General features: G+C 44.6%; 1 protein-coding gene across 2 annotated transcripts; it reads left to right on the top strand.

Annotated features, from left to right (window-relative positions):
- The first annotated feature begins 1,670 nt into the window (after positions 1-1,670).
- LOC140404368 (secretory carrier-associated membrane protein 2-like) lies at positions 1,671-52,981 on the top strand. 2 transcript variants are annotated; one of them, XM_072492797.1, is made up of 10 exons: positions 1,671-1,845; positions 24,149-24,229; positions 28,767-28,862; positions 32,321-32,452; positions 34,489-34,600; positions 35,502-35,630; positions 36,668-36,827; positions 38,599-38,700; positions 47,820-47,937; positions 50,484-52,981. In XM_072492797.1, exons 1-10 carry the CDS (start codon positions 1,789-1,791, stop codon positions 50,628-50,630), a joined length of 1,134 nt encoding a protein of 377 aa, XP_072348898.1. In that variant the 5' UTR covers positions 1,671-1,788; the 3' UTR covers positions 50,631-52,981. The 2 variants fall into 2 exon arrangements, with proteins under 2 accessions (XP_072348898.1, XP_072348899.1); XM_072492798.1 differs by lacking the exon at positions 32,321-32,452.
- Positions 52,982-59,702: the final 6,721 nt, after the last annotated feature.

Below are 59,702 nucleotides of genomic sequence, written 5' to 3'. Positions count from 1 at the left end.
CCAGCATTTTGGTATCCAATTGAGCAGGCAGACAACCTCTTGATGGAACATCTCATCTGAAAGTTAGTACTACTCGATGATCCAACTTTCTCTCAGCTACCTAGTCTCCAGGGCCTCTGCGCTGTAAATTTCAATAATTCTATGATACTCTTCAATTTGGGCTATGTCAATTTGGGCTATGTCTTATGTGCTGGAGTGCAGCCTGTCCCCACAAACTTCTGAACAGCTGAGAAATAAAGGCACACATGTTCTAAGGAAAGATCATCAAACTGAAATGTTAACTTTCACAGATTGTCATTAATGGGATAAATGTCACTGGCAAGGCTAGCATTTTGCTCACCCCGAATTGCCCATTTGATAAGCTGGCAGTGAGCTGCCTTCTTGAACAGCTGCAATCCACCCAGTTGCTGCCAGTCCTGCCGAGTATTGCCAGCATTTCAGATTGACAGCATCTATAGTTTTTTGCTTTTGGGTGAGGTATGGGGTGAGTTTGATTTTTTGAAGTATCTATGGATCCCATGAAATCTTCAAGACCCACCGTTGCCTTATTTCCACTTCTAAGTTTTTTTCACTACCGTCAACAACCACCTCAGCAGGTCATGTCTGGTTCCGCTGGCGGTTGACCACATAAATGTTGCCAGAGTAAGGGCGGCACGACGGTCAGCACCGCTGCCTCACGATTATGATGGGCCAGATTCCGGGAGTCCCCAGAAGGGGTGAGGGGCGACACAGTGTGAGGGACAAGTGAGCCCTGCACCCACCCTAAATTGTCCCTTAACTTTTTTTTTTTAAAAGAGTACGCAATTATTTTTTTTTCACAATTAAGGGACAATTTAGCGTGGCTGATCCACCTAACCTGCACATCATTGGGTTGTGATGGGTGAGACCCACGCAGACACAGGGAGAATGTGCAAACTCCACACGGACAGTGACCCAGGGCCGGGATTCGAACCCGGGTCCTCAGCACCATCGCCCCTGTGCTAACCACTGCGCCACTGTTCTGCCCCTAAAATTGTCCCAGAAAGGGCAGCACGGTAGCACAGTGGTTAGCAGTTGCTTCACAGCTCCAGGATCCCAGGTTCGATTCCCGGCTTGGGTCACTGTCTGACCCAAGGGTCAGGGTCTGCACTTCTCCCCGTGTCTGCATGGGTTTCCTCCGGGTGCTCCAATTTCCTCCCAAAGTCCAAAGATTTGCAGGTTAGGTGGATTGGCCAGGCTAAATTGCCCTTAGTGTCCGAAAAAGGTTAGCTGGGGTTACTGGGTTATGGGGAGAGGGTGGAGGTGTGGGCTCTTTCGAAGAGCCGGTGCAGACTCGATGGGCCGAATGGCCTCCTTCTGAGCTGTAAATTATATCTGTCCCTTAATTGGGGGGAAAAATATAATTGGGTAATAATTTATATTAAAAATAATAAAATGTTGCAAGAGTATGGGCGGAGGTCGGCGGTGGGTGGTGCCGGGACAAACAAAGCCGAAACTGGGAAAAAAAACTTGGGAGTCAAACTTTTTCCAAGGCCAACTTCTCTGAAAGGTTTTGCTCTCAATGAAAAAGGGGAGGAGGGAGGCACTCTGGCCCATGTGACGCAGCCACGCTCGCCCCGCCCCCTTTGTCCTCCCGTGACGTCACAATAGGGGAGTCGAGGGGGGGGGAAGGCGGTTGGCTAGCAACGGGCGGGCTGTTACTGGCGCCTGCGCGGTTCCACTCTGCCCCGGTCGGTTGGCAGAAGGAAGCGAGTGGCCGAGGGAGGCGTAGGAGGGGTGGCTGTGGCGGCCGTCAACTGAAAGGGAAAGATGTCGGAATTCGACGCTAACCCGTTCGCGGATCCGGTGGACATCAATCCCTTTCAGGTAAATTTGACCAAGAAAGAGAGGCCAAAAGCGTCTCCGGGGGAGGAGGGTAAACAGATATTTTGGGTGGGCCGCAGCCAGGGCATTCCTGAGACAACCTAACCTGCTGGGTGGGGTTGATTGACGAGGCGCGCGGCCAATCGGAGAGCCCCGGGCGCCGCCCTTTGGCCAGTCAGAGCGCGGCAGGGGCGGGCCACCATGGGGAGGCGCCGTCAAGCTAGGTTGGCGGCGCGCCAGCCCCGGCTTCTCGCTGGCTCCCCCGCGGCCGTGAAAGGCAACGGATAATGGGGGGAGGGCGGTGACTGAGACTCTGCTCCCTCCCTTCCCCACGCACTTTATATCGCCATTACCCGGAAATCACTTGTTTGCAAGGTTGCAGTGGCTGGGTTGGGGCTGGGAAACAGGTGCAGCTCACATTCCCCAATAAAGGTCATCGCCCCACACAAGCTGTGCCTGCACCCCACCCACCCCTCCTTGATTTGATTGATTATTGTCACATGTATTAGTACACGGTGAAAAGTATTGTTTCTTGCATGCTGTACAAACAATGCATACCGTACATAGGGAAGGAAGGAGAGACTGCAGAATGTAATGTTACAGTCATAGCAAGGTGTGGAGAAAAGATCAACTTAATACGAGGTAGGTTCATTCAAAAGTCTGACCGCAGTAGGGAAGAAGCTGTTCTTGAGTCGCTTGGTACGTGACCTCAAACTTTTGTACCTTTTCCCTGACGGAAGAGGTTATGTCCCTGATGGTGTGTGGGCTCTTTAATTATGCTGGTTGCCTTTCCAAGGCAGTGGGAATTATAGAGAGAGTCAATGGATGGGAGGCTGGTTTGCGTGGTGGGCTACATTCATGACCGTTTGTAGTTTCCTGCGGTCTTGGGCAGAGCAGGAACCATACCAAGCTGTGATACAACCAGAAAGAATGCTTTCAATGGTGCATCTGTAAAAGTTGGTGAGAGTTGTAGCTGACATGCCAAATTTCCTTACTCTTCTGAGAAAGTAGAGTTGTTGGTAGGCTTTCTTGGTCAGCATGGATTGGGGGGGGGGAGGGGGGGGGGGACAGGTTGTTGTCAATCTGGACACCTAAAAACTTGAAGCTCTCAACCCTTCAGACCCAGACTGAACACACCCAGTGGGAAATCTTAAAAGCATTGGTTGGTTTCTCCGGGCTCGCTTGAGTTTTTTTTGGTCATGTCAAAATGGCACAAACAGTCACCACTGCTATTCAACTAGCTCTCATCGGCGTACTTTTTTTTTGTTCTTGGGAGTCGTCGTCACTGGTGAACACAACAATTATTGCCCCTCCCTAACTGCTCTTGAGCAGGTGTTGCTGAGCTGCCTTCTAGAACATACGGACAACACAGCGGTTAGCACAGTTGCTTCACAGCTCCAGGGTCCCAGGTTCGATTCCCGGCCCTGGGTCACTGCCTGTGTGGAGTCTGCATGTTCACCCCCGTCTGTGTGGATTTCCTCTCCCGGTGCTCTGGTTTCCTCCCACAGTCCAAAGATAGGCAGGTTAGGTGGATTGGCCATGCTAAATTGCCCTTAAGTGTCGAAAAAAGGTTCGGCGGGGTTGCGGTGGAGGTGTGGGCTTAAGTAGGGTGCACTTTCTAAGGGCTGGTGCAGACTCAATGGGCCGAATGGCCTCCTTCTGCACTGTAAATTCCACAATGATTCTATTGTGCAGGAACACTCTCATTAGGGGCAGCACTGTAGCAGGGTGGGTAGTCCTGCTGCTTCACAACGCCAGGGTCCCAGGTTCGATTCCCGGCCCTGGGTCACTGCATGTGCAGAGTCTGCACGTTCTCCCTGTGTCTGCGTGGATTTCCTCCGGGTGCTCCGGTTTAGTCCCACAGGTCCTGAAAGACGTGCTGTTAGATAATTTGGACATTCTGAATTCTCCCTCCGTGTACCCGAACAAGTGCCGGAATGTGGCGACTAGGGGATTTTCACAGTAACTTCATTGCAGTGTTAATGTAAGCTTACTTGTGACAATAAAGATTATTATATTACTGTTATTGAGGATATTCCAGGCGTTTGATCCTGTGTTAGTGATGGAACAACTGTATAATGCTAAGTCCCTGATGTTAATTGGCTTGTTGCTTGTTCGAGTACCCATGCATCTGCTGTCGTTTCCCTTCTAGATGGGAGGCACTGCTGCCTCACAGCACTAGGGACCTGTGTTCAATTGGGTGATTAGCTTGTATATTCTCCCCATGTCTGCGTGGGCTTCCATTCGGTGCTCTGGTTTCCTCCCACAGTCCATAGATGTGCAGGTTGGGTGGATTGGCCATGCTAAATTGCCCCGTAAAGTCCAAAGATGTGCAGGTTGGGTGGGGGAGTGAGCTGAGAGACCCTCAGAGAGTCGATGCAGACTCATTGGGGCAAATTGGGCCTCTTTCTGCACTGTAGGAATTCTATGGTTTAAGGTCATGAGTTTGGAAGAAACATTGGTGAATTATTGCAGTGCATTATGTAGATTGTGCTCGCTGCTGTCACTGTGCCCTGGTGATGGAGAGAGAACATTTCAGGTGGTGTCTGGGGTACTGATCAAGCATGCTGCTTTGTTTGTTTGGACCCCTTTATTCCTTTCCAGTCATTTGCTTCCAGCTTTCCCTTAAATGCACAAATGCTATTTGTCTTTGACACACCAAATGGTAACACATTCCATTTTAACCACTGAGTAAAGAGGTTTTTGCTGAATTTCTTGTTGGATTTTTCAGTTGCACATTTCTGGCCTCTAGTTTCAGACTACCCTCCAAGTGAAAATATCTCTGCCTACTCTATCAAACCTTTTGTTTAAAAGATTTCTATTAGGTCAGCCGGAAAGAAAAGAGCCCCAGCGTGTTTAAGATTTCCCTGATAGCATATCTGTGGCATTTTCACAATCATCCTTGTCAATCTTTTTTGCATCTTCTCCAGTACCACTATCTTTTTTTGTAATATGCACTTCAGGAATAGTTCATGGAACTAAGTATGGCCTAACCAAGGTTTGATACAAGTTCAACATAACCGTTCTGCTTTTCAATACTAATATTCAAGTGAACCCAGCGCAAAGTTTGTGTTCATTAATGACATTGTAATTTTAATGATGGCCACTGTGTACTAACTTTGCTCCTCTAAATACAGTTTTCTTTTAAAATGTTAACTTTTGTAATTATACCAGGGTGGGAACTGAAGGATCACAGCTGTGGTGGAAATCTAGTTTTGGGGCACTGTTAAAGGAAGGGTGGTACTGTTACATTTCAGTACAATGTGCATCCCAACCACTTCATATTGCATGAGCTCATTTCTATGATCTCCGCACATCTTGAGTTCTTGATTTCAGTCAAACCGTGGAATGTTAGTAAGTTATTTCTTCCCAAAAGGTGAAAGGAAATACGTGACTTGAGCTTTTAAGCTTTTGTGCATCTGAACAATTGCCTTGTTTAGACAGGAGATGGTGGAAATCTAGTAAATTGATGATGTGTGAGGCAGATTAACACACACTGTTGCTGAAGGCTCTAGTTAAATTAAGCATCCATTCTGCAATATCCTGGTCAAGGATTCTTAATTATTCTCCCATGATTTTTTCTGTTTGGATTTAAAAAAGGTAAAGTATTAAATCCAAACACAAATATGCTGAGTCTCTGTGTGATGTGAAACGGTTAACATTTTGTGAAATGGTTAACATTTCAGGTTCCTTATCTTTCGTCAGCTAAAATATCTGGTTTGGTCCCGCAGATTAAAGAATTTACCACCTCAATTGGACATTTATCATACAACTGCTGTGCTATTGCACTATAATATTTCTGGAAAGAATAGTTTGATGCAACTTTGCATGGTGGAGATTGGAAATAGGGATAGATTTGAAGTGTCCTTGGGGCAAGCCTGCTTAAGTGAGCAAAACTGAAAAACAAAGGCTGATTGAGCTTTGGAGAAAAACCTCTGCTGTATTTTAATAACCTGAATGTTATATAATGTTTTTATGATCTATTCATGGGAGGTGGGTGTCGGTGCCTAGACCAGCATTTATTTCCCATCCCTAATTGCCTTTGGGAAGGTGGAGGTGAGCCACCTTCTCAAGCTGCTCCAATGACTAATTAAATGTGGGAGGGTAAAAATTATAAAGTTTATTAATGTATTTTTATAAATGAAAAGAATGCATCAGTAATGGTAAATAAGTCACTTGGAGTGTGGAAGGTGCACATAATGGTTTACAGCATGATGTGTACCGGTTTTAATCACAGATCGTGTTTTTGTTTTAACAAAATGCCCATTCTCTGTTTGGTCTGGTTGACTTAAAGAAATGTGGGAATTGGGCATTAAGGAGCATCGGAGGGGGGAACAGCAGAGGTTTGGTTGAGTTAAAATTAATGAAAGAGGGTGGAAGTTGGGAGGCCAGCCAGGCACTGTGACAAATAGCAATTTGACACTGCTGGCTTGGACTAGTGTGACATGTGACAGTGTTGATGTCAATTTACTTGGATTGTCGAGTGGTTTGTTCAGCAGAAGTAAAATGGAAAGATAGTCCAGCCAAGAATTAAATGGGAGGGGGACAGATTAGAAAATTACTCCATATAGATTAGATCAGGTTTCCCACTAAATTGATGTCGGTGTCTGCAATTTTTACTTTCTCGACTTCTCTTTGAATCTAGTGCCTAAAATACACAAATATTTCATAGAATTCCTACAGTGCAAAAGGAGGCCATTCAGCCCATTGGGACCGCATCGACCCTCTGAAAGAGCACTCCACCCAAATCCACTTACCTGCCAATGCCCCCTTAACCTAATCTATACTTACCTGGACACTAAGGGTAATTTAGCATAGCCAATCCACCTCACCTGCACATCTTCAGACTGGGGGGGATAAAACGGAACACCCGGAGGAAACCCAAGCAGATACAGGGAGAACGTGCAGACTCCACATAGTCACCCGAAGCCAGAATTCAACCCGGGTCCCTGGCGCTGTGAGACAGCAGTTCTAACCACCGTGCTGCCCCATGCCCCATTTGTTCCTTTTGAATTTGGTTGCATATTTGGATTGGATTGGATTTGTTTATTGTCACGTACCGAGGTACAGTGAAAAGTATTTTTCTGCGAGCAGCTCAACAGATCATTAAGTACATGGGAAGAAAAGGGAATAAAAGAAAATACATAATCGGGCAAGCCTGCAAGAGAAGATAAAAGAGAGAGGTTAGTAATAATGTTAGTTTTAGAATTAATTTTTAAAAGATTAGAACGAGTATAAGTTAAGTAAAAAGTGGATCTGTTGGGGAGAGCTCGTAGGGAGTTGCCTTGCTCCAGCGCCACCTTGGAATTTTCTTAAGCTTGGGTGCGCAGAGTTCCCGCACGCATCAACTCCGTAAAAGGTGTGTGTGCATTTATATATCTGACTCAAATTCTGACAGTATACAAAGTAAATGAAAATTACAACCATTTTGAATAATTCTTGGCCAGAATACTATTTTCTAACTTAATTCCGATCTCTCCTAATACAGCACTGTTAAATTTTCATTTCGATCTGAATTTACAAGCAAGTTTGTCAGAGAATACAGGTTTGACCAGTTAAATTCCAGAGTCACTTTAACCGGTTCTAGGGTTGGTACCTTCACTCTGTTGCAATTGCGCAGATATCCTTTTTGTTCAGAAAGTCTTGGGTAACACTCATTCTCCCAGTTCCATTTTAATGGGTAGTTCCTTGCCGGTTAGTGGTTACTAGTAATCATCATATTCTGTATCATATTTACAAAAGAGCAATCATCAAAATGCGACTCACGTGAAATAATTTAGCATCTGATTCATTTTTGATGTGATGCTATGTGTAGCTTAATCTAATTTTCTGCTGGTGTTCACCCCTTCCTGTTTTTGTTCACCTTTTCCAATAGCCACGTAAAGAAAAGAAAGGCTTGCCTTTATTTGGAGTTTTCACAGCCAGAGACATCTGAAATTATTGGAGTTTCAGCCTTGAATTCTTTTGAGTGTGTGTTCATGTCTTGGACTGGGACTTGAACCCAGCTGCTGAGATATGCTTTCAAGTCTAGTGGCACTGACCCTCTGCTGCTATGCCCCAATGTAAAATATTCTGTGCAGAATTGAAGCAGATATTTATTTGCCAACACAGCTCGGGCAGACTATCGATGTGATTTTTATCACAGCACTGCTATGTTCTTGTACCATTAATGTTGTTTCTGACTATTCGTCACGTGAATCTGAACAGAGAATTGCAGGGACCTATTTAATCACGGCTAGTTTCATTCTTGCCTGATAATTGCTGATAACCAGTTGCCACTGTTTGAAGTTTAACAATTTGTTTTTTTCTAAATTTGTGTTCCTTATTTCCTTTCCCTTCCACTTTTCCTACACCAACAATCCAAATGAGTCCCATCGAAACTTCCAGCTTGGATTGTCTAATTCGGTGCAGAACAAGTGTAGAACCTATGAACGTTCTAGTCTACGTGGCTCAATGCCAAACTATGTGATGCATTTATTCACTAAGCCATAACTTAAGTAAACAGAACAAATAAATGCAGTAGTTTGTCGTGAACTGTTTCCTGTTGGATGTTCTGTTTGCACTTAAAACTCCCTCCTTTTATTCAAAAGTAAACCTTCATTAAGGAGCTTCTCTGTCTAGGTTCAAAGATTTGGTTTTATTGTCACATGTACCAAGGTACAGTGAAAGGTATTGTTCCGTGTACAGTCCAGACAGATCATTCCATACACTAAAAACATAGGACATACATAAATACACACTGTAAATACATAGACACAGGCATTGGGTGAAGCATACGGAGTGTAGTACTATTCAGTAGAGAAGATGTTTGAAGAGATCAGCTTAGTCCATAAGAGGGTCATTCAGGAGTCTGGTAACAGTGGGGAAGAAGCTGTTTTTGAATCTGTTTGTGCATGTTCAGACTTTTGTATTTCCTGCCCGATGGAAGAGAGAATAACCTGGATGGGAGAGGTCTTTGATCATGCTACCTGCTTTCCCAAGGCAGTGGGAGATGTAGACGGAGTCACTGGATGGGAGGCAGGCTTCGTGATGGACTTGACAGTGTTCACAACTGTCTGTAGTTTCTTACGGTCTTAGATCGAGCAGTTGCCATACCTGGCTGTGATGCAGCCAGATAGGATGCTTTCTGTGGTGCATCTGTAAAAATTGGTAAGAGTCCTTGTTTTCTGAGGAAGCATAGGTGCTGTTGTGCTTTCTTGGTTGTAGTGTCGATGTGGGTGGACCAGGACAGATTGTTGGTGGTGTGCGCACCTAGGAATTTGAAGCTGTCAACCATCTGCACCATTGATGCAGACAGGGGTGTGTAATACTTTGCTTCCTGAAATCAATGACCAGCTCCTTAGTTTTGTTAAAGTTGAGGGAGAAATTGTTGTTGTTACACCACGCCACTAGGTTCTCTATCTCCCTCCTGTACTCTGACTTATTGTTGTCCGAGATCCGACCCACTACGATCGTGTCATCAGCAAACTTGTAGTTGGAGTTGGTGCCAGATTTTGCCACACCATCGTGTGTGTATAGGGCATATAGTAGGGGGTTAAGTACACAGCCTTGCGGCGCCCCGGTATTGAGGACAATCAAGGATGCAGTGTTGTTTGATCTTACTGATAGTTGTCTATGGGTCAGGAGGTCGAGGATCTAGTATCATACTATCTCTATCACGATAGTATGTTAATGTGAAGGGAAGCAAACATTTTTTTTCAAGCATATTCTCTAATCGTCAAACTTGTAAAATGTACATTATGTAATAATTCAGATTTGACATTAAAATTCAATATAGGGTGACATGGCGGCACAGTGGCTAGCACTGCTACCTCGCGGTGCTGAGAACCCGGGTTCGATCCTGACCCCGGGGTCACTGTCTGAGGAGTTTGCACATTCTCCCCGTGTCTGCGTGTGTCTCATCCCGACAATCCAAAGAGATGGACAGTATAGGTGAATTGGTCACGCTAAATTGCCCCTTAATTGGAAACAAAGAGAATTGGATTCTCTAAATTTATTTTAAAGAACAATATAGATCTTTGCTTTCAATACAATACATGAGATGTTTAACTATGCTTGACAATTCAGGTTATGTTTACAGTGTACGTTTACACATCTCATGTCAAATATTTGCTGATGTCCACAGCCTATGTGGTTTTACAGTTTCCAGTCCCTTGGTATACTCTTTCCAAAGGGCCTTAAACAGCGACCTTTACTCATTGAACCGTTGCAGCAACTCTCCCAAGCTTTTGTGCATCCTCCAGCACGTAGTTTTGAATCTTGGAATGTGCTAGTCCCGCAAGGATGTGCTGTCCTCGGGCAAGGTTCATTCTTGCTAACTTAGTTCGCTACAAAATTTTTCCAACCCTGTTGAGTTATTGGACAGTGAGCCCACTTTGTAATATCACTGGAAGGAATAGACCCTGTGTAGAATACACAAAGGTGCTTTTACAGTTACTACTTCCATTTCATTCAAACACTTCTACGTCAGTTTTGGTTTCGGAATAATTTGTGTCAATTGCTGTTGTGTATTCAAAAACAAGATATGCCATTCCAAGAGCAACAGATTTGAAATGTCTCCAGGAGAATCATTAGTTGAGTTTAAAAAGCACTTTATTGCACATTTACAGTAATTGATACAGATAGGTGCAGCATCACTTGATATATGGTAGTTTGTGTAGCTAATGCAGCAGGCAGTAAAGAGGCAAATGGTGTGCTGGACTTCATTGGGAGATGGTTTCCGTACAGGAGCAGGGATGTCTTGCTGCAATTATAAAGGGCCTTGGTGAGGCCACACCTGGAATATTGTGTGCAGTTTTGGTCTCCTTATTTGTGGAAGGATATTCTTGCTGTAGAGGCAGTGCAGCAAAGGTTTACCAGACTGATTTCTGTGGTGACAAGACTGACGTACAAGGAGAGATTGAATTGGTTAGGATTGTATCCGCTGGAGTTCAGAAGAATATGGGGGCGATCTCATAGAAATCTATAAAATCCTAACCGGATTGGCCAGGGTAGATGCAGGAAGGATTCCTGATGGGTGTGTCCAAAACCAAGGGTCACAGTCTGAGGATACTGGGTAGACCATTTAGGACAGAGATGAGGAGCAATTTCTTCACCAGAGAGTGGTCGGCCTGTGGAATTCATGACCACAGGAAGTAGTTCAGTCCAAAATATTGTATGGTTTCAAGAAGCAGTTAGAGAGAGCACTTGGGGTGAAGGGGATCAAAGGATATGGGGGAAAGCCGGATTAGGCTAGTGAGTTGGATGATCAACCATGATCATAATGAATGGCTGAGCGGGCTTGAAGGGGGCGAAACGGTGGCCTGCTCCTATTTTTTTTCTATGTTTCTAGTGTGGGCATCTAAATGACCGACTGAATTGCAGGAACTTTGTTCAGGCCTATTGCAAATTACCAGTTTTTAAAAGAATAAATTGAGTATCCAATTCATTTTTTTTTCCAAATAAGGGGCAATTTAGCGTGGCCAATCCACCTATCCTGCACATCGTTTGGGTTCTGGGGGCGAAACCCACGCAAACACGGGGAGAATGTGCAAACTACACATGGACAGTGACCCAGAGCCGGGATCGAACCTGGGACCTTGGCGCCGTGAGGCAACCGTGCTAACCACTTGCGCCACCGTGCTGCCATGACCTGGTTTTTTGATGGACCAATTGTTAATTTTTGTTGAACGTAGTTTTCAAACTACTTCTCCCACCCTCTTCAAAAAGTTAAGAAGCCTATAAGGGGATTCTGCTCTTATTTTTCTGTATATTTAATCTAACGTCTTCTTTCTGTTTTATAACTTAATTTTCTGTACATGAAAGCATTGTTTTGCGTCGGTGACCTTTGTCTTCGGATATTCAGACCATGTGTCCATGGATCAAAATATTGCAACGGAATCCTCGATATTTTACATTTTAAATCACTTTTCCAATGAAATTGTAAATAATTATTGAAACGTGAAGTGAAAACATAATGATTTGTCAAAAGGCACGATTACCAGGAGATGAGAAATTGCAAATGAAGCACAAGCTGCTGAGTCCAGCAGGGAGAAACAAGTCATTTTGCAACTGCTACTTTGCTAAGTAAATTGTTTTTTTTCAAACTATCACTTAGATCAGTGTTACCTCACCAATGCCTATGCCACTTTAGAAAACCTGGAGCATGATTTTGGAGGCAAATTTATGCTTCATTTCTAGTTAGTGGATTTTCACAAACGTGGGGCGGTTTTGGTCCTACGAGGAACTTAATCAAGTTTTTGCATAGTGTCAAGATGATGGTGAACAAACATGACTGCCACATACATCTCTGGCTAATATTGTACTTTGACTCTTGAGTAATTCTAACAATGTTTATTAAGTTATTTACTTCATAGTAAATGTTACAATCTTCCATCCACCCAGGCTGCCTCAAGCTAGCAGTTCTATCTGTAAAGCATAGTGCTGGGACTTGAGTGCGTGATTGTTGAATTGTGCATGAGGGAAGTAGTGCCTGCACTGTTAGGAATTTAAGCAGTTCACTTCGTTTGAAAAAATCTTTCTGGTTTTGGAAGGTTTCATGTTGCAAGAAGATGTATCCTTAATTTATGTTGCTCCCACGTAGTTCCATTAAAAATGGTTGCTATTTGATTGTCTTCAGTGGGAGTTCCATTTTTCACCTGAGGTATGACTGAATCTTGGACTATAACCATAGAGGGGGCACTGAGCTGAGCCTTCATGTGGTCACCTGGCATCTCTGAGGGTGTTGCTCAATAGGAACAGAATCTTAGTTGTATTTTTTCCCCCTCCTCAATCTGGGATGAGGAGACAATTTGTCATTCCAAGGTAATTTCTCTATCTCCGGATAGGCCATGATTGAACCTAATATCTTTCTGGGTTTAGATGGTTTAAGCTCACCCATGTATGAATTCGCCGAATTACTAGGATAGCATATGGATGTTTTTCTTAAATAAATTTTTTGTATATTGTCTAAGGGCCGGTTTAGCTCAGTGGGTGCCGGTTTAGCTCAGTGGGCTATACGGCTGATTTGTAATGCAGTCCAAGGCCAGCAGCACAGGTTCAATTCCCGTACTGACTTACCCCGAACAGGCGCCAGAATGTGGCAACTAGGCTTTTCACAGTAACTTCACACTTGTGACAATAAAATATTATTACTTATTATTAAATTCAGTTTATGATTTCAGATTGTTAGAATTGCCACACAAAGGGCAGCGGCGGCGGCACAGTGGTTAGCACTGCTGTCTCTCGGCGCCGAGTTCCCAGGTTCGACCCCGACTCTGGGTCACTGTCAGTGTGGAGTTTGCACATTCTCCCTGTGTTTGCGTGGGTTTCGCCCCCACAACCCAAAAGATGTGTGGGGTAGGTAGATTGGCCACTAAAATTGTCCCTTAATTGGCAAAAAAAATGAATTGGGTACTCTAAATTTATTTTTTAAATAGAATTGCGACACAAGTTCATTTTTATTATCACTCCAAATCAGACTGGGTATCATTTGATATGAGACACTAAACATGCATTCTCAAGTGGAGGAGACCTTGAATAAAGTACTGAGGTGGTTGCCACTCGGGTAACCACTTGCATTTTAGACGTGTCCCCAGGAGAATCAATAGTAATTTGCATTGAACCAATGTAGATAAAGCCTGAATTTTCTGTGTTGCACAGATATCATTTCACCGTGACAAATTGCCTTGACACTGCTGAAAAACCTAGCTATCGTTAAAAATCTGATCTGCTTAAGCATTCTGAAAAAAGAAATTTCAGAACTAATGCAATCAAAGAAGTACAAAAAGAATGGCAAGAGACTCTGAGCTGTAGTACAGCTCAATCAGTAAAGTGAATTGGATGGCAAACTATATAGCAAATAATGCTCTGTTCATTCTCCCTTGAGTATTGTGTCCAATTCCTGTCAACAAGATGAAAAGGAGATATTTTAGCCCATATCTCCATTCTTCCCTGTGGTGGGGAATTGGAAACGGTAAATCTGAGCATTAAAGATGAGCCAAGGACAGCACAATGGTGCAGTGGTTAGCACTGCTGCCTCACGGCGCCGAGGACCTGGGTTCAATCCCGGCCCCGGGTCACTGTCCGTGTGGAGTTTGCACATTCTCCCATGTCTGCGTGGGTCTCACCCCCACAACCCAAAAAGATGTGCGCGGTCGGTGAACTGACCACGCTAAATTGTCCCTTAATTGGAAACATTTAATAAGATGAGCAGATGAAGGGTGACGCTCGTGAAAGGCAGATTTAGGGCAATTGGGTGACGCTCGTGAAAGGCAGATTTAGGTCAATTTTGTGGAAGTTCACACATAGGACAATTGACACCGAGTGGACTTGCAGGCAGAAGATGGAGGTGAATAAGAGGGAAAGGAATTAAACTTTTAAAAAAATAAATGGATGCTGTGATGGGGAAACTGGCCTTTCGAGATGGATAATCCAAGATAATACAAATTGCATTTGTTTTCTGTATTTCTGGGATTGATTTATTAATTGATCTTTTTTTTAAAGAGTGTCCAATTTGTTTTTCCAATTAAGGGGCAATTTAGCGTAGTCAGTCCACCTACACTGCACATCTTTGGGTCGTGGGGTTGAGACCCACACAGACATGGGGAGAATGTGCAAATCACACGGACAGTGACCCGGGGTCAGGATCGAACCCGGGTCCTCAGCGCCCTGAGGCAGCAGTGCTAACCATTGCACCACCGCGCCGCCCTGTTATTAATTTCTCTTGATTTGCATTGTCGATTGCTTTCTGTGCTTTTTCATCGGAACTGGAAGTTGAATGCTAGTTTGTGCGTCTTTTCACCAGATGTAGGTTGAAATTTAACTACAAAGGTACTTTGGTGATTATTTAGGGCATTAATTTTTTTAAAGTATATTTTATTACAAACATGTGTAAAAACAGTAACATATACAACAACACCCCCCCCCCCCCCCCCCCCACACCCACAAACAGTTCCTCAAACATCGTCATGAACAACCCCCACCATATCTCAAAAGTCCTCCGACCCTCTCAGCTCAAATTTGATCTTTTCCAACCGGAGAAAGTCATGCAGGACCCCAGCCAGGCTGCCACCCTTGGCAGCGTATCCAACTTCCAATTCAGCAGGTGGTGAAGATCAAGGAGAAATGGGAAGCGGTTGAGAGGGGAGATCAATTGGGAAGTATGGAGTGAGGCACTGCGTAGGGTAAACGGGACCTCCTCGTGTGCAAGGATGAGCCTGATACAGTTTAATGAAATGAAAATCGCTTATTGTCACAAGTAGGCTTCAAATGAAGTTACTGTGAAAAGCCCCTAGTCGCCACATTCCACCGCCTGTTCGGGGAGGCTGTTACGGGAATTGAACCGTGCTGCTGGCCTGCCTTGGTCTGCTTTCAAAGCCAGCGATTTAGCCCTGTGCTAAACAGCCCCTGTGGTGGTGTTTAAGGTGGTGAATGAGTGGGTTCTTTCAGGGGGTAGCAGATGAGTGTGAGAGGTGTGGGCTGTGGCCTGTGAATTACATGCACATGTTTTGGGTTTGCAAAAAATTGGGAAGATTCTGGGTGGGAGTGCTCGCGATCTTAGTCTGGGTAGTGGCAGAGGAGGTGGACCCGGACTCTTTGGTGGTGATATTTGGGGTTTCGGAAAAGCCAGAGATCATGGCAAGGAAGAAGGCCGATGTCGTGGCCTTCGCCTCTCTGATTGCACGGCGGTGAATTTTCCTAGAGTGGCGGTCGGCATCGCCACTGGGGGTCGTGACCTGTATGACTTCCTGCGGTTAGAGAAGTTAAAGTATGAGGTAAGGGGCTCAGCAGGTGAGTTTGAGAAAAGGTGGGGTATGTTTGTGACTGTGTTTGAGGAGCTGTTCGTCGCAGGGGGGGTGGGGGGAGGGGGGAAAATCTGTACAGACTGTATAGTTGATTGTTGGGAAGTATGTTTCCCGGGGTGTTTATTTGCTATAACCTGTTTTGATACATGTTTGTAAGAAAATACATTTTTTGAAAAAAACTTCCAATTCAGCAGGATCCTTCGGGCAATTCGAGAAGTGGAGGTTTCGACGTTGGACCCTTTCCCCTCCAGCAGCCCCAGTGCTTCCAATACCCCAAAGATCGCCACCATTGGGTCCGGTCTGACCTCCACTCTTGTAATTTTGGACAATGCCCCAAGCACCGCTTCCCAGTACCTCTCCAGCCTTTCACAATTCCAGAACATGTGCGCATGATTCACCCTCATTTGTCGGCCACCCCTGGAAAAAGCCCATTCGCGCTCGCCCGAGTCATATGCACCCGATGCACTATCTTGAACTGAATCAAGCTAATACTCACGCGAGAGGGGGTTGAATTCTCCCTACGTATCACCTCTCATCACCGATCCCAGTCTATTTTCCTGCCCAACTCCTCCTCCCACTTGCTCTTAATCCTCACCACTTGCTCCCCCAGCCCCCATGTGTCCCCAATCGTGCCCCCCTCCCAACTCGTCCAGGAGCAGCAGTTGCTCCAATAGGGTATACCCCAACAACCCAGGAAACACTCTCCACTCCTTTCTTGAGAAGTCCAACACCGGCATATACCTAAATTCTCGCCGCCGCCAGCAAACTGCCCTTCCAGATACAAATCCCTCACCCTCTCCAGTCCCGCCTCCCTCCACTTCCTGTACATCCCATCCATCTCCCTGGCTTAAACATGTGGTTCCGCGCAATGGCGTCAACATCGACATCCCATCCGATTTAATGTGCCTCCTCAGCTGATTCCACACCCTGATCATCATATACCGGGCTCCCTGTATACATCTCCAGAGATAATGGCAGCAGAGCCGTCACTATGACCTCTCAAACTGAAAGCCCTCCAGGACGATTCCCATCCTAACGCACTCTGCCTCCATCCTAACCTGCACCCTAGTCCGTGTCCAGCGTAGCATGTCCCATCTCTTAAAATCCTCCCAAAGTAAGATGGGACAGAAACTGTCAGGGAAAGACACAAATGAAAAGTGGAGCTTGTTCAAGGAACAAATACTGCATGTCCTTGATAGGCATGTCCCTGTCAGGCAGGGAGTAAGTGGCCGTGTGAGGGAACCATGGTTCACAAAAGAGGTTGAATGTCTTGTCAAGAGGAAAAAGGAAGAGTATGTAAGGATGAGAAAACAAGGTTCAGTATGGTCGCTTGAGGGTTACAAGGTAGCAAGGAATGAGCTGAAAAAAGGGCTTAGGAGAGCTAGGAGGGGGCATGAGAAGTCCTTGGCGTGTCGGATCAAGGAAAACCCCAAGGCTTTTTACTCTTATGTGAGAAATAAAAGAATGACCAGGGTGAGGGTAGGGCCGGTCAAGGACAGTAGTGGGAACTTGTGCATGGAGTCAGAAGAAATAGGAGAGGCGTTGAATGAATACTTTTCTTCAGTGTGTTCACAAAGGAGAGGGGCCATGTTTTTGAGGATGAGTGTGTGATTCAGGCAGGTAGGCTGGAGGAAGTAGATGTTCTGAGGAAGGATGTATTAGCAATTTTGAAAAACCTGAGGTTCGACAAGTCCCCTGGGCCAGATGGGATATACCCAAGGATTCTTTGGGAGGCAAGGGATGAAATTGCAGAGCCTTTGGCTTTGATCTTTGGGTCCTCGCTGTACACGGGGATAGTGCCAGAGGACTGGAGAGTGGCGAATGTTGTTCCTCTGTTCAAGGGAATAGGAATGACCCTGGTAATTATAGGCCAGTTAGTCTTTCTTCGGTGGTCGGGAAGATAATGGAAAAGGTCCTGAAGGATAGGATTTATGACCATTTGGAAAGATGCAGCTTAATCCGGGATAGTCAACACGGATTCGTGAAGGGTAGGTCTTGAATTCTTTGAGGAGGTAATTAAGCGTGTAGATGAAGGTACAGCAGTTGATGTCGTATACATGGATTTTAGTAAGGCGTTTGATAAGGTTCCCCATGGTCGGCTCATGAAGAAAGTAAGGAGGTGTGGGATAGAGGGAAATTTGGCCAATTGGATAAGTAACTGGCTATCACATAGAAGACAGAGGATGGTGGTGGATGGAAAATGTTCAGACTGGAGACCAGTTACCAGCGGTGCACCACAGGGATCAGTGCTGGGTCCTCTGCTATTTGTGATTTTTATCACTGACTTGGAGGAGGAGGCTGAAGGGTGGGTCAGTAAATTTGCTGATGACACCCAAGATTGGTGGAGTAGTGGATGAGGTGGAGGGCTGTTGTAGGCTGCAAAGAGACATTGATAGGATGCAGAGCTGGGCCGAAAAATGGCAGATGGAGTTTAACCCTGATAAGTGCGAGGTGATTCATTTTGATAGAAAAAATTTGAATGCGGATTACAGGGTCAACGGCAGGGTTCTGAGGAATGTGGAGGAACAGAGAGATCTTGGGGTTCATGTCCACAGATCTCTGAAGGTTGCCACTCAAGTGGATAGAGCCGTGAAGAAGGCTTGTAGTGTGTTAGCGTTTATTAACAGGGGGCTTGAGTTTAAGAGCTGCGGGGTTATGCTGCAACTATACATGACCCTGGTGTGACCACATTTGGAGTATTGTGTGCAGTTCTGGTCACCTCATTATAGGAAGGATGTGGAAGCATTGGAAAGGGTGCAAAGGAGATTTACCAGGATGCTACCTGGTTTGCAGGATAGGTCTTATGAGGAAAGGTTGAGGGAGCTAGGGTTTTTCTCATTGGAGCGAAGGAGGATGAGAGGCGACTTAATAGAGGTTTATAAGATGAAGAGGGGGATAAATAGAGTGAACGTTCAGAGACTATTTCCTCGGGTGGATGTAGCTGTTACAAGGGGGCATAACTATAAGCTCCGGGGTGGGAGATATAGGAGGGATGTCCGAGGTAGGTTCTTTACTCGGAGAGTGGTTAGGGTGGGGAATGGACTGCCTGCTGTGATAGTGGAGTCGGACACTTTAGGAACTTTCAAGCGGTTATTGGATAGGCACATGGAGCACACCAGAATGACAGGGAGCGTGATAGCTTGATCTTGGTTTCGGACAATGCTCGGCACAACATCGAGGGCCGAAGGGCCTGTTCTGTGCTGTACTGTTCTATGTTCCCCTTTGCCAACGTTGTCAAATTCCACTTGTGCATCGTAGCCCATTCCCTCGTCACCTGAATCCCCAAGTACCTGAACCTTTTCCTAGCTACTTTAAATGGCACCATCCCCAAATTGGCCTCCTGCCCCACTGCATTCACAGGAAACACTTCGCCCTTCCAGACATTCAACTTCTACCCAGGGAAGGCCCCAAACCTCTCCAATATTCCCATGATCCTACCCATACTCAAAGCGGGTCCAATGCAAACAACAACAGATTGTCCACGCACAACGACACCTGGTGCTCCCTGCTCCCGCTCACAATCCCCTGCCATTCTAACGCCCCCCCCAAGGGCCATTGCCAAGGGCTCAATCGCCAGCGCGAACAGCAACGGCGACAACGGATACCCCTGTCTTGTGCCTCTATGCAGCCCAAAATTCTGTGAACACGTCCCATTCATCCATGCACTTACCACTGGAGCTACATATAACAATCGCACCCCCGCCATGAACTTTGGATCAAACCCAAACCTACCCAAGACATCAAATACCTCTACTCCACCCAATTTAAAAGCCTTCTCTGCATCCATAGAGCCAATGACCTCCGGCACCCATCCCACTGACTGCATCATAACCACATTTAACAGCCTCCTGATGTTGTTAGAGAGCTGCCTGTCCTTTACAAAACCCGTTTGGTCCTCCACCACCACCCCTGGCACACATCCCTCCATCCTTCCCGCCCCCGACTTTACCAGCCCCTTCATGTCTGTGTTCAGCAATGAAATGGGCCTATATGACCCACACGCCAACGGAACCTTCCCCTTCTATGGGATTAGTGTGATCGAAGCCTATGTCAGTGTCTCTGGCAGTTCCCCCTTCTCCAATGCCTCACTAAACATCCCCAACAAATGCAGTGCCAACTCTGTTGCAAATGCCTGATAGAACTCCGCCGGAATGCCATCCGGCCAAGAGCCTTCTTGACTTCATCACCCTAATGTTATCCATCACCTCCCTCAGTCCAGCAGCTCCTCAAATGCCTTCCCCCTTCTCTTCCTCCAACCTTGGAAACTCCAATCCGTCCAGGAACTGCCCCTTATCCCCTTCCTCTCTACCCGGTTCCACCCTGTGTAACTCCGTAAGTACCCCTGGAACACCTCCATTATCCCCCCCGGCTCTGATACTACCTCCCCTTTCTCCATTTGCACCTTAAAGTTTCTTGGATGGAGCATGTCGACTCAGCTGGTGGGCCAGCATGCTCGCCTTCTCCCCATATTCGTACTGCACCCTACCTGCCCTCCTTACCTGCCTCACTGCCCTTCCCATTGTCAACCTAGCGAACTGCCCTTGCAACCTCTTCCTCTCCACCAGCAACTCCTTACTTGGGGCCCCTGGAATCTCCTGTCACCGCAGCTACCCCCGTACAAAATTACAACTCTCCAAAATACAATAACATCAACAAACAAAATGGGGGGAAACACCCTCCAACAACATAGAACAACCTGCAACCTTTACAGATTCAGCTTCTCCATTTCCCACCAACTCTCAGTTCTCCCCCAGTTTATGGTAACGTCTTTAGCCTCTTCTGGCGTTGCGAAATAATGCTCCCGGACTTCAAAAGTAACCCACAGTTTCACCGGCTATACAATCCCAAACCGGATCTGCCTTCGGTACAGCACTGCCATGGCCCTGTTGAATCCTGCACGTGTCTTCGCCAGCTCCGCACCAATATCCTGGTATATTCCCCTCCCAATAATTAACAGTCTCGCTTCTCCCTTATCCATTGCAGGATCCTTCCCTCCTCCACGACGTTGTGCGTCCGCACAATCACCGCCTGCCGTGGCTCCCCAGCTCTCGGCCTCTGCCTTAAAGACCCTTCAGCCCTGTCAACCTCTGGGACCTTGCCTAGCACTCCCTGCTCCACTAGCCCAGCTAGCATCCTCGACACATGTTTCGTGACGCTCGTTCCTTCCGCACGTTCTGGCAACCCCACAATCTGTAGGTTCTGCTGCCTGGACTTGTTTTCTTGCTCCCTCACCCTCAGCGAATTGCATAAGTCCCCAAGGGCCTCCGCCTCCAGGGGCATGATCCTGTCGCTCTGGTCAGACACCATTGTCTCCACCTCTCGTATCTTTGTCCCTTGTTCCTCAAGGCACTTCTCCACTCGGTATATCGACCCTTGCAGACGTGCTACTGTTCCCTCGACTGCCTTTGACCAGTCCGCCATTTTTGCAATTGTTGCTGTGCCAGAGGTCCCCTCCAGTTCCTTAGCCAGGTATTTGAACTGTTTCTTGCCAGGACTGGTTGCCATACCAATCTTGGCAAGAACTCTCTCTCTACACTTTCTACGCCACTTTCGTGCAGGAGCTACCCCACTAACGGGTCTAAAATGCTCAAATCAATGCCTTCGAGCCGGAGCTGCCCTGTGTGCGACCACTCGCTTCAAGGCCGCCATTTAGGGCATTAATTGAAATAGTGAGCTGATTTGATCTTGGGTTAGAAAGTAGAATTCCCTTCCCAGTATTTACAGTAATGATCCAGTTTAGCACTAGTTTTATTTTTAATAGTTGTGACAGTGATGTATGTGCCAACTGTTAATGCATTTTGTGAGATTCAAACTGCTTGTAAATTAGGGTCTAATTACTGCTGGTGTTTGTGATGCACAGTGTTGAATAGTAAGATCTTTGTCCAAACAACATTCCCAATGTTGAAGAAGAATAAGACATCTGTTTTGTGATCGAGTTTGACAATCTGAATCAGAGTTAAAAATGGATTCCTTTCATCAAGTTAGCTCATGATAATTATCCAGTCCTGCTTGCTGAAGGATCATTTGCATCAATCTTGGGTAAAGAAACAAATTACTTATTGAAATTATACATTGTGCCTCCAGGAGATCCTATGAAATATCCTTTTCATAACCTCCAAAAAAAAACAAGATTAATGTTCAGTTTTTCTGTGATGTTGGTTGAGAAAAAATGTTGTCAAGACACCAGGAGAAATTTTCTGTTCTTGGACTAGTGACAAATATTTGTTCAGCGGCCATATGGGTCTCGGTTTAACATCTCATCTAACAGATGGTACCTCTGGCAGTGCAGCCTTCCCCACAGTACTAAATTTAAATGCCAGCCTGAAATAAATTCTCAACTCGCAGTAGGTTGTCATCTTTTTTTAAATTCATTCATGGGCATTGCTGACTAGGCCAGAATTTATTGTCCAACTCTAATTGCCCTTGAGAAGTTGTTGGTGAGCCACCGCCTTGAACCACTGCAGTCCTTGTGGTGTAGGTACACCCACAGTTCTATTAGGAAGAGTATTTCAAGATTTTAACCCAGCAGCAGTGAAGGACCGTGATAGAGGTCCAAGTCAGGATGGCATGTGATTTGGAGGGGAACTTCCAGGTGGTGTCCTTCTAGATTGTCACGGTTGTGGGTTTAGACAGTGCTGATTAAGGAACCTTGGCAGTGCTTGCAGTGCATCTTTTAGATGGTACACAACTGCTGCCACTGCAGCCGTGGGGCGGGGATGAATGTTTGTTGATGAGGTGCTGATCAGGCACTTTGCTTTGTTCTGAATGGAGTCAAGCTTCTTGAGCGTTGCACTCATCCAGGCAAGGGGTAAGCATATAGATAGCAAACATGAATTAGGAACAGAAGCTGACCATTCGGCCCTTCAAGCTTGCTTCGCCATTTAATATAATCATGGCTGATCTGTTGGTGTTTCGAATTCCACATTCCCATCTACTCTATATAACCATTGATTCCCTTGCCTAATACGAATCTATCTAACTCCACCTTAAAAATATTCAATTACTCCACGTCCACTGACTTCTGAGGCAGAGTTCCAAAATGGCCCAACATCCTGTCAATCAGAAAAAGACCCATTTATGCATACTCTCTGACCTGTACCTTGTGTTGTAGACAGACTTTGGAAAGTCAGGAGGTCAGCCTGTGGCCTGTTCTTTTTGACAGACTATTTTCATGGTTGGTCCAGTTCAGTTTCTGGTCAATAGCAACTCCCATGATGTTGACCGGGGAGGGGTGGAGGGAGTGGAGGCAAAAGTGCTACCACCGAGCCAAGGTTGACACGAGTATTTGTCCAAACAGCCTGTTAACATTTACTGTGCTTTATCTACATAACACAATTTTCAACTGAGCAGAGCCGAATATGGAAATCCAACCCAACAGCCCGAGAGAGAAGTTTAACATGCTTATTGAATCACTTACAAAATGCAAACTTAAAGCTGAGATTGATGTGTATTACTGTAACTGGGCTTGCTTATACCGTTTAACATCTAGCTCTATCTTCAAATTTGGCAATGAGATTTCTTCTTTTCAAAAGTACAGGCGTGTAGGGGGACAACATTCAGAGGACAATCCAGGGAACTTTTTTTTAGAAGTTGCGGTGCTGATGTGGAACAAGAGGTTGGGCAGTGCGTACGTTGGAGGCATGAACGATCAGTAGATTTTTACAAAATGTTATTTTTATGTAAAACAAAGTTGTTTTTAAAAAATTCATCACTTCCCTATGGGTCAGTTGATAGAACGGTATGTAACTGAACTGCACCAGGCCAGAGATCCCACATTCTACTACCAACAATTCAATAGTGATTGCATCATGCTCCTGTTTGTCCCCAGAGAGCTTTTGCAAAATGCTGTTCATGTGATTCCCCTCTGAAGAATTTCTACATTTTATTCTTGACATTGATAAACTGCTATTAATTATTCCCTTCTGGTAAATGGACACCATGTATATATATATATATATATATATATATTCCTGTATGGTGATTATTTTAATACAGCAATTGTACACGGATAAGGAAAGAAATCTGAATCGCTATTGTCCCCTCTACCCTCAACAATATGTTGCTGTCTCTATCTAGGTGTGCATTAAAAATGCCCACTTAGGTCAGGTTCCAGAAGAGGCCCAGCAGTCAAGGATCAGTATATCAGTGAGTTGGTACTGCACAAGGTGGTGGGGTAGGGGCGGGTGACTGGAAAACGCTGCACATTATTCTAATATCTACTCCCTCTGTGGTAACTTTGCTTTAAATAGGAGAGATTGAGAAACCGAGCAAAGTTAATCTATCACACTAACTGACTTTAAAGAGCTCCCTTTGTTGAGTGCATGCTGTAATATATCACCACACTTGAGGCAAGAGCAAAATTTAACAAAGGCACCCATCCTGCTCTGAATTAAGTTAACAGTTGCCCATTAATCAATCCAGATTCATTTTTGTACTTTCTCCCAAGGCAGGCGGAAGAGCGAATCTTGTATCAATAGTGCAAAGTACTTGTGCTCACAGCCACACTTGTTTTTGTTTCTCAGGATCCATCAGTAACTCAGCTGGCTAATGCCAACCAGCAAGGTATTGATGACTTTAATCCATTCACTGAGAACTCCAGACTGGTAAGTTTGATTTGTACATTGTGATTTTTGTGTTTCCTGCTCAACTTAAAAAAACAGCTTTAACTATGCTCCTCGTTTTCAGTAAGAAGTCTCACAGCACCAGGTTAAAGTCCCAACAGGTTTATTTGAAATCACAAGCTTTCGGAGGGCTGCTCCTTCATCAGGTGAAGGAGCAGCGGTCCGAAAGCTTGAGATTTCAAATAAACCCATTAGACAGGTTACTGTGCCCACCCCAGTCCAGCGCCGGCATCTCCACATCTCGCCTTATTTCTAGTGCAAGGTGTATGTGCGCAGAAACCGTGAAAAGAAAGTGATTGTATATTTTCTGTTTAAGGTCTTTTTCTTGGCTGCATGTCATTGTGATTTTGATCTTAGCTGGGTAAACAAAAGAGATTCAGAAAAATTTGTGTTTCCTTATGAGGGCGGATGGGCTGATGGATGATTAGTAACTGAGCTGACAATGAACACAGCACAGAAGGAAGTTGGAGCTGGTTGTAACAAAAGTACAACTTGTGTAATCTGCTGCAAGTTTTTTTTTTAAAAGGAAATAAGATTTGGGTGTGTAAATTATTAACAAGTCAAAACGTTAATTAGACTTTTGTATATAGCTGGTAAGATGTATATATTTTTCGGAAATATTTTTGGTAAAATTTCTAACAATTTGGATATAAAACCTACAAAAATACAGAATAACAATTAAACAGTCAGAGCCCCCCTCTCCCACCCCCCGCCTACCCATACAACAGTAAAACTTAGTTACTCAATCCACACTCACACACCCCCACCAGCTAACAGTGACCAGCTCCTTAAATTACAACATAAATGGCCGCCATCTGCCGTAAAACTCTTCCAGACCCCCTCACAGTAAACTTAAACTTCTCGAGGTGTAAAAACTCCATCAAGTCACCCAGCCACACCCAGGCACTTGGCGGTGTACTCGACCTCCAGCCCTTGAGGATCCGCCTCCTTGCCACCAGTGAGGCAAAGGCCAGGGTGTCAGCCCCCGTCTAGCGTTCTGACACAACCGAAACCCCAAAAATCACCACCAATGGATAAGGCTCCAACCAATGTTCAGGATTGCCGACATGGTCTCAAAAAAGGGCCTCCAGAAGTCTGCCAGCTTTGAGCACGACCAGATCATGTGCGCGTGATGCACTGGGCCCCCGGCAAACACCGTTCGCATCCATCGTCCACCCTTCAAAGAATCGACCATTCTAGCCTTCGTGAGGTATGCCAAGAACATTGCTTTCAGCTGGATGAGACTCAGCCTCTCGGAGGATGAGGTCAGGTTCACCCTGCTCAGTACCTCACTCCAAACCTCCCCCTCCCAAGATCGTTCCCAACTCCTCCTCCCACTTTGCCTTCATACCCTCAACAAAGCCTGTCTCACTCCTAAAGCCCAAAAAGATGTGCAGAATTGGCCACATTAAATTGCCCCTTAATTGGAAAAAAAGATTGGGTATTCTAAAATGTTTTAAAACCAGAGCCCGTCTCCTTCCCCATCATCCACTGGTATATTCCCGACGTGCTGGCCACCTCCAAACCAGAGCAGGATAAGATCCTCTTGAGCAAGGTAGAAGACTGCTTCATTGGAAAAGCTGAAAAATACTTTTTGGCCTAGCTGCACACCTGCGATACATGAATCCATCAGCATTTGTAAGCCCATATTTTACTTTCAGTTTCCCCCAAGCTGGCGAACCGACCTTCTCAAAATAAGTCTCCCACTTTCTCTAAACCTTTATCCTTCCATTCCCTAAATTTCACATCTAACCTAGAAGGTTCGAATAACTGGTTCGCACAGATGAGGGACCAGCCTAGAGGCAGTCCTCAAATTAAAATGGAATTGCCTCCAAATGTTTAATGTGGCTACTACTGAGTTAGACGAGTGTTTCTATGCTACTACTGGTGACGGAGTGGATACCAGCGCCGCTAGGCTTGCCACCATCTGCTTCCACCCAAACCCAAAGCTCATCTGAACCTCCGAACCACTCTAGCACCTTTTCAGCATTAGCTGCCCAAAAAAGTATTGTAAGTTTGGCAAGGCCAAGCCCCCTAATTGTCTCTCCCTTTGCAGCAACATCCTCATGATCCTTGGGCTCTTATCCACCCAAATAAGCCCGGCCACCAGACAGTCAATCTCTCTGAGAAAAGCATTGGGCAAGAATATCGGAAGGTACTGGACGAAAAACAGTAAAATATTAACACCCCAATTGACCAACCGCCCATTCCTCAAGCCATGTCCAGTCCCTGATCTCTGATAAAGTCCTCATCCCGCTTGGGAGTTTCGAAATCAAAATCTTTGGAGTCAAACGTGATCCTTAGCTTCGCTGGATATCCAATCCCAAATTGCCTTCCAAGATTGAACAGGAGCGTCTTTACCATATTGAAGGCCGTCAGCCGTTTCGGCAGTTCTGTGCCAATGCCCTGGTAAATCCTTACCAAGTTGCTGTCTCAGTTGATGTTTTGGGCTTTCTTGGCCTATTCCAGGACCCACTCCTTTCTGTGGAAACTATGAAACCAAAATGTTCACTGCTCAAGGTAGTTCATTCAATCGTGGTTTCTGCCTCAAGGCCCTGTGTGCCCTGTCGAGCTCTGGAGCCACAAATATCTCATTGCCTCGCATCAACTGGGACAACTTCACAGCAAAGTATTCAGTCGGCCTTGAGCCCTCAACTCCCTCGGGTAGACCCAGCAGCCTCAGATTCAGGTGCCTGGACCTATTTTCCAAATCTTTCAGCTTCGCCTTGAGGCCCTTGTTACTGTCTCCGAAGATTGCCGTTTCAGCCTCCAAGGATCCAAGTCTGTCTTCATGTTGGGATAAGGCCTCCTCCACACTTCAATTTCTCTGCCTGTGCTTTGCTGTCTTGTTCAGTTGGTCCCTGACTGGGCCCAAAGCTTCCTCCACCACGGTTTTAAATGAAGCCTTCAATTCCTGGCCAGGTTTCTGGAAGCGTTGTCCATTTCTCCACCAAACATTTTAAATTCTCTGGCTACCACCCCCGCCATCATGTCGAGGGTGATGGGCATGGCCGCTTCCCCCACCATCTTTAATGCATCCTTGTTCAGGCTCGATGCCTGTAATCTCACCCCTACACCATTCTTCAATGTCAATTTTGAGATCCCCCACCATCTGGCCTGCGAAATCCTACCAACTGTCCTGGCTTGACACAATTCACATCTCTTTAACCTGGGGTTACCCCATCTCTGGATCTGTAAAATGCTCGTATTCCAAGCATTGTCTGGCACCTTTGAATTTGTCTCTATATATATATATATATATAAATATATATATATATTATATATATAAATATATATATCTGGAACATACCTCTTCATTCACCTGAGGAAGGAGCAGCGCTCCGAAAGCTAGTGATAGCGAAACAAACCTGTTGGACTTTAACCTGGTGTTGTAAGACTTCTTACTGTACATAGAATGATGTCATAAAGTGATTTCTAGTTGTATGTAAAAACTTTGTCTTTTGGATAAGCCAAGAATGAATTAGGTGCTTTTAATTGGTTTGGTTTATGTTGAACTCCTGATTAGCCAAATTAGGCATCACACATTACAGTTCATTATTTTTAGATAGCAAGCCAGTGGATTTCCTAAAAATTGTGGTTTCAGTGATGCAACCAAAACACTTTCAGCTCTTATTTTAAGAATGGATGAACAGGAAAGAAATTATCAATTAAATTGACATTTTATTTGCAAATTTCTGCAGCAATAAATTCAAATTTCAAATCTATTTCATTACCTCATTATCTTGAATGAGATATTAGACAGAGACTCTGCGTACCTGTTTCGTTAGTGCAACTGGATATTACATGTCTTGGCGGTAACCAAAAGAAAGCAACATGTTTGCCTGCTGCCTCGGCCAATATTCCTCTCTTCGCTAACAGTGACAAAAAACCATTAGCTGGTTATTTGCCTCAAAAGCTGTTGGTTGCTAATTAAAGATTGGCTATTGTAGCCAATTCTTCGAATAAGGGAGGAAGTTTTTTTCTATTAATTTAGAGTACCCAATTCATTGTTTCCAATTAAGGGGCAATTTAGTGTGGCCAATCCACCTAGCTGGCACATTTATTTTTTGGGTTGTGGGACACGGGGAAAATGTGCAAATTCCACACGGACTGTGACCCAGAGTCGGGATCGAACCTGGGACCTCGACGCCGTGAGGCAGCAGGGCTAACCCACTGCGCCACGGTGCTGCCCGAAGGTTTTCTTTTTAGTTAGGGCATCATGATCAGCACAGGCTTGGGGGGCCGAAGGGCCTGTTCATGTTCTGTACTTTTCTTTGTTCTTTGTATTTGTTTATAAACTGTAACTGTGCTTTAAAAGTAATTATTTTATATGGAGATATAATGAATGATATAAAAGCAAGTGTTACGTTTAAATGTTGCAAGTTTTATATTATAAATTTGCACATGACCCATATGTCTGTTTAATTCCTGATGCACACATGTGGAGAACAATTGTAGTTGCTTAATTCAAGATGAGCAATTTAGTTCATTCCTAACTTGGTTATTATAATTTTTTTAGACGCCTCCTATTTCGGATACCAAACTGCCAGCTGGACAGAAGACAACCCCTTCTCAGCCAGCAATATTGCCGACTACAGTGGAACCCAGTCCTCAGGTATGGAATGACAAATCCAAGTTACACAAAGCCATTGAGCAGTTAGCACTGGAGTATTGCAGTTGATGCAAAGCCTTGTAGAGACTAACTTAATTCAATTGGTAGTGGTCCAATCTGTAGGTTGTGGGTTCAAGTCACACTAGAGGTGAGAACAAAATCCAAGGCTTGGTAGGTCAATGCTGCAATGCCACTCTGGTCATCTTTCAGACAGAGATGTCAAACTTTGTCAGCCCATGTGTATATGAAAGACCCCATGCCCTGTTTGTTGAAGCACTGGGAGTTGAATCCTGACCAATGTTTCCTCCCTTCATTTGGTTTTGGTGGTGTTGGCCATCTTTTATTTGTCGACCGTTCCTGTGAACAAATTGGTTGTTTCATCTGCACACATGATTGTACCTCGGTTATTGTGATGCTCTGAGATAGCAGCATCACATCCTCAGGATATATGAATGAAATTTTGTTCTTCTCATTGCCTTGTGTAGAGAGAGAATAAAAACCTCTAAATTATGACTTAAACTTCCAATCAATTCTGAAAATTACTGTTCACCTTTCTTCACTTTATTTTCTTAGCTTACAGATTATATCAATTATACTAATTGTTGCTCAAGTCAATGTTTTACATTTTGTATAGAACTTTAAGAGCAGTCAAATGTCTAATCCTGGGCCCTCCATTGCAATTTCCGTGTAGATGAGTTTAGCACAGGGCTAAATCGCTGGCTTTGAAAGCAGACCAAGGCAGGCCAGCAGTTCAATTCCCGTACCAGTCTCCCCGAACAGGCACCGGAATGTGGCGACTAGGGGCTTTTCACAGTAACTTCATTTGAAGCCTACTTGTGACAATAAGCAATTTTCATTTCATTTCATTTCAAGTTGTTTTCATGCCTTTGCCTGTGACTAGCAATAAGCATAGAATCCCTACAGTGCAGAAGGAGGCCATTCGGCCCATCCAGTCTGCCCCGACCCTTGAAAAGAGCACTCTACATAAGCCCACATCTCCACTCTATCTCTGTAACCCAGTAACCCCACCTAACCTTTTTGACACTAAGCGGTAATTTAGCATGGCCAATCCACCTAACCTGCACATCTTTGGACAGTGGGAGGAAACCGGAGCACCTGGAGGAAACCCACACAGACCCGGAGAGAGAGTGCAAATTCCACACAGTCACCCAAGGCTGAAATTGAACCTGGGGCCCTGGAGCTGTGTGAGGAACTTCTTTGTAGAAATAGCCTGTTGTAGCTTGGGCACTTCCTCAGAGTGGAATGATAACATTTTTACAGGAAAACAGTCCTTCAAGCTAACTGACTACTCCATGATGCAGCATATTGCAGCAACATTATGTTGTGCCACTGGCCTGCATATGCAATTACTTCTTCTGGACCCACTTTGCATTCATTATCCTAGGATTGTGTGAGTTTCCATGAAGAATTGTTTTGAATAGATTTGGGACAGTTTTATGGGGGTTTATTTTTCCATTTGGGATTGTTTTGGTACTTTCTTAACTCCCAATGTGTTTAGCTGATAAACATAATCTCAGTATGATTTGGTTTCTAATGAAATAGGTGACTGGAAATACTTTCTCATAGATTGAGGGCACTTCACCGTTGTGTTATTACCTGGTGCCAGCAAACTGTCAACATTCTCTATTTCGCCACTGAAACTGAATTTCCGGAGTCTGCTCATGTGCCCAATAATGTGGAAATCCAGAAATTGCTGTCAGTGATTCTACATTTGTCCAGTTTCCCACCTCACTCCAGATTCTAATCAATGCGAACCTTCTTTGAAACGAGAAGAATTTCCACCTTTATGCTGTTGGCTTGCTGTAAAAGCCCTTGAAAAGGTTTCACCTTCCTGAATGAGGTGTAAGTGTCTTTTTAACAGAGTGCCAACTTCATAATTACTGCTGGACAGCCTCACTGACCCTGAAAGCTAATTTCATATAATTGGCATGTCAAATATTTCCATAATTCCAAGATTTAGAAACAAATCAAAAGTTTGTTCATTTATTTTGGCTTCTGTTGTAATCCAATCACTTCAGTGTCTGAAAATTTAAATTAATAAAAAATAAATCAAGTGTTTTAACTACTTTGCTTGCTATGTGTGAATACTTCATGTGTTTACTGCTTTCTGATATAACTGTTGCTGTAAGATGGCATACTCCCTTGCCTTGGTGCCAGGTGCAAAATGCCAGGGAAAAAAATCACTCCACAAAGGTTGCTAGATCTTTGTGGACAGAGGTGAGTGATGTGCTTTGCCACTTCAAAGTTCAGACAATTGAGTTTCTGGGTGTCCATGATATTTCCGCAAGGAATTTGGAAAATGTAGAAATTCCACGTAATGCTGAAATATCATTGTAGTGCCAAATCCAAGCATGGTGTTAGTGCCCTTGAAGAGGATTAGGACATCTATTTTTAATAGGCACTATGTGTTGATGTTGAAATGCTGCTGTTTAATCCCAAGCAGGTATACACTCGAAGAAGATTTGTTTTTGGTCTTGTGTTGAGCAAGATTCATCAATAGCACTGATGCTGCAAAATTCCTCCTCACACAAATACTACTTTAAGTCAATGTGTCTTGCAGGGCCCTTCCAACTTTTGTAGTTCAATGTATCCCTGTAATTTTCATATTGATGTTCACTTGCTAACTTGCAACTATTTCCTGTTCCCAAGCCTATAATCAAGAAGCATCGTGCATCATATCATCACTCTCTGAATTTAACTTTCACAGGCAATTAGCCAGCAGCAAGGCTAAGTTTTTAAGAGGCAGTAATTCAATCAAGAAATATTTAGTGACATTTGTAAACCACCTGAGTATCAGTGTTGAACAACTGAACTGAGCTCAGTAAATTAGAATATCTTAAGTTAGTATTCAGTCATATTTCATTTCAGCATTATTCTAAGCAGTGTCTTTTAAGAATTTCAGTTGCTTTTAAGTTAATACCAGTGCTAGATATTTATGGTGGTAAAACAAGAGTCAGTCTCAAAAGTTCAGTTATGCTCCAAATTTATATAAGGTTTCACTGATTTTAAGGGTTATAATCCTTTTAAACCTCCATATGGCAGATTACCCTGAAATAGTGTATTTTGCTTTTGAGGCAAATTTGAGCCTGCTAGTGTTTTGATATATTTATTTGATTTGCTCTATTTATTATACTTTTTAAGAATCCTTCCTTTCAGCTGTACGTTATTTTTGAGGATTGTTTTTATTTTAACCTTGGCTACTTTCCATTTGGAGGGATGGAATAGTAGGGCCCTTTATGATTTTATTTTTTATTTTGAGTAATTCATTCTGATCATGATTTTTTTTAAAAAATTGAATATTTACAATGTGCAACCCCAACTGTGTGTGATCATATCTTGTGGCAACGACTGTACACTTCAGTTAGGAGTGAGAACTTTTGAGATGGGCCCTTTCAGCGATTGAAAACCATGGAAGTTAGATTGTCTAGCTTGTGTTGCAGATACTACTGTTTCAGCAGGCCAGGAAGTTTCTGACTACCTTATCCAGCCCATTGTCTACTCCAATTAACAATGACAAGTACTCAGAGACCTGCAGGTTGTTAGGGGGAATTCCTTTCGAATTTAAAGACCAGGTGAGAAGGAAGATAGGATCAGGTAGGCAAACTAGCTGTTTCCTGAGAAAAGATAGATTTCAAAATATGTAAATTGGTTATTGTGCGTTCCCACAGTCCTGTTTTTTTTTTCTCCTGTTCAGTTATCAGTTTCTATATCGATCTAGGTTGAACAAGATAACTATCTAGGTTGAACAAGATAACTATCTTGGTATCAAACACCAAAATCCCAAGTTCAAATCCCAATCTGGGAGTGTACTCCAACTTCATTCAGTTCTCATGTTCCTATATGTACAGCTGAATAAGTGGTCATTCAAATTGGGGGTGGGGAACCACAAAGGTACTGCCCCCTTCATGGGGTTTGCCACTTGGTCTCCACGTCAGCCAACTCCTTGTACATAGTGTCTCATTCTTGAATTGAAAAGTTGGTTATTTCATTTCTGTTGTCAATATCACACCAGTTTGCCTGTACAGGAGAAAGGTTCTCCATAAGACATAGGAGTGGAAGTAAGGCCATTCGGCCCATCGAGTCCACTCCACCATTCAATCATGGCTGATTTCAACTCCATTTACCCGCTCTCTCTCCATAGCCCTTAATTCCTCGAGAAATCAAGAATTTATCAACTTCTGTCTTAAAGACACTCAACGTCCCGGCCTCCACCGCCCTCTGTGGCAATGAATTCCACAGACCCACCACTCTCTGGCTGAAGAAATTTCTCCTCATCTCTGTTCTAAAGTGACTCCGTTTTATTCTAAGGCTGTGCCCCCGGGTCCTAGTCTCCCCTGCTAATGGAAACAACTTCCCTACGTCCACCCTATCTAAGCCATTCATTATCTTGTAAGTTTCTATTCGATCTCCCCTCAACCTCCTAAACTCCAATGAATATAATCCCAGGATTCTCGACATCATTATGTTTCAGTAATGGACATTGCACAAAAACGCACTAAAATTTCAAACACCTGAAAATGACTTGCTTATTTCTTTTGGCTATGATTCTGCACCAGAAGTGGCGGTCTTCACAATTTAGTTCTCACGTTGTGGGATGCCAAGTAAGCCCTTACTTGAGCTTAATGATGCAGCCCAATTCCAGTCTCCACAGAGTGCTTCAAATACACAATTCAATTCTTTATGTTCACACATTGTTATTGACTATTTTTGCTGTGCGTTTGTATTCACCAATTGCTGGGTTGCATTGGTGTTTCTCGTTTCATGTTGGGCACTTTGCATCAGCAGGAATGGAACAAATCTTCCAACACCTTGGTTAGGTTTGGTCTTGGAGGCCTCGGAGACCTTGGGCGAGTGGCGTTCAGCGCTGGTCCCCACAAACGGGGAGCAGACGGAACAACACTTATGGGGTCTCCCAGGGGATCAGAGGCCCACAGCTACATGCCCTCTGAGCAAGGTGGTGCCCTGGCACTGGTACCACCTGGGCACACTGGCATTGCAAAGATGCCCATGTTGCACTGCCAGCTGACATGGGCACTGGCAGGTTGGCAATTCCAAGGTGTCAAGCTGGCATATTTGTGCACGTTCATTGGGTTGCGGGTGCCTGGCATGGGTGTTGGGGGGGGGTTTGGACCCTCCCATAGTACATTTGGGGTGGGGGGGGGGGTGAGAGGATGAGGTTGGTGATCATTTGGGGAGCCTTGGAGATCGGGACAACATTTAATGATGGCGTCCCGATCCCTCGCTACACTGGGAAGTCCAGTGAGCGGAGCTCCCCCGAGTCCAAAAAAAAAACATGTGGGCCAAGTTGAAAAAGTAGTGCATGGTTTCCAGTCCCCCTTGTCTATCATTGTGTTATTTGGTGGAGCATTGCTTAGCTGTAGATGGGAAACAGGAGAAACAAAGGTTAGCAGCACCAGTCCTGTATTCTGATGATATAACTTGGTAGCTAGCTGAACATGGTGCCCCTGCCAGTGTGCTAGTTGGATCGACGTTTGCTTTAACAAAGTGAAAAGGGTTTGGGTAATTGAAAAATTAGTAACATGAGCAATGTTTCTACAAAGCTATTGGTTTTTTGCCATTCCTTACATTTTGTTTATATGCTATTCAGGCCACTGCTACAGCTGCACAGCTGGCACTGCTTCGACAGCAGGAAGAGCTCGAAAGGAAAGCTGCAGAACTAGACCGCAAAGAGCAAGAGCTGAAAAATGAAAGTTATACTTGTAAGGATTTTCTAAGCAGTATATAAGTCCTTCCCTGCCTCTCACTCCTGTCTACATCGTCCTCTTAACTCCTGTTCCTCAGCACATGGACTGTAAAATTTGCATCCTTATCTACACATTTCTTCCTGGCGTTCTTCTCTACCAGTGTAACCTCTAACCAGATACGCCTCAAACCTTCTGCCTTTCAGACTCTCATCTCCTGTCCGTTTTCTTTCCTGCTTCGATTGTACCAGAGCATTAATCTAACTTGCCCTTATCCTGTGGGTACTATCACCGGCCCTTGTTTACAGCTTTTTGCCCCCTTGCGAATCTTGCTTAAAACTTAACTCTGGGTGTCTCCTCTAATTTCTTGCTACTGTGGTACAACCCTGAACTGAAAACATTGAGGCTATGTTAACAAAAGTTATTTATACGCACGAAAGTTTAATTGAGAAATGCAATAAGTTGAAACATTGTGCATGTGGCATTATTGAATTTTAGGAAAAGATCATTAGAATAATCGTACATTGCAGTGAGATGTATTGAGAAAAGACCAGAAGCAAATTTTAACTCCTCCAACAGCAATCATTTCCAGAAGTGGTTTAATGCTTGCAATCCTTCTACTGTGTTACAACACTGTTAACATTTGTACCTCTTGAATTGTTGCATGTAATTAAATATAATGAAAGCAGGTTTCTTGTATCGGTAAATACAGAGATATTAGAGCAGAAATGCCATGTTATGTAATCGTTCCTAAGCTTGCATTAAGAATTGCAGTTCACAAAGTTAATCAGCTCAAAGTATAAATTTACTAACATTTCTCTTTTGAGCAGTCGGCGTTCTCTGGTATTTCAAGAATACACTTCCCCTTTAACGAACTTGAAAACCTTTTTAAACAAAGTTTCTTCATTCCTTCATACAGCAAAAAGAAATAATTGGCCCCCTTTTCCTTCGTTCTGCCCCATCAAACCATGCTTCTACCAGGACTTCGCAGCAGAGATCCCATCAGGCTTCCAGAGGACAGTAAAAATGCTGTACTACTTGTGGATGTGTAAGTTGCAAACAATGATTCCCCTGTTTTCTTTCTTGCGCATTGCCTGTTTAGTTCAGTTTATTCAGTGGGGTGGCATAGTGGTTAGCACTGCTGCCTCTCGGCACCAGGGACCCGGGTTCAATTCCGGCCTCGGGTGACTGTGTGGAGTTTGCACTCTCTCCCCGTGTCTGCATGGGTTTCCTCTAGGTGCTCCGGTTTCCTCCCTCAGCCCAAAGGGCAGCACAGTGGTTAGCACAATTGCTTCACAGCTCCAGGGTCCCAGGTTCGATTCCCGGCTTAGGTCACTGTCTGTGTGGAGTCTGCACGTTCTCCCCGTGTGCGTGGTTTTCCTCCCGGGTGCTCCGGTTTCCTCCCACAGTCCAAAGATGTGTAGGTTAGGTGAATTGGCCATGCTAAATTGCCCTTAGTGTCCAAAATTGCCCTTCGTGTTGGGTGAGATTACGGGGTTATGGGGATAGGGTGGAGGTGTGGGTTTAGGTAGGGTGCTCTTTCCAAGAGCCGGTGCAGACTCGATGGACCGAATGGCCTCCTGCACTGTAAATTCTATGATCTGTGTGTGGATTAGGTGGGGTTACGGGGATAGGGTTGATGCCGACTCAGTGGGCTGAATGGCCTCCTTCTGCACTGTAGGGATTCTATGATTTTAGTATGCAGTACTGTTGCATTTTCTTGTGCAGCGGCACATAAGCAGTACCTTAGAGGACAGTTTGAGCAGCCTGTCCAGTTCCTTTACAATTGCTATGCTAACACGCAGCATAGAGAGAGCATTGGCAACCATATTAGTATAAACTATTAAATCGAGGTGCAACATAACTAGAAGTTCTTGTGATGCCTCAGTTGGTAAAAGACAAGTGAGTGAATTATACAGATGATGAAATCTCTGGTTGCAGTTAGCTGTTTGGAGAGTTTACAGGAATTCAAGTGGAGAGTTGCCTTTAAAATTCTATGATTCTGAAGTTACTTTTTTGTTGATCACCTCGTTAAGTGTGTTCATGTACGTCATTGAAATTCTGTTTCTCTTTCCTCCCCAACAGTTCATGCAGTCACACTATTCTTGAACCTCCTTGCTTGCCTTGCTGAATTTATTGTTGATTCAAAACACGGAGTAGACTTTGGCTTGGCGATCTTGTGGTTTTTACTCTTCACTCCTTGTGCCTTCCTCTGTTGGTATAGGCCAGTTTATAAGGCTTTCAGGTAAATTGTAGTTTGGATCAGTGATTTTCATTTTGCAACTAATTGAAATGGCATCAGAACTCTGGCGACAGAACTTTTGAAACTCGCCTTGACAGACTGCCTCTGATGGCAACCATGCCAAAAATACCTCTATTATATTCAAATGAAAAACTAGTTTGATTTTTTTAGGTGAAGCAGAATTAGAGCATTGGGCATAATTGGATATGCATACGCAGGTGTAATTAATGTAAAGGGTAATCGGGGTCCAATAGAAACTAAAGACTGAAGTCTAATATCCACATTTATTATAGAAATTGCTGATGTAAATTGGTCTTGCTGGTACAGTGCATCCAAACTGCAACCTCAGGACTGAGTCAGTGCCGAATTTCGGATATTGAGGTTTTTGGAGAGAAAATCGGAATCTTAATTCAAATAATAGGAGATGCATGAAATGAAGTTGCCTTTTTTGCAGATTGGGTGAAGCTGAGAGTTTCTCAGACCACTTGGAGTGCAGGAAATGACCGGCGCGCAAAACCAATAATTAGTCTTGAGCACCACCGCAGAATTGTCCCATTAAGCTGTATCGACAGCTTATTTAAAAATTCCAGTTTTCAGATAGCCGGATTTGAACATGTATTGTAATTACATGCTGCTGTCTGATGACATAGTGCCTCCACTGGTGAAGAGTATAGTTACAGCATGACAAGTTTATTTAGGTCGTTTCCATTTTAAGTGTGCTCATAAATTTATATTATGTGCACACATACTGTTTTTAATATGAATGATATATAGGTATCGAAAGAACTGGGTAGTGATACTTTGGAAAAGTACATTATCTTTGGGCCTTTGTTTAGTTCACATCCTCTTGCTGACTGTATCTGCAAAACAGTTAAGTTGGGGCTATTCTTCAGCATCTCTTGGGCAATTTCAACATTCAAACTATTGCAGGCTTTGTAGGGTCTCACTTGTTTGGTCTTAGTTGCAGAATGATGGGGGCACTTAAAAGAAATCAATCTCGGCAGCACAGTGGTGCAGTGGTTAGCACTGCTGACTCACAGCGCCGAGGTCCCAGGTTTGATCCCGGCTCTGGGTCACTGTGTGGAGTTTGCACATTCTCCCAATGTTTGCGTGGGTTTCGACCCCACAACCCAAAGATGTGCAGGTTAGGTGGATTGGCCACGCTAAATTACCCCTTAATTGGAAAAAATTAATTGAGCACTCTTAAATTTATTTTAAAGAAACAATCTCAATGATTTTCCAGAACAAAAATTAATACTGGTCAGTATTATGCAACATTTAAAACAGATGCTAGAAATTCACATGGGTAAATAACATCCTAATTTATTACATTCCGCAGAATTGAACAGAAATGCTATTTGCCCAGTGTTTGCAATTCATCCCACCGCACATCATCGACTTCCATCAATATATCCTTCTATTCATTTCTCCGTCGTGTTCTCATCTTGCTTCCTCATGAGTACATATATTCCATTTGTGGTTGCAAATTCCACTTCAAATTTCAGAGTCAAAGATCAGGTTAAATATAAACCTAAACTACTTCAGCAGCCTTGAGGTGAAACTGCAAAACTAACATTTGTGGAACTCAGAAATTTATGGTGGGGCAGCAAAAGCGTAATATATTTCAGGTAAATGAGTCATAAGGGACAAAGATTGATTTCATAAGTGGTTAAGGAAGTGATGTTGGAATGAATTGCGGGAGTGGTTAGATGTCTTAACGAGAATGGTTTTAATAAGAACTAATTTTTTTTTTTTTTTTAAACTTGTTTTTCAGGTCCGACAGTTCATTCAACTTCTTTTTTTTCTTCTTTGTGTTCTTCTGTCAAATTGTTCTCTATATCATTCAAGCAGTCGGCATTCCCAACTGGGGGGTCAGGTAAGGATTGCATTCTGTGATAAAGCGAAAGAAACATTAATTCTTCAACGTGAGTTTAGCGTCTTCCTGTGAGCTATCTGTGGCTTTCTGCATATTTCTCTATACCCTTTCTTCAACAGATTCCAGTAGTCTATATAAGCAGTCGATAAGACACGTTCCCTACTGACTATTCTAGCCATTGGAGAGGCATGTATTTCTTATACTGAACATTCTTTCCCACTCCTAATGCTTGCTGTGTGTGTGTGTGCTTTTTTAAAAAAAAAACCTCTCCATTTTCTTAATCTGCGTGGTTTGCTCGAAAAGATCATCTAGGCTCGGGCATCCCAAGACCAGCTTGCTTTGGCTGATCCCTTTGTGACTTCTGTCCACTTGTAGCGCATTTCTTATGGCTGCTTTGTTACTAGATTCTTTGCAGCCCCAAAACAGATATTCTTCTATATTGGCACAAGATAGATGGTGCTACAAATGAATTGCATGCATCTCTGACGATACAAACCTTTCCTAGCATTGTCTGATTTAGTTAACCAATTAAGTATCCCTCCGAATGCAGCCTATTCCCATTTTTACTTGCCAAGAACAAAATTGAATTATCCAGCGATTTGAATTGGATTGACCAAGGGAAATAAAATAGTCTGTGTTCAAAAGCAGCTCAAGAATTTGTTATCCAGTAATTCAAATTAACTAATTTTGGATTACGAAATAGACTGCAGAGCATTTAAGATTTTTGCATTATTTCTCCCTCGCCCTTGAGTCTTTGCATTGTAACCTGTAGAAACTGCTACAGGATCAGAATTACTGAAGTAAGGGCCAACTCTAATTCAAATCAAATTCATTTAAAAATTGATTCTTGGCTATACAGTATTCTGATCTAGTAAAGTATAAATACCTCACCAGCAGGAATGATTTGTTCAGCTGCACCTGTCCCAGTAGGGGAAGAGACACTGTATTTTCATTTGTTCGTTCAATGCCTTACAAAATACTTTGCATACTCTTAGAACATGGAACATAGAACAATACAGCGCAGTACAGGCCCTTCAGCCCACAATGTTGCACCGAAACAAAAGCCATCTAACCTACACTATGCCATTATCAACCATATGTTTATCCAATAAACTTTTAAATGCCCTCAATGTTGGAGAGTTCACTACTGTAGCAGGTAGGGCATTCCACGGCCTCACCACTCTTTGCATAAAGAACCTACCTCTGACCTCTGTCCTATATCTATTACCCCTCAGTTTAAAGCTATGTCCCCTCGTGCCAGCCATTTCCATCCGCGGGAGAAGGCTCTCGCTGTCCACCCTATCCAACCCCCTGATCATTTTGTATGCCTCTATTAAGTCTCCTCTTAACTCTTCTCTCCAACGAAAACAACCTCAAGTCCATCAGCCTTTCCTCATAAGATTTTCCCTCCATACCAGGCAACATCCTGGTAAATCTCCTCTGCACCCGCTCCAAAGCCTCCACGTCCTTCCTATAAAGCGGTGACCAGAACTGTACGCAATACTCCAAATGCGGCCGTACCAGAGTTCTGTACAGCTGCAACATGACCCTCCTGACTCCGGAACTCAATCCCTCTACCAATAAAGGCCAACACTCCATAGGCCTTCTTCACAACCCTATCAACCTGGGTGGCAACTTTCAGGGATCTATGTACATGGACACCTAGATCCCTCTGCTCATCCACACTTTCAAGAACTTTTCCATCAGCCATTGATAAAAATGACAAACAGCAACGGTCCCAGAACAGATCCTTGTGGTACTCCACTTGTAACTGAACTCCATTCTGAACATTTCCCATCAACCACCACCCTCTGTCTTCTTTCAGCTAGCCAATTTCTGATCCACATCTCTAAATCACCCTTCATCCCCAGCCTCCGTATTTTCTGCAATAGCCTACCGTGGGGAACCTTATCAAACGCTTTGCTGAAATCCATATACACCACATCAACTGCTCTACCCTCGTCTACCTGTTCAGTCACCTTCTCAAAGAACTCGATCAGGTTTGTGAGGCATGACCTACCCTTCACAAAGCCATGCTGACTATCCCTGATCATATTATTCCTATCTAGATGATTATAAATCTTGTCTCTTATAATCCCCTCCAAGACTTTACCCACTACAGACGTGAGGCTCACCGGTCTATAGTTGCCGGGGTTGTCTCTGCTCCCCTTTTTGAACAAAGGGACCACATTTGCTATCCTCCAGTCCTCTGGCACTATTCCTGTAGCCAATGATGACATAAAAATTAAAGCCAAAGGTCCAGCAATCTCTTCCCTGGCCTCCCAGAGATTCCGAGGATAAATCCCATCAGGACCCGGGGACTTATCTATTTTCAGCCTGTCCAGAATTGCCAACACCTCTTCCCTACGTACCTCAATGCCATCTATTCTATTAGCCTGGGTCTCCGCATTCTCCTCCACAACATTATCTTTTTCCTGAGTGAATACTGACGAAAAATATTCATTTAGTATCTCGCCTATCTTTTCAGACTCCACACACAACTTCCCATCCCTGTCCTTGACTGGTCCTACTCTTTCCCTAGTCATTCGCTTATTCCTGACATACCTATAGAAAGCTTTTGGGTTTTCCTTGATCCTACCTGCCAAATACTTCTCATGTCCCCTCCTTGCTCGTCTTAGCTCTCTCTTTAGATCCTTCCTCGCTACCTTGTAACTATCCATCGCCCCAACTGAAACTTCACACCTCATCTTCACATAGGCCTCCTTCTTCCTCTTAACAAGAGATTCCACTTCTTTGGTAAACCACGGTTCCCTCGCTCGACGCCTTCCTCCCTGCCTGACCGGTACATACTTATCAAGAACACGCAGTAGCTGATCCTTGAACAAGCTCCACTTATCCAGTGTGCCCAACACTTGCAGCCTACTTCTCCACCTTATCCCCCCCAAGTCACGTCTAATGGCATCATAATTGCCCTTCCCCCAGCTATAACTCTTGCCCTGCGGTGTATACTTATCCCTTTCCATCATTAACGTAAACGTCACCGAATTGTGGTCACTGTCCCCAAAGTGCTCTCCTACCTCCAAATCCAACACCTGGCCTGGTTCATTACCCAAAACCAAATCCAACGTGGCCTCGCCTCTTGTTGGCCTGTCAACATATTGTGTCAGGAAACCCTCCTGCACACACTGTACAAAAAACGACCCATCTAATGTACTCGAACTATATCTTTTCCAGTCAATATTTGGAAAGTTAAAGTCTCCCATAATAACTACCCTGTTACTTTCGCTCTTATCCAGGATCATCCTCGCCATCCTTTCCTCTACATCCCTAGAACTATTTGGAGGCCTATAGAAGACTCCCAACAGTGTGACCTCTCCTTTCCTGTTTCTAACCTCAGCCCATACTACCTCGGAAGATGAGTCCCCATCTAGCATCCTCTCCGCCACCGTAATACTGCTCTTGACTAGCAGCGCCACACCTCCCCCTCTTTTGCCTCCTTCTCTGAGCTTACTAAAACACCTAAACCCTAGAACCTGCAACATCCATTCCTGTCCCTGCTCTATCCATGTCTCCGAAATGACCACAACATCGAAGTCCCAGGTACCAACCCACGCTGCCAGTTCCCCTACCTTATTTCGTATACTCCTGGCATTGAAGTAGACACACTTCAAACCACCTACCTGAACACTGGCCCCCTCCTGCGACGTCAAATCTGTGCTCCTGACCTCTATACTCTCATTCTCCCTTACCCTAAAACTACAATCCAGGTTCCCATGCCCCTGCTGCATTAGTTTAAACCCCCCCAAAGAGCACTAACAAATCTCCCCCCCCCAGGATATTTGTGCCCCTCGGGTTCAGATGTAGACCATCCTGTCTGTAGAGGTCTCACCTTCCCCAGAAAGAGCCCCAGTTATCCAGAAATCTGAATCCCTCCCGCCTGCACCATCCCTGTAGCCACGTGTTTAATTGCTCTCTCTCCCTATTCCTCATCTCACTATCACGTGGCACGGGCAACAACCCAGAGATAACAACTCTGTTTGTTCTAGTTCTGAGCTTCCATCCTAGCTCCCTGAAAGCCTGCCTGACATCCTTGTCCCCTTTCCTACCTATGTCGTTAGTGCCAATGTGGACCACGACTTGGGGCTGCTCCCCCTCCCCCCTAAGGACCCGGAAAGGACTCTTCATATAATCTGTGATAGACTTGGTGGTTTACAGTTAGTCAGGATGGTTTTTAATAAAAAATATTTCGGGGAACTTCACAATAGAGGAAGGAAGAGGTGCATTGGACTGAAATTAGCTTGCAAATTTTGTATATTTCTAAAGCGTGATCGCATAAAATCCAGATAAACCAGAAAGGCCTTTTCAGTTAATTATTCTGATAGTGTAAAAGGCTCAACCAGATTTTTACTTTAGTCTGAAGTAGTGTTATAATCTTTATTATTACAAGTAGGCTTACATTAACACCAATGAAGTTACTGTGAAAATCCCCTCGTCACCACATTCCGGCGCCTGTTCGAACACACTGAGGGAGAATTCAGAATGTCCAATTCACCTAACAAGCACATCTTTCGTGTCTTGTGGGAGGCGGAGCACCCGGAAGAACCCCACACAGACACGGGGAGAACAAGCAGACTCAGCATAGACAGTGACCGAAGCCGGGAGTCGAACCTGGGTCCCTTGTGCTGTGAAGCAACAGTGCTACTGTTTGTTCTAAAAGTGATGTTGCAACAAACTATCTTTGGTGCCTTGCCCAATCAAAACGCCTGGGACCCATGACTACTTCCAACAGAGCAAATATTTGGTGCTTAGGACTCGGGTTCGAATCCCGGCCCTGGGTCACTGTCCGTATGCAGTTTGCACATTCTCCCCATGTCTGCGTGGGTTTCACCCCCGCAACCCAAAGATGTGCAGGTTAGGTGGATTGGCCACACTAAATTGCCCCTTAATTGGAAAAAAAAAAACAATTGGGTACTCTAATAAAAAAAAATTTTTTTTTTAAACAGAGTAAATATTTGATCTGGATCTGAAGTTTTATAATATGAACTGGCGATTTACTGAAGAACTTTGAGCCTGGTGACTAGTTAATCTGAGACCGTTCTCTGCAACTTCTGTTATGTTTGCTATTCAAGTAGACTGGCCCATCAAGAGGGTTCAGCACTAATCAGTAGATCTCCAAAGTTCAAGTACTCAAACCCAATTGAATGAGGGGAATAACAAATATAAGCAGGCCGTTGGTCAATTCAGTGTAATGGTAGGCGAGGTTGGTACTGCGAGCTCATGCAATGCTAGTTTTGTGTGTTACTGTCTATTCCCATCTTCACTGTGGACTGCAGCAGTTCAAGAAGGTGGCTCACCATTACTTTCTCGAGGGCAATTGGAGATGGGCAGTAAATGCTGGCTTAGCCAGTGGTGCCCATATCCTGTGACGAGATTTATTTTGAAGTATTAAGGAAGCAATCCCTTGTTTACTTTCTGTTGCAGTTTGGGGATTTATTTAACTTGGGATACTCTCCAAAACTGATCTGACGATTTGTTGCATTGGATGGAGGAGCAGAAGGACGCCATTCGTCCCATCAAGTCGTCTCTGCCATTCAATGAGATCATGGCTGATCTGATCACTTTCCCACTTTATCTTCATAACCCTTGATCCCCTTACTGCTTAAAAATCTGTCTATCTCCGCCTTGAACATGCATAACGACCCAGCCTCTGAAGCCCTCTGCGATAAAGAATTCCACCGATTCACTGCCTTTTTAAAAAATACATTTAAAGTACCCAATTCATATTTTGTTTTCAATTAAGGGGCATTTTACCGTGGCCAATTCGCCTACCCTGCACATCTTTGGGTAGTGGGGCTGTGGCCCACAAAGACACGGGGAGAATGTGCAAACTCCACACGGATAGTGACCAGGTGCCGGGATCAAACTCGGCAGTGCTAACCACTGCGCCACATTGCCACACCAGATTCCCTGCCTTCTGAGAGAAGAAATTCCTCCTCATCTCTGTCTTAATTGGGAAACCCCTTACTCTGAGATTATGCCCTTTGGTCTTAGAATCTCCCACAAGGGGAAATGGCCAGCATCCAGCCTGTCAATCCCCCTGAGAATCCTATATGTCTCAATAGGGTAGCCTCTCATTCTTCTAAACAAAGAACAAAGAAATGTACAGCACAGGAACAGGCCCTTCGGCCCTCCAAGCCCGTGCCGACCATGCTGCCCGACTAAACTACAATCTTCTACACTTCCTGGGTCCGTATCCCTCTATTCCCATCCTATTCATGTATTTGTCAAGATGCTCCTTAAATGTCGCTATCGTCCCTGCTTCCACCACCTCCTCCGGTAGCGAGTTCCAGGCACCCACTATCCTCTGTGTAAAAAAAACTTGCCTCGTACATCTACTCTAAACCTTGCCCCTCTCACCTTAAACCTATGTCCCCTAGTAATTGACCCCTCTACCCTGGGGAAAAGCCTCTGACTATCCACTCTGTCTATGCCCCTCATAATTTTGTATACCTCTATCAGGTCTCCCCTCAACCTCCTTCGTTCCAGTGAGAAGAAACCGAGTTTATTCAACTGCTCCTCATAGCTAATGCCCTCCATACCAGGCAACATTCTGGTAAATCTCTTCTGCACCCTCTCTAAAGCCTCCACATCCTTCTGGTAGTGTGGCGACCAGAATTGAACACTATACTCCAAGTGTGGCCTAACTAAGGTTCTATACAGCTGCAACATGACTTGCCAATTCTTATACTCAATGCCCCGGCCAATGAAGGCAAGCATGCCGTATGCCTTCTTGACTACCTTCTCCACCTGTGTTGCCCCTTTCAATGACCTGTGGACCTGTACTCCTAGATCTCTTTGACTTTCAATACTCTTGAGGGTCCTACCATTCACTGTATATTCCCTACCTGCATTAGACCTTCCAAAATGCATTACCTCACATTTGTCCGGATTAAACTCCATCTGCCATCTCTCCGCCCAAGTCTCCAAACAATCTAAATCCTGCTGTATCCTCCGACAGTCCTCATCGCTATCCGCAATTCCACCAACCTTTGTGTCGTCTGCAAACTTACTAATCAGACCAGTTACATTTTCCTCCAAATCATTTATATATACTACAAAGAGCAAAGGTCCCAGAACTGATCCCTGTGGAACACCACTGGTCACAGCCCTCCAATTAGAAAAGCATTCTTCCATTGCTACTCTCTGCCTTCTATGGCCTAGCCAGTTCTGTATCCACCTTGCTAGCTCACCCCTGATCCCGTGTGACTTCACCTTTTGTACTAGTCTACCATGAGGGACCTTGTCAAAGGCCTTACTGAAATCCATATCGACAACATCCACTGCCCTACCTGCATCAATCATCTTAGTGACCTCCTCGAAAAACTCTATCAAGTTTGTGAGACACGACCTCCCCTTCACAAAACCGTGCTGCCTCTCACGAATACATCCATTTGCTTCCAAATGGGAGTAGATCCTGTCTCGAAGAATTCTCTCCAGTAATTTCCCTACCACTGAAGTAAGGCTCACCGGCCTGTAGTTCCCGGGATTATCCTTGCTACCCTTCTTAAACAGAGGAACAACATTGGCTATTCTCCAGTCCTCCGGGACATCCCCTGAAGACAGCGAGGATCCAAAGAGTACAGGCCCAACCTGCTCAATCTCTCCTCAAAAGTAAATCCTTCTGTACCCGGGATCAATCTAGTGAACGCCTTCAATGCCAGTATCCTTCGATAAGGGAACCAAAACTGTTCACAGTATTCCAAGTGTGGTCCAACCACTGTCTTGTCTAGTTTTAGCAAGACTATTTTTATATTCCATGTCCTCCGTAACTCCCAGACCAGATAAAACTTGCTGCCATTAAACTACTTCTTCCAATGCTGGTGAGCTGGCAATAAGGTCTTATGTTCTCCATAACCACAATTATATCAATTTTAACGGCTAAGTTTATAACAAGTATGTAAGTACACTGTTCCGGAAGGGGAAGCAGATGCAACAGAGCTGAGCTCCTTGTCTGGATCCTACGAGAAATGGGTTTGGACAGTAATGGCTCAGTTCCCTTGAAGCATGGGTCCAGTGTTTTGAACTACAAACAAATTGGCAAGCTCATTCAGAAGCCACGAGGGAACCGGGTGTGGCAAAATGCAAGGCTTCCCCGCACTGGCTCAGTGATGCATTTCTGAGTTTTGGGTTACAGATCATTCTACGTGCAGGATAGAAGTATGAGGAAAGAAATAGTAATCGGCACCTAGCTGCACCCGAAGTGGTGCCGAACTGAGGGGGAAAGGTGTTCCAGTATTCATCCTTCACATTTATAAAATCAGCTAAACCCCAAATCCTCATCAACCAAAGCTTTTAAAATGTAAAATGAAAACCAGTTTATTTTCGAGATCCAATTCATTAGCTGTCTTCCTGAATGTCCGGGCATCACTAGTGCCTAATTGTTGCCCTGGGTTCTTGGAAGTAAGGCTTCTTGAAATCAGCACCAATGCTAATAAGATGGGTAGTACCAGGGTGCAAATGGAGAATTGCTGCTCTGGTCAGGGTGAGCTAGTGCCTTTGAGTTAAGGAACCCACTTGGTTGGTTAGGATACATGTATTCTTTATTATTTTAATGGTATACAAACTGAAGTTGTACAAATTTGTATCAAATTCTGTACCCTGTGTTCTGCCTATTTTGGAGTAAAGCAAATTACAAATTGCACAGAACAACCTCACGCCTACTGTTAGCTCAGTCCATCCTCTGAGATTGACTGGGTACCTGTGTGTAAGAAGCAGAGAACATTGCTCGCCTGGGACTGACTGTCTTTCTAGGATATACAGAGCAGGGGAGAGGCAACTCTAGTAAAAAGCAGTGAACAGGCTGCTTAAGGGAGCAGCTGACACAGCGAAGTCAAAGATGTCTCTCGCAGAATTCATGCGGTCTGGTCGCCATGAATCTCCTTCACCTTCTCTCCGACCCACTCAGTCGGCAATAAAGACTCTGTAAATTATGTAGCAATAATTTCTCCAATGCTTGTACCTCAAGTTCTTCTTATATTTATTTAGTTATTTAACCCACCAGCATGGTTTACCTTTGGTCGTGATAATGGTCCTTGAATTATGTAAAATAGTGCTCGCACCAAGTAACCAACTTGACCCATTTGTATTTCTCTTTTCAGCGGTTGGATTGCAGCTCTTAGCTGGACAAAAACAAACCTTGCTGTGGCAGTGGTCATGATGGTGGTAGCAGTATTCTTCACAGTGTGTGCAGTCTTGTCTTTGTTGCTGGTACAAAGGGTAAGAGTGGCTAATTGTACCTCCGTAACCTTACCTGCCTCCACCCTGGTCTCAGATCATAGAATCGTAGAATCCCTACAGTTCAGAAGGAGGCCATTCAGCCCATTGAGTCTGCACCAACCCTCTGAAAGAGCACTCCAACCAAGCCCACTCCCCCGTCCTATCCCAATAACCTCTTTACCTAACTTAGACATCTTTGGACTCTGGGGGGAAACCGGAGCACCTGGAGCAAACCCACCCAGACCCTGGGAGAAAGTGCAAACTCCACACAGACTGTCACCCAAGGTCGGAATTGAACCTGGGTCCCTGCCGCTGTGAAGAAACAGTGATAACCACTGTGTCACCGTGCCTCCTCTCATCTTCTACTGAAACACTCATAGAATCCCTACAGTGCAGAAGGAGGGCATTTGGCCCATGGAGTCTACACCAACCCTCTGAAAGAGCACTCTACCTAGGCCCACTTCCCTGCCTATCCCTGTAACCCCATAACTCCACCTAATGTTGGACACTAAGGGACAATTTAGAATGGCCAATCCACCTAACCTGCACACCTTTGGACTGTGCAGACCGAAAGCTAGTGACATCGAAACAAACCTGTTGGACTTTAACCTGGTGTTGTAAGACTTCGTACTGTGCTCACCCCAGTCCAACGCCGGCATCTCCACATCACACCTTTGGACTGTGAGAGGAAACCCACCAGACACTGGTAGAATGTGCAAACTCTATAGTCACCTAAGATTACATTTGAACCTGGGTCACTGGCGCTGTGAGGCAGCGGTGCTAACCACCGTGCCTCCCCTCTCATTCAAGCCTTTATTATCTCTGGATTTAATTATCTCACTGCTGTGCTGGCTGTCCACCCTTCATCCACCCATGAACTTGCTGCTTGTAAGCTATCTCACTCACTCCTCACCCCAGCTCTTGCTGACCTATATTGCCTTCTAATCTCTCAGTACCTCAAATTTAAACTTTTTATCCTGGTGTTTCCATCCTTTTACAACCTTGCCCCTCCTTATCTCTCTAACCTTTGCCTCATCCAGTAAAGGGCCAAAGAGATTTAATGTAGAGATTGCACCTTTGCAGCTGGAATACCTCTTCAAGTTAGACCACATCAGGAGTACTGTGTTCAGTTCTGAGCACCACAGCTTAGAGAGAATTTATTTATTTATTTTAGAAATTTAGAGTACCCAATTATTTTTTCCCCAATTAAGGGGCAATTTATCATGGCCAATCCACCTAACCTGCACATCTTTGTGTTGTGGGGATGAAACCCATGCAGACATGGGGAGAATGTGCAAACTCCAGACGGACAGTGACCCAAGCCCGGGATTCGAACCCGGGTCCTCAGTGCCATAGGCAGCAGTGCTAACCATTGTGCCACACACCGTCGCTAGAGAGGATTTATTGATCTTGGATGGAGTTCAATGCAGATTCACCAGAAATTACAAGAACTCGCAAAGGTTAAATTGAGATTTGCATTCCCTGGTGTATGTATATACATGTATAGATATAGAAGGTGAAGCGTTGATTTGTTGAGATTCCAAGCAAACTGGAAGGATTGCGTAGGGTAGATGGAAACTCGCTCCACTGGTAGAGGAGTCCAAGACCAAGGGGCATAACATTATATCGGAGCCAAAGCATTCAGAAGAGAGTGGTTTCATTGGACAAAATGTGTATTTTGTGTGTCTACCTAGAAGAAGGGGGAAGGATATACTTGGCTTTAATCAAAGGATTTCAGACAGTTTGTTAATATCTCTGCATTTTCTACTCTAGACAACCAGCTGCTCGACAGTTTGTCCACGCAAAATTGCCCATTAATTGGAGAAAAAAATAATTGGGTTCTCTAAATTTAAAAAGAAATCCTAACTCTTGAGATTTCTAGGTTCTTGTTAGTGAGGGTGTTAAGGGATATGGAGTCACCTGGTGATCTCATTGAATGGGGGAACAGACTCTGAGCTGAAATAGGTTCCTGCTGTTTCTATGTTCCCCATTCCTGCCCGATCAAAGCTGTGCTTTCACTGGATAGGAATACTCTTCCCTCAACAATTGAGCCCCTCAAATCACACCTCTTGACAAAGCTTCTGGTCACTAATCTGCTTCCAATTGCTTCTTCAAAGAAAAGCTCTGCACCCACTTTTATCGTGTGCCGCCGAAGCAGGTGTTTATGTACATTAAAAAAGTGCTAAATATGGCCAACACGGTGGCGCAGCGGGTTAGCACTGCGGCCTCTCGGCACCGAGGTCCCAGGTTCGATCCCGGCTCTGGGTCACTGTCCGTGTCGAGTTTGCACATTCTCCCTGTGTTTGCCTGCGTTTCGCCCCCCCCAAACCAAAAATATGCAGGGTAGGTGGATTGGCCATGCTAAATTGCCCCCCTTCATTGGAATAAATGGATTGGGTACTCTAAATTTATTTTTTAAAAGGTGCTAAATAAATACAATTTGTTGACGAAAATGGCAAAGAATAAGAAGTGCACTGATGTAAGTTTGGACAAACCAGAATCAAACCTTTTCTTTTTCCAAGATTTTGTTTTTTCTTATCTTCCAGGTACATTCAATATTCCGCAGTACAGGAGCCAGTTTTCAGAGAGCACAGGAAGAATTTTCCCACGGGGTCTTTTCCAACACCACAGTGCGGAGTGCTGCAGCGACTGCTGCATCAACTGCTGCACAAAACACCTTCCAAGGAAACTAAATATTGGAAATTACTGTTTGCAAAACTTTTCCTCTTTGTACGTTCTTTATAAAGATGCACTTTCATTGGACAAAATGTGTATTTTGTGTGTCTACCTAAAAGAAGGGGGAAGGATATACTTGGCTATCATCAAAGGGTTTCAAACAGACAGTTTGATAATATCTCTGCATTTTCTACGCTAGAGAACCAGCTGCTCTTGTATTTGATATTTTCTGGTTTATGAAGAATCATTGGTCAGTGCATTGGACGATCGAGGGGGTATATTTGCAGAAGAGAGTAAAATATCGAGTTAACCTTTTGTGTCTTCGACAATACATTAAGCACAGCAAGTTTGGATGGCACCTTAAGTACTGTTCAACACTATGCCGGTGTCTGCCTGAGCTGGTCATCTGTTATTCTGTAGCTTTACATCAGTCTAGTTAATTGTGTGGGGTTATGCTGCGTGCAATTAGATTTTGGTATGGTGGCCAGGCTCGGTGTTTCTTTGTTTATTTAAATAAAATTGCATTTGGGTAAAAGTTGCATCACAGAAACCTGGCAACATCATGACAATACTGCAAATTCAGGGGCTCAAGGCTTTAAGCTCACAGCTCTAGTTTGCCTCTTTTGATTATTTTCTTAATCATAAATTCTCAAATGTTCGGCTATTTAATTTTTTTAAAATTGGGTATTTAAAGGGAGATTTTTCTAATAACATTCAGCAAGTTAGACATCATCTATGGAGGTAACATATTAATGTTTTGGATATAATCGGTGACACTACCAGCGTGCACAATTTTTCCCTCCTATTCATTATGGTCTTTTTAAAACACTGTTCATCTGTCATTTCTTCCAGCTCTGAACGAGTGTCCACACTTAAAATTTGAATGGATCTGTTTGTTCACAGATGCTGACTGATCTGTGAATGTTGGCCAGTATTTTTCTTGCTTTGTTAAATTTGACTGTGTCGGCAGATTTCATTTTGTGTTGCTATCTTTGTGGATATTTAAAGCTGTGCTGTTAGGCGATGTTAGTATTCCTGCATCAAAGCAATTGCTTTAATGTCTGCTCCGGAACACTAATGCTCTTTGTAAGAACCACCTCTACCCACCCCCACCTTTTAAAAGTATATCTAAAGTATTGGGGGAGGGGGTGGGTGTTGGGTCAGGAGAGGAGCAAGTATTTGCCGCACGTTTCTGAAGGATTTAATTGGTCAGATTTGATATTCGCTCTGAATCATGTGGATGAATCGAATTACTGCAGATGCTGGAAATCTGAAAGAAAAACAAAAATGCTGTGAATTCCCGGCAAGTCGGGCAGCATATGTGGAGGGTGCGAAACATGTCGAGTTGATGAACCGGTTAGCTAATTGGTTTTAATTGATTTGGGGGGAAAATAATTATTTTCTTTCAATTCATCTTTTAAATGGTACCCGTTTATCTTTGTAAATGTGCTTCTTATAACTGGGATATCTCTTCAGAATGCTTAACCGGGGGACCCAAGAAAATCTGCTTGTATCACCGCTTCCGATTGGGATTTTAACAGTCGAATTATACTTGCGTAGAGGGTATGCAAACCTTAATTATTTGGGGAAGTTTGTTTTCTTCTCTTGCCACTTCACCCTTTCACACTTTATTCTTCTCGGGTAGACAGGATTCCCTCTGGGCATGTTAATAGTCTTGGTTGAGCTGTGTGTCATCTTTCCCTTCTCCCAGATCAACCATAGTAAACCACAAGTATGTGAATGTTGGCTGAGAGTGGAATTTGACCCCTTGATATCTAGTTGGAAATCCAGTGCCCTCCAGAGCTGCTGCTGCAGATCCCATCCGGCTGACCTGCTAGCTGGCACGTCCACTATGATTGTGACCTCTTCCTTGGACCTCACTCATTAGAAATTGGCTTTTCAGACCCCTGAGCTGGATAAGTGGAATGAATTTTGTGCTGTCAGCGTAACTCCCAATGAAGTGTTAAAACACATAAGCTGTAGCTGCAAAATTTCTGTTTGAATTATTCATAAAGATCTCTCTTTCCCTACAGGTTAGTTTGGCATATAACAGGCACTGTACGAGCAACATAATCTGGGTGCTTAGCACAAAACTGAACAATAAGCACAGTGTCAATTTAGGGGTTGTCACCCTTTAGCTCTTGGTTTACAGGACTTACCTTTATAATTTGAGTATTTTATTTTTGAATCATATCAGTGAGCTGATGTAATTTTTTTTTGATTTCACAAATGTAAATGGGATGGTCATTCGCTTGAACAAGCTTTCTGATGGAATGTATGGTGTTAGCTTTTCATTGTTTTAAAAAAAAAAATTCCATGCAAATGTCCTTTTAAAACATTTGTGCTCAAATAAAGATCTTTAACTCCATTGTAGTTGTTCTTCGATTCTTCAGACCAAATAAAAATGTTTCACCGAATGCAAACTTTTGATCCAACATGGTGTATCTTCCTATTGAGAGAAATATTTGATTCCACGAATGGATTGACCTGAAAAGTATGAATTCACCTGTCCTAAAATCAGATTCTTAAACAAGATACCATTAGCCTGAGTGTGTCTCTATATTTAATTGAAGAATGTCCCTCCGCTTCACTCAGTAATTCCACAAATGCAGGCTGGCTTGAACTGCAGATATTTAGAACTGAATAATTTGGCGTCCAACTTTTCCTCACTGGCCAAGCCTAGAATATGACTTAAATCTGCCACAGATTTGGGTTTCGATCTGAATCAATTCTTCAGAATCTTGGATAGGCTCTTGGCATCTGCGACACCTACTCTGAAGCAATGTAATAATGAATTGTTTACTGCAATAACATGACTGTGAAGTATTTAATTGTTTTCAGAATAGTCGCTGGGTAGTACAGAACTTGAACACTGCTGGAAAAATAGACAAGCTTTATGTTGCAGGATTCACTTGCCAACTAATTACTCCACGTGCAGTATAAATTGTTGTTCCCTTTAGTAATGGTATTCTTGCAAACTATCCTAATGAGTGCAAGTTGTGACTGCCTTTTCTTTTTTCAGCACCTGAAATTGACTCATTTTAGAGTCTCTTTATTGACCATTTCATCTTACTGTCCACTTTCAGGTACAAACCCTGCAACAAAGACGATGCATTTGCTATAGGCACCTTTTAAAGGAGTAAAATGCCCCACGGTGTTTCATGGGAGCATAATGATATTTTAGGACTGGTAGCTGAGGTAGATTTTCATGCCTGTCTCAAAGGGGGAGAAGAGTAAGGTGGAAACATTTGAGAGAATTTCAGAGCTTGGGGCGGAAGCAGCTGAAGGCACAACCACCAGTGTTCAAATGATGAGAATTGGGGATGCGCAAGTAAACCACCGCCACTTTATTAGTGTCACAAGTAGGCTTACATTGCAATTAAGTGAAAATCCCCTAGTCGCCACACTCTGGCACCTGTTTGGGTACACTGAAGGAGAATACAGAATGTCCAATTTACCTAATAAGCGCATCTTTTGGGAGGGGGGGTGGGGGGGAAACCTACGCAGACAAAGTGAGAACGTGCAGAGAAACCAAAATTGGAGGAATGCACAAATCTCAGGGCTGAGCGACTGGAGGCAACACAGAGGAAGGCCATGAAGAGATTTCAAAGCCAGGATGAGAATTTTGAAAATCCAGCATTGCCAGAAAAGGAGTGAACACAGGGAAGGTGGATGATTGAGACTTGATGCGAATCAGGATCCAGGCAACTGAATTTTGGATGAACTCAAGTTTATAGAAAATGGGACAGCTACAAAGAGAACATTGGAATGCAATCATGTGGATTTGATTAAATATTTGACCTCCAGAATTTGACCCAGCATTTTCCAACCGGATGTGCCGCCGTACTGTCTCGGGCGAACGTAGTAAAACTAAACACTAAAGCTGAAACAACCTGAATCGTGAAGGTATAGTGTCATTAGGAGGATCTTTCAATAGTTTCTCCTTGAAACTTGCTCAAGTGGTTTTAATTTGTGTGACCCTTGACCATAAATGTCGAGATAATGTCAAAAACAAGAATGACATGCCCCAGATTTATTACCATTCTTTTAATTAGGTGGGGTTCATATAGAGGACAGCATCTTTCAAGATTCAACAACACGGGCCACGAAAAGATATGGAGCATGGATCAATAACCACCACAAAAGGGCTTTGCCTTGACCCAAATATGTGGAACATAAAAACGTACTATGGAGAAATGGTGGTAATAGTAGTAATGTCGCCAGACTGGTAATCCAAAGGGCCAGGCCCATGCCCCGAGTAGAAATCCCATTACGTGGGCAGCATCGTGGCGCAGAGGTTAGCACTGCTGCCTCATGGCGACGAGGTCCCAGGTTCGATCCCGGCTCTCGGTCACTCTCCGTGGGGAGTTTGCACATTCTCCCCGTGTCTGCGTGGGTTTCGCCCCCACAACCCAAAGATGTGCAGGCTAGGTCGATTGGCCACGCTAAATTGCCCCTTCATTGGAAAAAATCCCACTACATCACCTGCTGGAATTTAAATTTACATAATAAACCTGGAACAAAAAGCCAACCTCCGTAATGGTGACCATGTCAACTATCAATTGTTGTAAAAAACAAACATTTGGTTCACTTAAACCCATTAGGGAAGGAAAGAAATCTATCATTCTTACTCGGTCTGGCCTACATGTAACTCCAGGCCTACAGCCAATATGGACTCTTAACTGCCTTCTGAAATGAAGGCAACCCGGGATGGCAGCAAATGCGGGCCTTGTCAGCAATAGACACACTTCATAAAGATACATGAACATCTAACTTGGCTTGTTAAACTTTGGTCAGGCCTGGCCATGCTTCTGGGTAATTATGATAATATTATGATTTGAAAGGTGTGGCTTGCCTAGCCTGTCTACTTCTGTTTGAGTAGCACTTTCTATCGGGTGATCATTGGGAGCAAAGTACTTGACCCCAGATCCTCCCATTCTTCTCCATGAGGAACACTGTAATTGGATCAGCGGCTCCAGGTATAGGAATGTAAATGTCAACGGGGGAGTAAGCAGGACGTGACTACAGAGCTCCATGTTAGCCTCTGTTTCCCTCTGACTGATGCTTTGTCATGAATCAGATCAAATAATTAATAAATTAGAAATAACAAATCTTGGAAATTCTCAGGTCAGGCTGCATCTCTGGAGGGAGAGAAGCAGGGTTCATGTTTCAGGGCAATGATCGTTCATCTGGTATTAAATGCCTTCAACAGTAAAAATTAGTATGGCTATAAAATTCTGCTGGAAACCGCCTTTTGGGAGATGTAGCAGAGCTTTCTAGCCAGGCTATTAAACTCTAACAAACAAAAATTACTGGGGATGCTTGACTCTGAAATAAAAATAGCAAATGTTGGAAAATCTCAGCAGGTCTTGACAGCATCTGTAGAGAGAGGAGAGCTAACGTTTAGAATCTGGATGACTCTTCATCAAAGCTAAAGAGAACATGGGTGGCATAGTGGTTAGAACTGCCTCACAGTGCCAGGGATCCGGGTTCAATTCTGGCCTTGGGTGACTGGGTGGAAATTGCACATTCAGGGTCTGCGTGGATTTCCTCCAGGTGCTCCGGTGCCCTTTCACAGTCTAATGATGTGCAGGTTGGGTGAGGTGGATTGGCCATGCTAAATTGCTCCTTAGTGTCCACAGATCAATCATAGAATTTACATTCGGCCATTCGGCCCATCGAGTCTGCACCAGCCTTTGGAAAGATCACCCTACTTAAGCCCACACCTCCACCCTATCCCTGTAACCCCACCTTTGGGTGCAAGTTAGATGAGACGATAGGGAGGGAGCATAGGCCTAGGTAGAGTGCTCTTTCGGAGTGTCGGTGCAGAATGGATGGGCCAAATGGCCTCCTGCATTGTAGGGATTCTATTTATACTATTTTGGGGGAAGGCAGTGTGTGCAGTGGAGCAGTAGGACTGAATAGAGGGCCAGCGATAGATGGAGGCTGGGAGAGGTTGACAAAGATGTGGATTAAAAAAGACAGGAAATGTAAATGAGGGTGATCAAGGCTAAGAAGGGCAGTGATAGTGACACATTAAGAGATCAGAATGTGTCAATGGCAGAACAAAGGTAAGCGATGGGTCAAAGGATTGACTTGCAACAGGGAACAGATGATTTATCTCCAAATCAGGGCAATTAAAAACAAAATACCCTCTTTCCAAATCCCATTGATTTCAATTAACATAACATGACTGTGTTGGACATGTAGAACAGATAGTGGTGATATCAGTGACTGCCAGTTCCCAGGATCGATTGAACATCTCAACATCTCCCCCCCCCCTCCCACTCTTCTCCTCCCCGGCCCCTTAGGGGTGCTGTGTGAAACAGTGGGAGTAATATCACCATCAAACATGCTGCTTGCTTCCAAGTAAGCCTAAAACGAAAGAGAATGCTGGAAAATCTCAGCAAGTCTGGCAGCATCTGCAGGGAGAGAAAAGAGCTAAAGTTTCATAGAATTTACAGTACAGAAGGAGGCCATTCGGCCCATCGAGTCTGCACTGGCTCCTGGAAAGAGCAATAGAATCATAGAATTTACAGTTTTGAGTCCGATGACTCTTTGTCAAAGCCAAGTAAGCCTAGCCCTATTAGGGCAGCACGGTAGCATGGTGGTTAGCACAATTGCTTCACAGCTCCAGGGTCCCAGGTTCGATTCCGGCTTGGATCACTGTCAGTGCGGAGTCTGCACGTTCTCCCCATGTGTGCATGGGTTTCCTCCGGGTGCTCCGGTTTCCTCCTACAGTCCAAAGATGTGCAGGTTAGGTGGATTGGCCATGCTAAGTTGCCCTTAAGTGTTCAAAATTGCCCTCAGTGTTGGGTGGGGTTACTGGGTTATGGGGATAGGGTGGAGATGTGGGCTTGGGTAGGGTGCTCTTTCAAAGAGCCGGTGCAGACTCGATGGGCCGAATGGGCTTCTTCTGCACTGTAAATTCTATGAAATCTATTTCTAAGACTATTTTTATGGAAACATTGAATTCCTACAGTGCAGAAGGAGGCCATTTGGCCCATCGAGTCTGCACTGACCCTCTGAAAGAGCAGCCCACTCCCACGCTCTACCCACATAACCCCACCTAACCGGCACATCTTTGGACTGCGGGGCGGGAGGGGGGCACTCCATAAGACATAAGAGCAGGGCACTTCCGGTGACGGCGGGCGGGAGGCGGCCGCACAATGGAGGGCTCCCGTTCGGGAACGGCATTTTCCGGACTTTAAGCCCGGTCCCAGGGTCCACGGAGGCGGCAAAAGCAGGGAGAAGGCACAGAGGTGGCAAAGTGAAGGCACAGTGAAGAAAAATGTCGAGGGTGAGCAAAAGAACGTCCGTAAGGAAAACAGCTGAAGGTCCGTCGGGGAGTGGAAAGGTCACCGCGGGGTCACCAAGGAAAATGGAGGCTGGAGCACCAGGGGAGGCCGCATTGCTTACGGCTGAAGAAATAACTAAGGTGATGGCTGGGGAATTCGAAAGGCAGTTTACAAAATACATGGAGACAATGAGGAAGGAGATGAGAGGTTTTGAGTGTGCTGGTGGAGGAGGCGGTTTCCCCGGTGAGGACGGAGGTGGCGAGCGCAGTGGTGGAGGTACGAGAGCAAGGGGAGGCGCTGAAGGAAGTGGAGGAGACGTTATTGCAGCACGGTGATCAACTTGCCTCGATGGGAAAGGAGATGCGGAAGGTGATGGACATTAACAAGGATCTGCGAGGAAAAATGGAAGACCTGGAAAACAGATCCAGGCGACAGAATTTGAGGATTGTGGGGCTGCCCGAAGGAGTTGAAGGACCGAGGCCGACTGAGTATTTTGCCGCGATGCTGGCGAAACTATTGGGGGAGGGGGAGGATCCCTCCCGATATGAACTGGATCGGGCTCATCGGTCGTGGAGGCCTGTACCAAAGGCGAGTGAGCCGCCATGGGCAGTGACTCTGTGCTTCCGTAGGTACAGTGTGAAGGAGAAGGTCCTGAGCTGGGCCAAGCAGAAGCGGGTGGTGCAGTGGGCTGGAGCTGGGATACGTGTATACCAGGAATTTACGGTGGAGCTGGCGAGGAAACGGGCTGCCTTCAACCGGGTGAAGAGGGCACTGTACATTAGCAAGGTGCAGTGCGGCATTGTATATCCAGCGAAGCTGAGGGTGACCTACAAGCTCAGGGTCTCTTATTTTGGAACTGCGTAAACAGCGGAGGAGTTTGCGAAGGCAGAATGACTGTGGCAGAACTGAGAAATGGCCATGTGCCGATGTAACCTCATGACATATTTTCTTCTTTTTTGTTTCACTGTGTGCGGGTGTATGGGCTAAAGGAGCCAATGTTGTATATATTTGGACAAGGGAAGTGATGGGACTTTCACTCGAAATGAGGGCTCTTTGGGGTGTAGGTGGATATGCGGGGTTTGTGTGCTAAAGGGGGATTTGGGGGATTTCTGGGCTTTCCCAGGGCCGGGCAAGGGGGAAAGGGACCCGGGCGGGGGCCTCCACGCTGGCCGGTTTAAGCCGGCCAGTGAACGGGAGTGAGGTGGGGGGAGGGGCTGCGGCCATCGGAGCCTGACAGAACAGGGTCCGAGTGGTCTAGCCGGGGTGGAAAGTTGGGGGGAAGGAACCGAGGGTGGGAGGAGGAGTTTTACAAGAGGCAGTGGACGGGAGGAGTTGGGGGTGTACAACTCTTGGGTATCATGTACGGTACTCTTTCAGAGGTTGGAGGGCGTTGAGTGTAGGGGGGGGGGAGGGGGAGGGGGAGTGGACTTTATAGGTCAATGGTGACCATGGGCGGTCCCGGACTCCTTTTTCTTTTTCTCCTTTGTTTTTTTGTTGCCACCGTGGGAGGGTTTGTTTTATTGGATGCATATATTGACAGGTGGGCCGTTGTTTGGGGTGGTGGGAGGATGGGATCATTGGTATTGTTCAGGGGATTGATTTTGTATTTGTTACCGTTTACTGTTTGTGGGTGGGGTGTAAATTTTGAAGGAAAATGTGAAAATGGAGAATAAAAACATTTAAAAAAAAACATAGCAGAATTAGGCCACTCGGCCCATCGAGTCTGCTCCGCCATTCAATCATGACTGATATTTTTCTCAACCCCATTCTCCTGCCTTCTCCCCATATCCC

This window comes from Scyliorhinus torazame, chromosome 30, assembly GCF_047496885.1.
Source record: "Scyliorhinus torazame isolate Kashiwa2021f chromosome 30, sScyTor2.1, whole genome shotgun sequence".
In the NCBI taxonomy this organism is placed as follows: Eukaryota; Metazoa; Chordata; class Chondrichthyes; order Carcharhiniformes; family Scyliorhinidae; genus Scyliorhinus; species Scyliorhinus torazame.
Note: the sequence above shows the minus strand (reverse complement) of the source record. Positions and strands in the feature narration are given on the sequence as shown.

Bases quoted from the DNA above. Each gene is read 5' to 3' on its own strand.
- LOC140404368 (XM_072492797.1), top strand. From the start codon at position 1,789: ATGTCGGAATTCGACGCTAACCCGTTCGCGGATCCGGTGGACATCAAT. The intron at 36,828-38,598 runs GTAAATTGTAGT...CTTGTTTTTCAG, and splicing joins CCAGTTTATAAGGCTTTCAG to GTCCGACAGTTCATTCAACT. The intron at 47,938-50,483 runs GTAAGAGTGGCT...CTTATCTTCCAG, and splicing joins CTTTGTTGCTGGTACAAAGG to GTACATTCAATATTCCGCAG.